This window comes from Dufourea novaeangliae, unplaced genomic scaffold (assembly GCF_001272555.1).
Source record: "Dufourea novaeangliae isolate 0120121106 unplaced genomic scaffold, ASM127255v1 scaffold21, whole genome shotgun sequence".
NCBI classification, from domain to species: domain Eukaryota; kingdom Metazoa; phylum Arthropoda; class Insecta; order Hymenoptera; family Halictidae; genus Dufourea; species Dufourea novaeangliae.
The window spans coordinates 3165901-3237989 of NW_015373910.1; the positions used below are offsets into that span (position 1 = coordinate 3165901).

General features: G+C 37.8%; 1 protein-coding gene across 1 annotated transcript; it reads right to left on the bottom strand.

Moving 5' to 3' along the window:
• Window positions 1-9270: 9270 nt before the first annotated feature.
• Window positions 9271-42520, bottom strand: LOC107193903 (inactive rhomboid protein 1). Its single transcript, XM_015583439.1, has 13 exons — window positions 42516-42520; window positions 41306-41644; window positions 40374-40560; window positions 38937-39026; window positions 19879-20192; window positions 18918-19004; window positions 18181-18372; window positions 16295-16478; window positions 15432-15668; window positions 13439-13629; window positions 12368-12664; window positions 11726-11879; window positions 9271-10487 (listed from the first exon to the last, which is right to left on the bottom strand). The coding sequence occupies exons 1-13, from the start codon at window positions 42518-42520 to the stop codon at window positions 10056-10058; spliced, it is 2709 nt and encodes a 902-aa protein (XP_015438925.1). The 3' UTR covers window positions 9271-10055.
• Window positions 42521-72089: the final 29569 nt, after the last annotated feature.

A 72089-nucleotide genomic window follows, 5' to 3' on the forward strand; every position in this document is an offset into this window, starting at 1 on the left:
ACTGGAGTGGTGCTCATGTTTGTTCCCGCCAAGTCGTATTATTGGAGGATATACCGCTCTGACCGATCAGCTACTCGGGATCTCCCGAAGATAGCCGAATGAACCGTTCGGGACCGGCCGAATGTAACCGAAGTGTTATTCGTTTCGGAGAAGTTGGCGCGATAAGACGCAGATTCCGGTTGCTCGTGCCAAAGTGAGTGTTTGACATTTATCTTTCATCTTTATTCGTATGTATATTAATTCCTAGACCTTCATTAGCTCTCTATCGTTACTGTCCTCTAATATTTATCCAATTTAGACTAAATAATCCCAAATTAATTCGATACCGTAGGTTTCGGTTTACTCTTCGGTTTCACTGTGTACCAATTAGTGTACTATTTATGTACTTCTGATCTAATTTGTAATCTTTGCGACACACCACGAGTTCAATAATTGTTAATTTGTAACATAACTATTCTTAACGTAGTGTAATTACTTAATGTTTGTGTTTATTTTCTGTTTCAGAGCTTCGGTTTGAAAGTACGCACTACCGTCCTGAGCATCGCTGACTGCCTTCAAACGGAATTCGGCGGGAAATTGGTGAATTCTGGTAAGTTATTATAATATTTATCATAACATTTATTATGACAACAAAGTGACACTTCATTACATATTTGTATATTGTTTTTAACCGTAAGTGAAATAATCGTGATTTCGTGGTTTGTGCTAAGATCAAATGAGAATTTTTTCTTGCAATTTTTTCAAAATGGCTTCCTTGAAAGTTACAAAATTTGAACTACAATACTTTGACACATTCAAATTAGAAATGTTTGTGATTTACGTATCTCAGTTGTGAAATTGTATTAAAATAGATTATAGATAATTTCTCGTGTCTTTCCATATGAGATTATTGTATTTGCATTTCTATACAGTTTTTGGTGTAAATTTGATTAATACAATCTGCATAGTTTATCATGCTTTTTATCAAAGCATGCATAAATAATGCAACTTTGGTACTTGTAATGATTTTATGAATATGTAGAAAAGCGGGTCATTGATTAAATAAAAAAACAAACATGATTGCAGCATAGTTATGTATTATGCTACAATGTAATTCATAAATATTATAAACTGAATAATTGTCGTGTTATATTTATCAGTAATAATAATATTGAGTGTAATAAATTTGTCTTGTTTTTTTTTCAGTTTCTTTAAATGTTGCATCACTGAACACTAAATCGGATGTCCTGATGTGAAGTTCCACCAGCAAAAACTGTTAATCCTTCTATCATCGGGTGAGTCCTTGCATGCCTTTTTTATTACTCCAGTACCCATATATATGCTAAATATGGCGAGTACAGTGAATGTGGGTATGCTATCATACCTTTGAGTAATAACATTGATCAATTGTATTTCTTAGCTAGGGTAGGGTCTTCTTATACATAGCATTTTCTACTACTGATACATTTTATAAACATTTTATAATTGGACAAAGCAGTATTAATACTCTTAATATTAGTGGAGGAATGTGACCTCAGACTTCTTCCTTGCATAAACCAAATAATCACACAGTGATAATTCAAAATGGTATCGAATGAGAATATCATTGAATAGCTTGATCTAATTTCATATTTTGCATGATTGAAAAATTTGATACTTTGCATGAAAATATAGTGTTCCATACAAACATTATATTACAGATTATGTATAAGACATTTTGCGATAGGTAGGTTTCTGAATCAAAGTAACATGTTTGTTAGACTTATGTTATGTGTCTTGCAATAGCTTTGACAATGGGATCACCCGTGGGTTGTTCAATATGTAGAATCAAATATCTTATTAAAGAATCATAATTTCCTTTCCGGCGGTGTATGATTTACGTGTGGAGTAAATTGCAGTATTCCTCTGCCGGATTCAATCCGTTGTTATTGCATAGTTAATCGCAGCAACAGTGGCAGTTTCTTCAATAGAAACCTGTTGAAACAGACAACTATAGTTAGTACTGGAATGTACAATGTTTATGCACCATTATATGTACGACAAATATTCAGTTGCTGGTGATTGATTTGAGAAATGTTGTAGTTAGTACACCATTTGATATTGCAGCAGCAGATGTCCTCTAGTTTTTTTAATTTAAAGTCTTCTACATTCTACAACAATTAAGCAATTGAAGAAGTAATGATTTCATGGTTGAACAGTTATGACAGCTGAAGTAATAAGTTTTAATAAACTTAATACCTACCGGTACCTTTAATTACAGATGTACTGGTCTCTTGCTTCCTCTAACTGTACTTTCTTCCATTATATTTTTGGTTTTCAACCCAAGAAATTGTTACTTCTCTGATGTTTTATGGTAACAGAAAGACATTGCTTGCATGGGAGAACTGGGGAATTAAAAAAGCTAGCAGTGAAACAAAAGAATCTAATCTTCTTATTACTTTGTGGTATTTTCTTCTATTTCCGTGAAACTTATTGCCTTCACTCGTCCTACCTTGAAACAATGTATTTAATTAATAACATTTAAATTAAAAAAAATTAAATAACATTTAGGAGACAACGTAGTATAGTCACTAAGAGCAAAAAAAATGTATCGCGTATGAATTCCTTACTTTTAGACCAGGATCGATTTAACAATCGATTAATAATGTCGAAAAATCAATTTTCTTATTACCTCATTAATTTTCTTTAATAAAAAATCAACATAAACCCCAGCTCAAATAAGATAATACGTTATTATTTAACACATTGTAAAATACATGTATAAAACATGCACCGAATGCGTAAAAGAATAATTTACAGAACTCAAATAAATCGAGCATTCTAAATACCATCGACAAAATTCTACCCTTTGTACCATACAAAAATTTCCTTCATGCTCTAATAGTAAATTCTATAAAAACAATGAAATACGAGGAAGGAAAAGAAAACAGTCAAAATCACTCTCCTAGAATAATAAATATAAGAAAACGAAAGCAATTATACGAGGAACAGACAACACCATCCAGGAGATGAGTTTCACGTTTTCTTTATTGTTATTAAATTAATATGTTGTTCAAGAGACTTATATACGCATACGTATGTGTTCAAGCGTGCGCTCGCGCGTTCGCCCGCGTGCACACACATCGGTACGCCTATACGCACGTATGTATGTACTTGTATATAACAGCGACAATTACAATGCATCGTTTATGATCAGTAATAATAATCGTAATCGAAAACCTTACCCGATTACTAGATGGAAACAAAACTGGCGAATTAATCATAATAATCGTTAATAGTACAGTCGTATTACTCGTAACCCTTAAGTCCATCGTTTAATGCTTATATCACTCGTTATAGATACAGGGATACAGAAAAATAATACCGCGCGGCTGTGGTGGAATCTTCTTAAAGTATGTATGTATATATATAAAAGGGGATCGAGGACTGTCATTAGAATAAATTTGCTCTCGCACGGATTCGCTCTGTCTCCGGATTGGAGTACCGAACGGCGATCCAGGATCCACGGATCGACAACGATCGTCGCGACGAACGAGTTGTCCCGTCGAGATCTGTCGAACTTTTGTCGATCGTTCGAACTCACATGCTTTGGAATTCGCTAGATTTTGGAAGGTTCAAGTTGTTTAATATACAAATTTCTGAATTTAAAACTTTCGAATTACCGAACTCAAGTTCCGAGCTCTGAAACTCCGAGGTCTTCGTGTTATAAAACTCTCTAAATCACGAATTCTCGATATCTCAGATATTTTAACGTTCGAGGTATTGCACTGTACACTTCCCGAATATTTTCCGAACTTCTGAGGTACCGGTCATTCAAATTTTCTTATATTTACGTGGCAAGTCTCGGAAATTTCGAAATTCTCGAACAGTTTCGAGAACATTTAAAGCTACCCTATTTTCAATTTCATCCTTCCAATCCTCGTGGCGAAATATCGTTAAAAATTTCATTTACAAAATGATCGAGGACGTCCCGATCATCGCGCTCGATATCGTTCACAGTCGCGAATATCTGGTCGCGTTCGGAATTGCTCTCACGCGCCGCTTTAAACAACGTCAGGATAAATTGTAGCTTTACTTAACGATCCTACCAACCGAGCTCGTCTATGTGATAACGAGATCGGGATATCAATTTTACACGAGCTGCACTATTTAGGTCCTTGGTCCATTTTCGACGCATACGTTTATTTACAAGACATCGTTACGTTTTCTGTGTGTATGTGTGTGTGTGTCTTTTTTTTTTATTTATTTTCTCTTTGGTGCGTGCTTTTACCATTTTATCATTACTATTACTCATTACACACACTCTTACTCTCTCACTCACTTTCTCTCCCTCTCTCTCACCCTTTCCCTTTCATTTTTTTGTTCGTTTGTATGATCAGCTATCATCCCTCTTCACACGACGGATCGAGAGCGAATCGTCGAGAGGATCTCCGTGTACATTGTAAATCGTTCCACGCGTCGCGGAATGCAGATCGGGGGATGCATCCGCATCACTGTTTTCAGCTAGTCGAGTCGCTCGAAAACGAGTACATACGTCAAACAAATACGATCTTCTATGTCGGATGGTACTCATTCTGATTGAACGTCGTCAAGCGACTCTCGGGCGACGCCTGGACTTTGGAAGTGGCACGATCCCTTGGGCGAATGGGATTCTGGAAATCTTTGTTTTCGTAATTTTATAAATAGTTACAATTGTATATCGACTTCGTTTTGTAAGGAAATTTTATAGAGTTAGTGGACACGCGAGTTAAAATGTTCAATTTTGATTAAATCTGATTTGCTTGAATTTTTCAAAGGATGTTTAAAATTAAAATAATTGAAGTACACATTTTTATGTTCGAATAATATTATGTTTGCTGTATATATAATTTATGATATCTTTTAAAGAATTTAAAGAAATTAAAGAATTTTAATATTCTTACTATCAATTGTACTGTTTCACTGTATTTTAAATCTTTTAATAATAAAAGTAAATATTTGAGTCATTTCAAGAATATATTACAAAATATAAATACGAATATATACACAAAAGGAAAAATTGTATAGGTCTGATAACATTTAATGCAACGAATTGCAATAACCTTTTTGAAAAAGGAATATCAAATGAACGAGAAATTGTAATCGAATACACAACATTTTAATAAATATTTTTATTAAAATGTTGTGTTTGAATGGCAAGAAAAATGAAAAAAATCACTTTTCAATTAGCTACACGATTTATTGTTCATTTGGAAGTATCAAATTAATCAAAAATTCCAATTATATACACAACATTTTAACAAATATGAATCGATATACTCCATAGTCAACTGAATGGCCAGAATAATTGAAACAATTTATTACATAATTTAAAATGTTAGATTAATCTGAAACACCAATCAGTCACAAACATTGACTTACGTGTTCCACAACCAATCTATAGGAAGAAAATAAAGAAAAATTTCCTCCTCATCGAGGACGTCAACAATTATCTAATTGAACGTACTAGATTAATCAGAAATCCCAATCGGTTACGTAAACTTTAAAAAAATATCTTCGACGTTCTATGATCAATCGATGACAGACAAATAGAGGAAAACACCATTCTAATTGAGTACATTAATTGTTATTTAACTTTTATACAAACTCTTGCTTCCCAAACCGTATCCCCAACGTTCTCTTCCGAAGCCAAGGCGGCCGAAAGCGCTGTGCAACAACTAACATATCGTCCCCGCGGCGAAAGACGATCATTCCTCCTCGCCGTGATCGGTATGGAAATATCGAAGGTATTCTCGAATTTTTTTTTTTTTTTTTACTCGTTTCCCTCCGCTGGTTTGTTTTTTTTATTTCTTCTTCGTATGGCATGCTATTACCTGTATATGACACATTTACAATAATAACAATATGTTTTTTTTGCTCGTCGACAATCGCCACGGTCCACCTCGCTCCTTAACTCGTACGTTTTTTTTTTTTATGTATACGTGTATATTTATATACTCATATTTATATATTTATATATTTATATAATCCGAAAAGTTGTTCTTCAGTGTGTCACCGGTGTATGTTTGTGTCTGTGTGTTCGTGTATGCTTTTCGAAGGTCCTGGACCCCCTCTTTCACCCAATCCAATCGCTTTATTCCTCGATCGATCCTCGCGAACACCTTTTTCTGTCGAAAACCTTCACGTTCTCTCACCTGTTCAATCAGCTTTTTTTTTTCTTTCTATTTTTTATCACAAAATTTCGAACGCGTCGTCGAATCATTCGAGTTTCACGCTTCACACGTCCTCAAGCAAATAATCGAAGCAACGTTACAGTATTCGCTCTATATAAGCTTGCTTTCTCGATTCTTTTATAATGACAGTAACGCTTCTTTATTGTATCATGAGACTCGTTGACAACAAGAATAGTGACGATCAAATTGCTATCACTCTTTCTTTGTATCGATCAAATAGAAGAATAGTTGCCAGGTGATCAAACAACTCCAGAATCGTGTCTATTGCTCTCTATAAACGCACTGTCAGACCCGAGCGATGCTACTATAACGAGGGAATACTGTGTATAATCGAAATTCGTGCTTTATAACTGAACGTTAATCAATACTGGAATCACGAGAGTATTGGAAATGACTGGTTTGCGATTAGTTGTAAAAGTTGTTTAAATTTCAACTCTTGATTGATGAATTTTCTAAACTTTTCAGTTACTTGAAGTCCAATATCTAACCGAGTAAATTAATTTTATTAATTTTTCTTTCTTCAACTATGATAATTATTGGTAGTTTCAGTGTTAAAGGTAAACTAAATTAATAATGCGAAATTTTCAGAGAAATTTAGATTATTCTTATCGTGGATAACGTTGGATATTCAGAAATATTTATATTAATTCCGCGAAGATCTATCTTCTGACAGAAATAAAAGTTACAATGAATACAAGTTATTAATTCTTGTAATTTTATAATTGAACGTTGTATAACCCCTTGTCTTATGATTCTTTTCACGACTGTGTTTTTATTGTTAATAATTTACCCGAATAAACGAACGATATATTCGTTGTAAATATAAAGCTACAGTAAACGTTACATATCGGTAACTGCAAAATAATATTCATATTTATTGGATTCAGTTTAATGGATGAATTACATCATAAGGCAAGGAATTAAAAGTTACGTAAGCAAAGTGTGGTGCTCATTCTCCCTCAATAAATCAAGACAGAAGTAATCCTTATGAAAAATATAGTGGCTCTCCTTATCACACGATCTGCCCGCTGATTAATTCTCGCTTAATCGTTTTATAATGTCGATTCCCTCGGATCTCCACCCGGGAACACGTGAAATTCATGGCGACCGGTCGTTACTGGCGTACCTGTCAGAAGCTTGTGCGCAGCATTGTCAAGCGATAAAAAATTGTTCAGGTAACGTTACATTGCGGAATTCGTTGTCGAAATACATAATGTAATAAACTTTGACACATTTGGCTCCTTCAACGAGCATGGTTTTCGATTATCGTAATTGTCGCGCTCGCCGTAATTTAAGAAGCTGGTCAGCCTACACCAGAACGGACAGCGACGAATGAAGAATAGGAAAATGATCGATATTGCATAATCGTTACATTAAAATTGAACTCATTCATTTTGCCTTTTTCTTTACATTTGTTTACGCACGTCTAAGTAAAAATTTATATATTCATCGTGTCAATTTCATTTCACTTCTTTTCGAGATGTACACCTTGGCAGAAAAAAAAAATGGAAAAAGAATATACGCGTAGAATATATTCTTTGTTTCATAATTATATGCAGTAGCGACGAATACACACAGAAATGTATAAAAATTGCTTTCTGATTATATACTTAGTAATTGTTTATATTTAGGTTGCTATATAGGTCCAATACAATGCGTTGGTAATTGTGCGTTTACATTCTATGTAGCTCCACGTTGCTCGGATCGGCTGCAATTACCAATATAACAATTGAAAATCACGATTGTTTGTCAGGGTCGTCGTATCATGAATCATTGCTCGTCATCGTGGCATGCTCAACACGTACGAGGATAGAAAACCATGCCTTCACATTTTATCATTAGTAACACAGTGTAATTCATTGGAATGAAATTATAGTTTCCTTATAACCTATACGAATGTTCTCAAAGGAACGAATGCTTCTTTAGATTGTTTCTTTAATTTCTTACCGAAAAAATTTCTGTTTATGTGAATTTACATACACATCTTCAGTCTACAGATAATGTAATCCCCGTTCGAAGCAAGATCATATAGAAAGAGAATGTAATAGAGAATTGCATGAATTAATCGTACGTTTAAATAAACGCCAGCCTTACTAACAATTCATTGGTAGACACTATATAAGTCATCTGTCAACTCAGTCGAAATCCTCGTCGAGCATGCTACACCGGTAACGAGATCATAAGTTTCCAAGTTATGTTACGTGTCCACATGCGAGTCGTTATCGAGAGTAACCTTCAATTGTATCCACTCAAGAATAGACTCTTCCAAATTTTACTCATGAGAGTAGAAGTGACTTCTATTGTATAGAGCAATTATCGAAATTAAAATTGTGAAGGTGACACGTGACTTTAAGCTACGTATTCACACGAAAGTTGAACCCCCGAGGGTAACACATTTAAGTGAACACGTAGCATTAGAAACTTACCTGGAATCACGTTTACCAGCGACGATCTCCACGTTATGGCACACCGTGCTCGCTATTGCTATTCCCATGGACATCGACACCACGACACGCGACAAAAGACGCAGACGAACAGATTCATTCCCTTTCACCCCTCGAGACAACGTTCTCACACGAACATACCCGTTATAATAAAATACACATTCACGAATGTCACAGGTGCTTCTCCTTTCCCTCCCCTCTTTACCTCATCCTTCAGCTCCCTCGATCGTTTGCCATAAATGGAATCCGTGCCACACCTCGGTCCGTTCTCCCCCCAAAGCCTCCTCGTGTCTACAATTATGTACAGGGTGGAAATTGATTAATTGTCCTGATATCTCTCCCCTCAGTTGCTCACGATCTCTCTCACGCCATTATAAAAAATTGATTCGTTTCACCGGAGACTTATCGTTAACACTTTCCATCGACCTCCATCCTCTTTGAACTTCCATCAACCTCTCATCTTACAATCGTTCACTTCCTCCCTCCTCCTCCCCCCCCCCGACCTTAAAATTAAGCTCATCCGATTCACATAACCGGTTCTCGGATTCTCCCTAGATGTTGCATATCTTCAGCGCGTGGCTTATGAAAAATACTCTTCGAAGACAACCGCGTGGCCCATCACAGATAGTTCCGGCGTCGGAGGGTCACTGGGGCTGCCGCCGCGTCGTGGACGTAACAACACCAGTCCCCCATCACTTTTAACATCGTCCACGCTCCTCTATGTCCCCTCCCCCCCAGCCCCCTAAAAACGTAAACTTATCAAGGTCGTCCCTTACGTCGTACCTATGTATATCGTATGTAACAAGAGTCAGTTTCACTATGTACACGTTTTCTCTCGTCCTCGTTCCCTGGAATCGCGGGACCAGAGCCCAGAGGAGCCAACCTCTCCCTCCATGGATCGGAACAGATCCTCTAACGGAACACCCTCGTCGTATAAGTTCGTTCGTTCGTCTCGGTGAAACAACAAGGATCCTCCGCGTCGTCGTTCACGGTAAAGGCGCGTGTTCTCTAATATTATGTACACTTCCACCCGCCAGGGTCTCTCGAGAATGCAAAACGAGTCCTCTATCCCTAACCCTGGAGGGATGATTTTACTTCTTCTTCTTCTTCTTCTTCTTCTTCTTTTTCTTCTTATTAACTTTAAGGCAGTGTCGTTTGTCCGTTGGCGACGAACACGAGTTCCTCCGGATTCGTTGGGCCAATGGCGAATCCTCCTGTAGCAGCTCGTTTCCTCTTTTGCGAACACAGATCGAAGACACTTTCGTCACTTTCATGTCTCTACTTACGGGCTCGCGCGTCCAGGTACCAGCAACAGCAGAGCCAGCCCAATCAACGGCCCCGTGGATCCTTCTCCACCTTCTCGAGTCAGGATCATCTCGGACGATGCTTCGAATTCGACTTCGAACCGCGGCCCCGTGTGTCATACGGGCTCCTCCCGTTTGAAATTGATGTTCTGGGAGGCGCAAAAGTCCCGCGTGAACGGGATACAATTGAACAGCTTGCAGACCTCGCACTCGTACACCGGCACGTTGTAGAACAGGGCAAGCAGCAGGGTGAATAGAACCACGATCAGGATCATGCAGATCCAGATCAGCCAGATTTTACGGCGACGATCGTAGTGACCGAACGAAATGAATGGCATCAGCGCGTACGCGGCGAGGAAGCCGAAGATGAAACCGAACAGGTGCGCGTAATTGTCCACCCACGGGAGGATGCCCAGTACCAGGAGGGCAAACAGGATCACGATCAGTTTCGACAGCGCTCGACGGGGGTGCTTCAACATCGGCCAACAATGCAGCACTTCGACGATCAGAGTGGCCAAGAGGGCGAAGTGCGCGCCAGCCGGACCCACCTGTAATTTAAGTGGCAATGCATATTAGAAGTTGTTTGATTTATATGTGAAAGTTGAACTCTCGAGGGTAACATACTTAAGTGAACACGTAGCATTAGAAACCTGAGCTACGTATTCACACGATAGTTCAACTCTCTAGTATACTACTAGTATACTACTATATTACTATAGTAAAAACATAGTAATAGAATATATTAAGGTTTATTGTAAGATGTACACTGAGTTTCAAGCCTCTACATAATTTTTCAAAGTAATCAATTTTTTTAAATGACTAAAGAAATATCTATTTATATAACACTTTCTTCTCATAAATCGATCTACAATTATCAGACAGCGGACTTTATAGATTTACATCAATTATCTCTGAATGAAGTCAAATACCGAATGATATTTCACGAGATTACATAGCAAGTACTGACTGAGTTTAAACAGTAAAGAAAAAAATGGAAATGCAGCAAGGTTTAAAACCAGCTCCATATACCCAAGTAATGGGCACTATTTAATTAACACAATACAGTGTAAAGACTTCATTCCCCGTACAGAAGTTACCACTAACCCAGCCAATTAAGAGGAATTCAACTGTATTAGCTCTCCCGACAATAGCTACTTTCTGTCCGATTTATTCCCTCTCCGTTCATCCAGGATCACTGTACAGACTTCGCTCGAACTCGGTGGAATGGAACGGCGCGGAAATACAGACGACGGAACGGAATCGACGTGTAAGTTAAAGTTCACCGAGGTGTTAAACGGTAAACTATCGAGCGATAAGACGCCCGCGTCGTAAAACGAACGATTGTAATGCCGTTGCCGTTTCCCGTGGATATGAGTCACGGTGCGCAAGGTGGTCCCCGAGCAATTACGTTCACCCCCAGGGTCGAAGAACTCGATTAAATCGACGATACACAATGAAACGCGCCGTGAGTTCATTTAATTAGAACTTCGCGACGCTCCGGCTAATAATATCGCGACGTGGCGAAGACGAAGGGTAATCGGAGAATGATCTGGATTATAATTTCAGAAGAGGATGTTTTTGATGGTTTGGCTTTTTGGGATGTACCATTGAAAAAGTATATGATAGGGATGATGGGTTTCTTGAAACGTTGAAACCCCTCGAAATCCAAGAAAGTTTCGATATTCGAGAATTCGAAACATTGTTTTCATGATTCGAAATTCTCACAACCCAGATAAGAAAATATATAAAATCGTTCGAAAATATATAAATTGGAATTACAACTCACCTCCGCTCTATAAGGGACGAATATTGCGCTGGCCAGGTTGCCAGCTAGAGCCCCGATGAAATAGATCAAAGCGACGCGCAGCGAGCCTGTGAGCTTCTCCAGGTCGCGCATTAGAAAGTACTGAACGAACAGCGTGATGGATAGATGAAGAATTCTGTGAACAGAGCAAGAGATCACGTGTCAGTACAATTTTCGTTTAACACTGAATAACTACGATATATTCTTGCGTAACCATAATAATAACTTAGGTGTTTGAACTTTCAGAATATTCACTGGTTATTGCGTGATTTTCAGAGAAAATTACAATATAAAAAATGGAGGATAAAAAAATATACCTTGAATATTTTTAATTTTAAAAACTTGTGAGTTTCTCGATTCAATTTCAAATTTTGAAAGGAAATAGGGATCATTTTTTCAAATATTACGAGAGTGAACAATATATGAATAGGAATATAACTAACAATTTTCGTTAAATAATAAAAGAGTGTTTTCTGGTCTAGATATTAGAAATACATAAAACAGAGATAATGAATATCATAAAATATAGGTGAATACATTTTGCTTTTATGAAATGAATTATGCTGACTTCGAAATATCTGATGCCTGATAGCAAACGTGTTAAGTGTTTCATTGCAAACTTACCCGGCATGAAGAAAAGTGGTGGTGAAGAGCCTATAGAACTGATCCGGCCATTCAGGATGAAGAAATGGAATCATGCCGCAAACGTCGTGCAAACACTCGACCTGGGAGCAGAGGGACGCCTCTTCGTGAAAGTAACCGTGCACGAAATCGCAGTATTCCTTCGTGGTGATCCGACACATCCCGTGTATACCGATACAGCATGGATGTCCGATCACCTCGCAGACCATGTGCTCCGCCATTTTGTCCTTGTACCTGCTCACTGGAAAGTTACTGTTGCCCCGTTGGCTGCCGTTTCTACTGTTGATCAAGGCACAAAATTTTCCTAGATATTAACCATTCATCAAGCATACATTAAACATTATTCAATTCAACGAACAAAAATATATGGGAGACTTTCAGACGGTGGATCCTATTTTGTCACCATGTATAAGCTATTAATTGTTGAGAATATAGGCGTAAAATACGTCTGACACAGCGGCTTATTCTACTTGCGTTCTTCAATTGTTTCACAAGATGGTTTCATTTATTTGATTTCTTTTCATTCATAAATTTAAGTAGGAATGGACTGTTGTAATTAGTATAACTCATCGCAACAAACGTATTTCAGAAGCGTTTATTTTGCCCGTATTTTCAACAACTGGAACAATTTGGAAACGAAGCATCGAAGGCAATTTCATCACTTCTGATTTTCGTCTTTTAGTTTGGTATCTAAAATCCACAATTTATGGTTTTGTTTTTGAGAAAAGTGGATTTGAAGATTTATCTAAAATGCATGTATTTGTGCTGGCATTAAGTAGAAACAGCCTGTAATGAACAGACGTATTAGCCAAGTCCTATTCTATTGCTCATGTGTATCAAACGAATTTTTAAATTCGATCATCTCGAAAACCAAGGGTCGCCTGAAAAAATTGTATTCTTTCTTTTTGACTTATTTTGTCTTAAAGAATCATCGGCTGTCCTGTTGTACCACCCTACCTGAGGCACTCTGTATATAATCTCAGAGAAACGAAGAGGGAAATAAGAACAGTTTACCAGATGAAACAGCAAAGAGTTTAGGGATAACGAATTTACCTAAACCGTTGGTTGAAAGGGTTGGTCTTGCGACAGATTGGCCATTTAGTGATGTCGTCCGGCCACTCGTACGGCGCTATGCTCGCCGGAGCGTCGCAAAACTTCGGATCCAATCCGCAAACCGATCCGCTTATGCGTCCGCCAGGTCCGCTGTCTCCGGGTCCCCACTTTTTCCAGGTCGATATTGTGTTCTGAAGTTTTCATACGTTTCGTTGAGTATTTCATCGTGTTCCACGAAGAAAAATAAATCGTATCACTGTGCCATTTGTTTCAACACATTTTCTATCGTACCGATAACATATGAACGACAGAATGAAAAAGAATGCTATCAAGATCAGGTAACAAACTATAATTCGTTCGGCTGATGTTAAGAAAAATATCTTGATAGCCAATGTGTCGAAAAAAATGACAATACAAGGCTTACTATACCACGAAAAAGAAATAGTTAAATTGATATGTATTACTACTCATAAATATCATAAATAGACTTTGGATTTTATGGATCCAGAAGATACACGATTATCTGAAATTCGGTACTGTAAGATGTACAACAAAAATCAAACATGGGTGGATAAATACTAACGAGTGGTAGTGTACATTCCGATGATTCTTATTTCAGAAAATTCTTCCATGCACAATTGAACTGTAAAATGGTTGTATCGCTCTCATTTAACTCTTCCGTGCACAACTGAACTGTGAAACTATCGTATCATGCTGGCCATAGCTTAGTGACCAACGTATTTCAAAGTATAACTCTCCGACAGAATTCTAGCCATTATTAATAGAAACTCGGTGTCTAACAATTAAACCAAACAGTAACCATAAATGTTTCGAAAATTTACCGTAGCTGTCGATCTCAGTCCCCGTACCAGTTGGTTTGCAAAAAGAGAAGATCATATTATACACACGAACGATGCACAGTGGTTCGAAACCACGAAAACGTGGTGAATACTCGAAAAATAAAAATTCGATCGATAAATAAAAAATATAGGAGTTGATCCTATATAGGTCAATAGTTATGTATACGGGGTGTTATTTAATTAGTGGCACAACTGGGCAGGGAGTGATTCCACGTGAAAAAATAAGTCGAAAATATAGAATAACAGTTTTTCATTGGAGACTTCCATTTCTAGAAAAGGTTCATCCACGCCAAATCGATCATTTTTTCCACTCGCTATCAGGGATTTTGTTCTATATGAAATATGATGTAGCCCACATGAAATTAGGGGAGGCTTAAGTCATCACTTTTCTGTTCTTGAATTTGTTGAAAAAATATAGGCCGCCGAAGTTTACGCTTTTTGCCTATTTTCGTGAAGCAGCGATGTACTTAAGAATTTATACCTTGGAAAATATTTATCGTATCAAGTTCGTTCTTCGATTATTTTAATCTAGAACGGTTGCCCTAGTATATATTAATAACAAGCTAGCAAAAATCGTAAACTTCGGTGGCCTGTATTTTTTAAACAAATCCGGGAACAGAAAAATTATGACTTAAATCCCCTCTAATTCCATGTCCAAAAAGTGATCGATTTGCCCTGGAATGGCCCAGAATCGACTTTGAAACTTAATATTTATAAAATAATAACAAATTTTATTCTACACTCTCGACTTATTTTTCACGTAGAATCAACCCCTCCCGGTTGTATCTCCAGTTACATAACACCATCTATATCTCACCTAGAGTATGCATAATTATTCTATTTTTAATCCCTGGACCACGTGTAATTTGACTTTGAATTTAGTTGGATTTTTTAAAAATGAATTTTAAAATAATATATTTAATTATTCGATAGAATTTGGAAATAATATTAACCAGGCTAGTACTTTAGAAGGTAAATAACAAAATACATATAAAATAAGGTTTTTTATATAGAATTTATGCCATGTTTCTATGGTCTTCAACCACTGCGCAACGATACTCGGGTTAACATTTGGAGCAGGTGTGCTCGCCTTCTATTTTATATCCGAATGGAAAATCAAAGTAAGAACTCACAGAGCAATCGGCTTTGCTGGACTGCACGCAGCCGGAATCGTCGTTTCGGATGCAGCAGGCTGTGTCGCGCTCCCTTTCCCGCCAGACATCGATCTCTTTCAGGATCTTGATATCGCGACGCATACAAGGCGCGAACTTCGCGCCCAGGTGAATCAGATCCGCGGCCCTTGGACCAAACCAAAAATTCGCTGGTTCCTGGTAGTCCACTTGCTGCAACGATAGACTGGTCACGAGAACCTGTAACAGGATCGACGTGACGCACGTTCGTTGTATTATTCCCATGTATTTTGATGGAAATTATAGTATAATTAAAATTATTTCATGAATGGAAGGATGTTTGGGATCTCTTAGGTGGAAGTTTTTTGTCTATGTTGAAATATTAGGTGTAGAGATTAGTAATCCATTATTTTTTAAAGTTATGAGTAGAGTGTAGATGTTTATGCAAATACAGAATTTTATGGATTAATTTCTTGAAAGTGGACATAAAGAAAAATTTACTTTCCTTGTTAAGGATTGTAGTACGGTTGAAATAAAGGAGAACTTGAACAATCTTTCTGCATGTTTTTAGTATACTGCACTTTAGAACATCGAATATTCTATAAGTGCATAAACTAGGTATGAGATGATATATCTTAAATTGCAAATATCGTCTCGATCATTCATGGAGAAAATAGTGTAGAATGTTGGAAAATAATTGCAAATGGAAATAAGATCATCTAGATCTTTGAGCTACATAGAAAAGAACACAAGTCTCATTAAGAAGCAGTGGATCACTCCTTGATACGCCTATTAGAAATTGATATTCCTAGTAGCAATTTATTGTATATTACTTTACGTTGTGCCAGTGTCAAACACAAACTCACCAGTCCCGATCTGTGACTAAGGTCCATGCCCACGGGCCCGAAGCCGTAACACGCTAACGAGATTATCAAAATGAGCACTTGAACGGTGGTAATCCAATACGTGAAGTATGGTCGATGATCCTCAAAATCATCCAGTTGTTTCCTAACGTCTGGCTTCTGAGACACGCTCTTTCGAAAAGATCTCCTGCAATCACGACAAAGAAACATTAATTCAAAAATATTCGAAAACGAAGTATCAAATGAAAAAATTTTATTCTCTATTTTCGACTTATTGTTTCACGTAGAATCATTCCCTGCACGTTTGACCACCAGTTAAATGACACCCTGTATGTTTTTATCCCGTTCAAGCAAAAGTAAACTATACAGAAAACATTCTTCGTCGAATATTTTTCAAGTTACAGTGAGTCATTCTGTACAATCATGTTTCACTTTACATTCTTTACCATTTCGGTGTAAGACATATTTACCCCGATATAATTTATATCACGGTCTCTCCCCATTTCTGACAATCGTTTCTTGTCTGCATTTGTTACTCGCAGTTTGCAGGCACCTCCAACTGGGTCGTCGCAGCACGATAAAATCTTCGCGCGATCGTTAAAACGGAGGAGCACGACCGAGCCCACGAGAAAGTTATTTTAATAAAGCTGCATTATTATCATCCCACGGCCACGGAGCGCGGAAACTGCGAAACGGAACGCGCCTCGGGAAGACGAATTTGCGCGCTTTCGTCCCCTCGCGTTTGCTGAATTTCGTACTATTTAGGGAACTGAAAGACGTAACGCCGCAATATTGTCTTATTTCACGCGAAACCTTACATTCGACCATTTCGACATGTCTGACAAATTTATATGATTCGTAACCAGGTCAAAAATTATAAATAATAATGGTACTTTTCCTTCAACTGTCTCTGATATTATTCCACAGTATCAAATTCTGAGTATATTCTACATACTTCAATTTCTTTTATAAGTAATACCAATAATTTGAATCTAATAATTTGGATATTATTTCCAATTTTGAATTCAGAGTTTATTTTGTCTACTCAACGAAGAATAGTCGTTTAGAAAATAGGAATCCTTGTGAAACATTTCCATTTCGTAGTGAATTGAAAGTCCATTTTTTGAATTTCTCGCGCAACCGTTGTTCTTTGTGTGCAATATTTTTGTTCTGCTTTCGATTGCTCGCCGATTGAGTGTCATGGCTGTGATAAATTGTAAACGAGCTAGAATTTTAACGAAGCGCGACCGAAACGTCGACCAATAGAATTATTCATATGGAGATTCATTTACTGGCCGTTTCGAAATCAATTTCGTCATCCATGTGGAACAACAACGGCGTCAATGTACAATATAATGATTTCCACATATTTAATAAACGTGTGTACCCAAACACGTGGTTTTTCGTTGTTTGCATAAATCTATTTAATATTCTGTGGCATTTATATTTGATCTTTGCACCGCGAAAAAATACATAGGTGAAAAGTTCACTGTCGCAATATTAGTCGAACAACCTTTATCGTGTGACATTTACCAAACCTGGAAATGGCACGTACTAATTCATTGGGTGAATATTCTAGAGAAATTACCGAATAACATTAACCTAACAAAACCATTGGACCTCGAATTATTTTTTTTAATTATGAATGAATACGTTACGAAAATGAATTCAATTTTTACACAATATTATTATAGAATCATTTAAAAATATTCACAGCCTAAGTTACATATAAAATTACTCTTTAAACATTATAGATATTCAGATGAATCTCTGAATAAATTGATCGAGTCGCATCGTAAATAATCGTTACTTCTCTGTATCGTGCAATAACAAATATCGAAGTGTAGTCTTATAGAAATTTTTTTTTTCATAGGAAAAGTTAAACTCACCCAAAGAATCTACCGACGATTCCCATGCCGTATTGCCGCCTGTTACTGTTGTCGAATATTCGGTCGATGGTGCTCGGCGAAATCCTCGTGCCCCCGGTTAAATCCCTCCTCAATGTCACCCCCTCGTCCTTCTGCCCTCTGGTGCCCTCGCCCATGGAGGTGTCGTACCTCGACCTGCTCCAACTCGTTTTTCTGTAATCTCCTTCCCGTTGTAGATCATGACACTTTGCACTCGACGTCGGACGTTTATTTCGCCCTCCGACGTCGAGCCCTGATATACTCGAGCTTCAGCCTCTGATCTAATAATCTTGAAGAGACTGATCATGTCCCAGTTACAAATTTTTAACTCTCGAGTACCAGACCAGTGCTTCCCGTTCTTCGCTAACTTTAGGACCATAATCCTTACGCGGATAATAAGGGAATTTAATCGGAAGTGACAGTATTGGAAAAATCCTCTATTTTCATGACTTGGATGTTATTAATATTAGAAAGAATGTTATTCAATGTTTTTGTGAGTGTTAAGGGTCTTCTTCCTTAAATTTCCGTTGGAATAATGTGATTACACTTTTTCGATAGTTCGAAGTTGTTCCGAACATTGTTAACGGAGGAGTGAATTTAGGAAGATTGTTTTTAAGTTTGCAGTTCCAGATAAGGAAGTTGGAATTATTTTCAAATTAGAGGATGATTATTACCACTGAAATGATAATGGAACAGGAGACATAAAGATTGATTCGCACCTTGAAATGTAATGGTCCCTCGGGATGTGACGAGGTCTTCTGACCTGTCCGTCGATCGACGTCCTCTCATCTTTCTGCGGTGCAAACCTGCGAAACCATTAAACCACTCCATAAATCAACCGAACATTACACACAATAAACGATCGATGTGTTTAAACTGCTACTGAAAATCTGACAAAAAACTGACTAAAGGAAGGGACACCTGGTTCAAAAACCTGAAGAGGTCCTTCAATAACTCCTCCATTAATCAGTTTTCCAGATCTTCAATAGCAGTACACATGATCTATACGTACACAATTACTAAGACACGGTGTATACACAATTCTGATCCAAGAATAATTCTACATTATCAACGTCTTAGAAGAAAAAAAATCCGAAATTTTGTTGTTATAAAGAAATTATATTTTGGACAATTTGTTAGCACCATTAAAAGTTTTCATGTATCTCCTCTGGTTTTCGAGATAGTACTTTCGGGTCGAAACTTCGAGGGGTGCTTTCACCCTTTAAAGTTTTGTCCCAGCCGACAAACAAAAATAAGTATCCCTTATTTTTGACTGCTTAACAGACATACGAAGTTTCATCAAAATCGGAGAACACTTCCGTGCCATCCCTTGTCAGACCTACTCCGATCGCTCTTTCAAATATGTATCTTCTCCTAAATATAGCATACTACAAATTGTTTCAAGATCAAGGTCACTCAGGACGTTGACCTTGACAACATAGCCAAGGTCATGCCCTTTTTCTACATAATTAACCATACAGAACAAAATACAGTATATAATATCCAATATATTTTTGCGAATATCTCGGAAAAAATTATTCAGAACGATGACCTTGACAACATATTTCAAGGTCATTGAAATCGTTGAGCAAGAACCTATTCCCAATAATTACTAAAGATTGAAATGGCCATTTGTGGGCTCCAAGTAAGATGTCAGTGTGAACGAGGACGAACGCTTACCTGACCAATTCCTCGGACGTTTCCCTCTCGGCCGCGGAATCGAGCAGATCCGCGACTTTCGCGCTGTCCTCCTCGTCCTTGGATAGTCCGTCGATACCCTGCTCGATCTGCGACTGCGATTGCTGCGTGGGCGGCGGCGGAAGCGGCGGCGGTGGCGGCGGTGGCCTGTCGAAGAAGGACCTTTCCTCGTCCTGGCCGCTCTCCGCTGACGTCGCCGCCTCTGCCCCCGACACATAGGCAATCACGCTGGGGGGGAAGCTGCGTGACTCCGGCCTGGTCTGCGATGTCTCACGGGGCCGTTGTCTCCTCAGGGACTGCAAGCAAAGACGAAGAATGTGCTTGTCAGTAATATTATCTATATTCTTTTTTCTACTGGAAATTGAGTTTCTGTATTAACCCTTAACTGCTGCTATCCGGTTAATTTGACCATAATGCTATTTGAAACTTAGAAAACGCGGTTAATTTTATAGTTGTGAATTCATACGCTACTGTATTCATATGTCAGTCGACTGGTAAACGCGCTGTTGTGTAGTCGTGCTACTTATCAAGACAGCTAGTTGCCAAAACGTAAGACTTGTTACTTTTGTCCTGCAAAAAAGAAAGAAAAGCATCGCATGGTTGCATAACTTGCCATAAACCTGTGTGCTCACAATCTTCGATACTTATTTGCAAGGAATGCATATGACATTTTCAGTTTTATCGTTTTTATATCTAATATGATTATGTTTACTTCAATAAATGAAAATAAATGAAGGGGAGTGGTGTGGTGAAATAAATACATGTTATAAGGGAAAATTTAAGGATGTAATTAGTGGTAACTACTAACCTTTAATGTAATGAAAATACGATTTAAGTTTGCAGTGTGATCGTACTATAATAGTTTAGCAGCAGTTACGGGCTAACGTGTCAATTGGGGAAGACGAGTTAATTTGTGTGTAAAGGTGGGAGATGAGGACTGTCGGTCGATTGGCATTTGTTTTATAATAGTTGTTATATTCGTCTCGTGTTACGTTTGTTCCTGGTCTCCCCTAGATTAAACGATTTCGTATAAACATTCCCAGTTCACTAATCCTATTGTTTCCATAAACGTGTATTAATTCCACCGCACAGCCCCCATCTTTCTAAAACGTGAATCGCGTGGGGGTCGTACATTAGAGGGACGTAGCTATATTGTCGTTATGCGTGGGGGCGGTTGCTAATTTCGAGCAACGTAACGCCATTCATTAATATTAAACTACGTGCTGCCGCGCGTCTGTTGACAATGCCACGCCGGCCAATTGATTGGGACCGGGCGCGTAATGCTATTTTACGACGGTCGATAACGACCTCGGGAATTATTTTATGCAATTAAGCGTGCGATTATTCATATCAGAAAACGCGTATGTGTAACTAATGTTATATCTCGTACGTTGATTCGCACGGCGATCAACCGTAATGTCACCCACGCCGTAATAGTTGCACGATGATTACGTACCCCCTCGTTCCGCAAATCTCTCGTTCCGACCTCGGTATTTTAATTACCTAATAATAGGTCGGGCAGAATACAGTACCGGACAAATGATTTCGGACAAAAACCGTTTCCTGTGCTATTTGAATTAACACTAAAACTACCAATCAAGTCAAACTGACTTGCCAATATATTCTTACAACGATGATTAAAATGTTATAACAATACATTTTCTTAGAACTTTTGTAACTTTTATTACGATACAACAAAAATACATGATACGAATATTTTATTTCGGAATTTAGAATACGTAGCCATATGACAACAGTAGAATGGAACGAGTCAATACATTAAGCGTCATATGTATCTAAATGAATACAATCAATTCTGACCTAATAGGGGTCACCTGTATTAGTTTGGATCTTATGTAATAAAATAATAAACAGTGGCCAAAATCAATATAATTTTTTTTACGTGATGGCGCTTATAGTGTTAATATCGGTACGTGTACTGTGAGTGGAGAGAAAATTGAAGAAAGTGTGTGTTACTATTATTAATAGGGGCAATATCTGGCCAAACAAGTAGAATATGTACGTGCTTCATCAGACAGTACATGTAGAGGTTATATATGGTTCAACAAGCAGAATGGGAAGGGCATATTTCAGACGTCTGGTCAAACAAGTAGAATGAACACGCGCATGGTCAGACCAACAGTACAGGAGTCGCTGTATGGACAAACCAGAGATGGGAAAATTCATTATCTGGATAAAGCATTTAGAATAACAAATAAAAGAGAACAAAATACCTCGTCATTTTTTAAAGATGAAACGTGGAAATTTTTATAATAAACTAATATATCCTCTTGAATGCGTAGACACTTCGCAAATAATTATTTAATTTCAGTAACTGTTTAACAGTCAGGATGACACTCTTGGATACTGCTACTTTTCACTATGTATTATTCGAATAAAATTTTGCCCAACTCTGGACCCAACCAGTAGAATGTTTATGGACACGTGAGTAGAATAGGGACCACATGTGGTTAGACGATTGGTATATACTGCATATTAATGTGTCTCTGGAATTTATTCAAAATAAATAATTATTAAAAATCTCATAAACCTAAAACCTGGAAAGTTATCGGGATTCAAAAGTAAAACCGTAATTACATTTCAAAGGCCAAAGAAAACGACATTTTTTCTCACTTTTTCCATCCTCTACCCCCACAGACGTTAAACCAACAGTTCCCCCTAGTGAAGCGTTTCTACAGGATTATGCAGATCTCTGTTTAATTACGTGATCGCGAAACAATGAGTGCTCCCGGTGAATGCTCATTAAACTTGTCGCGTGTGGCGGGGCTCGTGATCGATATTAATGACGAATCAATGGTGTAATCCAATATCATCGTTCGGGGGCTGACCAATCACGGAGGACCCGGGTTATTAAGGTCTCGGAATTAATATGAATTATTGCCGGCCGAGCGGCGTTATTCCAATTAAAATCCGGCGTCGTCCGACCTCAAAAATTAAATCCCGCGGCACAAAACACTCGGGTATAATTGATGTTTTTTTTATTCTTATTTCTCTCTCTCCCATTCCGTCCCATCCAGGCTCACAAGATAATCCTAGAGACTAACTCGCGGTTGAATCTCTTGCTTCCGGTTACAACGCAGAAAAGTCAATCGGATTCGAACGAATCGAGACCGATCGAACGGGATTATAACGAGAGTTATCCCATATCTTTCTTCAGCGTTTCTTTTCATTTTCCTTTCTTTTTTTCTAGTTAATCGTCCGACCATATCGCGATTAAATTGAAATTGGTACTCCCTGGGACGTGATAAATGGCGGACGGAAGGTACACAAAATGAAAAGAATATTTTCCGTGCGGATTTTACCCAGGGATTAAGATCTTCGGTTCTGGTTTTCCCCCGATACAGATTACCCCCCATTTGGTAATCGTTTTCTTCTTCCAGCCGTTTTCCCCGCGAAGGGAAATTTATTTTGCTGGATGGGTAGGACCATTCCCCTGTATTTTTTTCTTTATATTTTGATATAAAAGGCATTCAGCACAGGAATACATCGAGATTTCAAATGAACTGGTCAATAGTAAACATGAAATAAACAATTTCAAGTTGCTAGACACATCGTCCAAAGCATCAAATGGATAGAAAATAGTTCGTTGGATTATGTAAAGGATTAAACCATCTCGTAATTCGAAGGGTCACGCGTTGCCTGGATCAAAAATAACCGTGGCGATTCCTCGATCATTAGTTCGATCCACCCAACAGGGAATGAATGTCTGGCGAAGCTGGGGAATGATAATAAAGGGAGAAAAGAGCAGTGAGCACGCAAGCAATCAAATATCATCGCGAAATCTACTATTTCACGCAACAATACAACGGAGAGATCGATAGGAGAATCGCTCGATGATCCATGGGAAGCAGATCTGAAATCCGGATTGTTGAACGGTGGAATTGAACAATCAGTGGGATAATAAATCATGTACCAATGGAACGGAGGGAAAAAAAGAGTCGACGTTTCGTCGGAACATCCAGCCAGATTTTTAGTGAATCTTAAACCAGCCTCTTTTATACTGCCCACATTGTGCGACTAGGAGCGCTTTTTAATTGTTGCTCGGTACTATAATTGGCGAACATGGGCGTAGCAAGGTATCAGTGAAGGGGGAGGGGCAAAAATATTAACACATCGACTGCCACAGTGAAAAAGGCTATACGTAGTCAGACATACCTTATTTTTAAAATCATAAATCGTTGAAAATGTATGCGTTTTGTTAATAGAGGCTGTAATATTAGGGCTTAAATATTACGCAAAAATTTTGTAACTCTGGAAAGGGGGGGAGGCAACACCCAAATTTTTTTGGAATTTTTCACACTATTTTCCGTCCTCGAAAAAACAGTTCATTCGGAACTCTAATTTTTCTGATTCCTAATTAAATTATGCAACAGTAGAATTATTAGTAAGTAAAATACAAATTTTACTTTCGGTTCAAACTAGCAACACCCTCGACACTGGAACTACCAGAGGACCAAATGGCTGATTTGTGAACTTTTATAAAAATGATAGAAATTTAAACGTAGATTACACAGAGTTTTTCGCAGCTCATTCAAATAAAGTAATTAATTAATTTATGAATTCGTATGTTTTCAGAAACCTTTAATGTTCACTAGTTTAACCAAAATTGCCATACTGTCAAATTTAACAGTTTTACCCTTAATGGAAAAATTAAATTTCTATTTAATTACTGCTTCTGAAAATTAGTCTAGCAATATTACAACACCATTTGTTATTTCATTTATTTATTTCACGTTACACAATCAGTCCTTTGTTCGCCTGTTCCGCCAACTATTTTGAAAAATGCATTTCCCATGAATACCTTCCAAGGAATTCTTTTCTCCAAACCTCGAGACCACATCGTTCTGTAAGCGGTCGTAGTACAGCACGTCGTCTAATTATTCATTTAGGGCTTTAATTACTCTATTGATCAGTCGGTCGTGTTTGCTTTCAATTATACAATACCGCCTCGAACAGCGTTTTCCCCTTGCACCGTTGCTCGGTCTATTGTCCGATTCTGTTTAACCAACGTGTTCCGGATATATACGTTAGAAAACATTTGTTTTATTACCAGACCCCTATGCCCTCTGTACTTCTGTAATCGAACAATCAACCCTCCTTCCAACTTTTTGCAATCGTTACCAATGAAATCATACCACGAAAAAAAAAAAAACAAATCCCCCTTTGAAAAATCAAACCTGTCGATTTCGTTCGTCCAATCGCGCAAAACAGAACTTGCAATAGAACGATGTTCATGATTTCTAAAACAGACTGTTTTATTTTAAAATGACACACACCTTTAACTGAATTCCCAACAAAGAACAGCACGTTGCGTGAATTATTCTTCATTACCATCGTCCGATCGAAAACTGATTGTGAACGTAAATTGAATTAAAAGAACCAGAATTTCCGTTGAATTTCCACGGCGGTAATACAGTGACGCGCAAAAGTGTATTGTATTTAATAAAGTCTCGATTTTATTACGCACCTGACCAAACAACAATACACTATTCATTTCTCCCCCTTTTGTTTCACTCGTTCCGAAGGTATCTCCGATAAATTCTATCGTTCAATTAAGTCTTGACCAATATCCTCTGTAAATACTTTCAACATCGAGATACCGTTGCCCCGGTTATTTTATCCGAAGAGAAACACCACTGATCCAATTCCCCGTGTTTCCAACCACTGTTTCAAAATTACGAACCATAACTGTCCCGATATTTTCTCGGCGTTACGCGAACGATCGTCGGGCACTTTGTTCTTCTTATTACGCCGAAGATGATTTAACGTCCGAAGAAGTTTCGTCGGCGCGGTTCGATCGGAAAATTCTGGAGAAACAACGATGCCCAGCTGGTTTCGGTCGAACCGCGGCGAGGATAGCTGTGCAATTACGATTTTAAAGTATCCCCCTGGGACCAGTTACCCGCGAGCGAATTGCTATCCGTCTTTCGAGCGTCGAAGATCCTCGAACTGGGCCGTAACGATGATTACTCGTGGAGAATTCCTGTTATGATTCGCGATTCATCTTTCGAGCATTTAGGTTACGATGGTATTTCAGCGTGAGAAATGTTTTTTGGCGAATAAAAACAAACTTGAAGAATATCTCTGTGAAGAGTTACAGTGGTACTCCAATCTCCCAGGTGTCTATATCAGAGGTAGTGATTCTTAGGAATTCTTTTTCGAGCATTTCTCGAAATAAAGTGAAGTTTCAGATTTCTCAGTTCTCGAAAAAAAGTAAAGTTTCAGATTTCTCATTTCTCGAAAAAAAGTAATGTTTCAGATTTCTCATTTCTCGAGAAATTTTATAATTTACATTTACGAATTTATACTTGGCCCCAATGCAGCCGAAACGGCTCGAAATATCAACAAAGTTTAGGGTCAAGGCAGTTTTAATAAATGCACTCTTCAACGTTAATTTCAAAAATTTCGTGGTGGCGAATTTATTTTTGAAAATGATGAGGGTCACAGGCATTGGTTTCCCATTGGCGAAAATTTATAGATTCTAATGTTGCATACTTTGATTAATAAAGTTTGCTTTGACCTAAGATACAACACCGTCTTAAAGATAAATATTGAAAACCTGCATTAATTTTGGGACAATCTAATAATAAGCCTTAAGAATTTCCATTCGGGTCGCAGTTTTCGAGAACGGCAACGAGGACGTTCCCAGCGAACAACGTTCGCGCGGTGACAAATTGAAGTCGTGAAAACTGCTCGTTAGAAAACAAAACCAACTGCGACGCGAGCGTAGCGGACGGTGGGAAAAAATGTTTTTCCCCGAAGTTCCCAGTGAAACTGTTCCGCCCCGGGGTCTAGTGGAGAGCGCGTCCTTACTGCACCCGACGGTGCTTTAAATTTATTTCTTAGGCCGGCATCTTTCACAACTTTCCCGGGGAATAAATCTGCAGCGGATGGGCGACCGGGAATAGGTCGAAAAATTAGCATGACCTGAATATATGACTGCGCGCTAGGACATTTACGAAGGAGTATAGCGAATATTTGAATTAAAATCATATGAATTGTTTAAAAGTTGCTTCATTTTTTCGAAGGTGTTAATGGGTGTATTTAATTGAAGAGCGTGAAATGAAATTTTTTATGCAAGGTTTTGTTTCAGGAAGAAAAGACTATGAAACTTTACCTGATGGTTCTTGGGTTAAGTAGAAACAGTAAGTAATGATCAGACACATCGAACGAGTCAGAATTCAATTTTCTCGAGATGAAAGCATTGCAGATACAAAATCTTCTTTCCATGTTTTTTTTATTTATTTCTATGAGAGGAGTACCATATTTGGTTCTAGGATCATGATTGGACTGCGAATTTTATGCATTTGTAGCTTGTGAAATATAACCTAGGCATCTATTCGTTAAAAAAATGAAATCGATTAAAACCTATGGTTTTATGTATTCTACATGTTCTGTTCATAGTACATCAAGGATATCATATTAATAAAAATGTTAATTGACGGAGTATTAATTCACTGTATCCAAGTTAGAGGGTTACCTACAAAGGATTAAATATTTAACAATAATTCAATCTCCAAGAAGATGCATCTAGCAATCGGTTTATTATTTACACATTTTTTTTTCCGAAAGCACAGATATTAATGACAATGTATTGCTATTGTCGACCGAGTACTACAGGTATAGGAACGGAGTTGTGGAAGGGTCTGCTCGAGTTTTATTAAAATTTACATGGCACGTTGCGACGTAATAAGAAGACTGTGGGGCCATTTATTAACGGAAATCTAATAAACCCGTTATTAACCAACATTGGCGTTACCTTAATCAGAACGTAACGTTATGAGAGAAATTTCACTGCTTTTTCCGACTCTGCCCTATCTTTCTCTCTATCTTCCACGTTCCAGTGAAACGCGACAGGAGAGCGTGAATATTTTTTATCCCAGTAATACTGATTTATTGGCCGACCAGACGTGTCGCGACGTCCGGAAACAGCGATGCTTTCCCTGACTAAATTCTGTTCGGTCTTTACGTTGAGTTCGATCACTGATTTGCGAAGATTCCACTTGTGAAGCTGCATTGACCTTTTATGCACATGTGTCATGTTGGTTCAAAGGCTAAGCTTTTGACTATGTTTGAGAATCAATTTTAATTGAATGGTAATCTTGGAATACAGATTTAACAAAACAAATACACACAGTATAGAATAGTAAAAACTAATGGAAACTACTACAATATAATCTACGAATCTATAGAATTATTTTTAACCCGGTCTCCCATACGTTATATTACATATCTTAGTATTGCAAATTTATGCAGTAAAGTTGCACTCGGATAATCCAACCTACTTCTCACCACTGTAATATTTCCACATTTCTAAATCATCTATTTCCAAAATATTTCCCAAAATGTTTCAACCACAGATCTGGCTTCCTCGTCGGATCGTGGGCAATACATCAGCGTCTACCCCTCGGCAGCGTCGCCCCATAAGATCAGGAACGGTTCGTATTCGGTTCCCCGTCCGACGCTATAATTTCGCCGATTTAAATGCATGTGCATGCGACTCGATAGACACGCCCGATATCTCGGCGTCCCCGTCTCTACGCATTACGTGCGTGGCATCGACCGGGGGTCCGGATCAACGTGAGATACCGTAATGAATTGTATCGATTCGACGTTCCGCCCCGGCGGTACCTGAATATTTATACTTTCATTATTCCGCGGAGCACAAGAGCCAGAGGGCCGTGCATCCGTGACGAATCCACGCGTCGACGACGACGAGGAACTGGGAAATCTGACTGTCTAAACGGATCGATTCGATCCCAATTACCTGCCTTGTTAGTGAATTATTCGAGATACGAAACGGTTTCCGTAATACCCACGGAATTCGCTGATATTGGTATGGAAAATTATAGCTTTTCCGGTGATAGAAGATTGAAGGAGAATGGAGAAAGTAATTGTTAACATTTATGTCGTTTAGATTTAATTTATAGAAGTGGAGAATTATTTTCTACGTTAAAGGTTTCCTTAACCCTTTTGTTCGTAAAAGAAAAAGTTTGTAATAGATTCGGAAATGCAGCACTGGACAGTGTAATCTTTAAGTCACGACCAATGAAAATCGAAAATTTCAGTAGTAAACAATATACACACAGATAAAATGATTTTTGAACACTAGAAAAATTAATTTGAACAGTAGAGGATTAACAATCCCAAATCACCGAATCGAAGGCAAAAGAATCTACGTTTCTAAGAATAATCATAATCAAATAAGCCTTCCTACGAGTTCGTCCCACCCACGACTCATCAACCGCTTTAAAACGTCGAGTTCCACAGTGAAAAAAAACCGTATGCAGTCAGACACACTTTATTTCGTATTCTCAGTCACTAATCTTCAAAAATACAGTAACGTCTCGATGAGTGCAACGAATTCAGCAAAACGGAAAGGTTTTCAGTCCCTCATAAATTTGTTTTTGCACCAAGCCGAGACCAATATTTGTATGGCCAGGCAGTGAAAATTATTTAACAAAGAAAACTTATGAAATTCCACATTACTCAATTGCTCGATTATTTCCCGCGTCATCCTCAACTTTTCTCAGATTCCCATCGACCAACCTGCTCTCTGTTTCCCGCTTGGAATCCCGCTACGAATTCAAATATTAGCGCGAGAACAACGCCCGTAGGACTTGGCTTTCTTCGTTACAAGCGGAGGAAACGACGGCCACTGTACACACTCCGCGTGTACGGCGCGCGCCGTTGTCCGGCGGAAGTTTGGCCGGCTAAAGTTCTACATAGAAACACACCACTACCCACGCTCGACCCGTATTTCAAAACTTGCCACTTAGCCCGACTACCGGGGCTGAAACGATCCGGACAACGAGCGGCGACGGTCGCCGCCGTTCACGGTCTGTTCGCTGCGCGGTGCCACCACGACAGTCGTTCGAGCTGCAACTGGACCGTTTGTATACACGCCGACCCATTAGAATATTTTACACGTGGCCTAGAAAAGAATAACCCTCGACGGTGTCTTTACCAGAATGCCGCGGATTCATTTGCGCGACGAACTATGTGGAAGAGCAGATGCGTAGGGAAATGTGACCTTTGTCACATTTGTATTGAATTACACTGGTTAGGAAGATTTAACTTTTTGTTTGTCTTCGAACATCCAGTTGCCGATTCTTATAGAGTCTTCTGTGTTGAATACGAATCCGTAGACGGTTTTTTACCACCATCGTTTCTGAGAAATTTGGGTTTTAGGAAAAATGCAAATTTTCAACTTTGAACACTTCCTGTGTTCAAACATTAATAGTTATTCAGTTGATTGTTGTGTAAAATTATTCTGTAAACTCTCCCGAATGAAATGGTATACGTTGTTGTCGCATTATCAACATTTAAACATGTTTAAACAACGATCAAAGGGAAAAGAGCCCCCAAAATGTACTAATTATTACAGATATTTTTTATTTCAAAAAGTAAGGGTGCAGGACATAATCTGACTGCAGATACAGTAAACATTTTTCTTCCTAGAAGCATTAACAGAAATGATAAAACACGTTTTGTGTACAATACAGGAATGAAATAGTTTTGTGAAACTTGAACGCCTGCGCTTGCCGCCTTATAAATACACGATAATATAATTCACGATAAATGCATAAATATTGTAGTTATAAGGATTTATGTGGTATTGCATAGATGAATATTAATCCTTCGATAAATCAGCTTCTATAATATACATTAATTATTAACAACAAAAAGACTGTAAGGACCCTCTGAATTGAAATATTAGCAGTTCATGAAAAAACGAATTCTGTATTACATATTACGTTTAATCTATCAAAACCCCATAGTACATGAGAAAATGATTAACGACATGTTTTCCTATAACCGTTCACCGACGTACACATAATTCACATGTCTACGAATTTCAGAGGATTAATTCCGAATTACGCGACGCGATATCCAGCTCCGATCCATTAAAATCTGTCACTGTCACAAAAATTTCGCTGTTCGTCCTGTTTCAGATTAAATTCCCCCCGCTGTAAAATATGCGTAACGAAGGGGGGTGGGGCGAAGGGGTTTTAGTATTTACGCGTTATGAGCGTACCAGCAGACAGGAACAAAGAACAGGTAATAAAGAGCGACGACGGAGGCGACGGATCGAAGGGACGAGACAGAATACCGGGGCACAATGGGGGCATTCGGATACAGGGGAACAATAGCTGAATCCTGCCGGGAATCAATTTCCTCCCTGGTCGTCGAAATTACAACGGCGAATCTACATTTATTTAGTTCCGCGCCTGGGCTCGACCGCCGGCAAACAATAATCCCGTAATTATAAGAGCTACCCCACGTCACGGGGGTGCTTTTTCGCGGCGCGGCGCCGATCGTAAAAAGAATCGTTTTCACGAACGATTTCAATCATCCCCGTACAATCGTCACAGCTGTCGCGCACCAATCAGACGAAATTTCGAGACTTTTTATGGAATTCCGATCCCGGAATTTTGTTTCGTAACTGTTTATGGACCGATACTTCAGCCAACTATTCGTTGGATTATTGGAAAATACACGGTTCTATGGACATATTTTTCTTTTCATTTATTTCGTGTATATTTTTGATAGAGGATTAGGATTATTCTTTAGTTGTCACCGAGTATTAGGTGTACCTATAAGTGATCCACTTGGTTTGCTATAAGATTCGGATCAAATTTAACTCTCCACAGCCCCGATGATTTTGACTACACATATCGATATATCGATACTTTTTTCATCTAATTTAATTTTTAGCCCCGTGTTCTATGACCTCTGTTTGGTACTCGATAAGATTCTTTGTAGCGATTATGAACTCTAGCTTGAGATGTCGGAGTAATAATGAAATCTTTGAGAATTGTAAATTTATTATCAATTTGTAATTACAAGCTGATATGTGCTGGTCTCACATTACCATAAATATTTTTATAGTCACGAAGAAATTCAGATTATACAGGGTTAAATTCAAGATAGTTGTACTAAATCTTCTGTTCAGTCGAAATGGCGTAGGATGTTGAAAACAAACAGCAAATAATATTATCGTAGTGTATATATTGTTTATTATAAAATAATACATAAAAGAGCCTCAGAGGCTCTTCTATCCGGACGAAAGTAAACATTAACTAATTATATGTATATTTCTGCCTAAATCAGGTGTCAAAATTTTTTCCCGATTCTTAAATAATTAACCAGAAAAACCTCAAATCTTAATAAAACATTCTCAATTATTCTTTCCTTCGTAATTGAAATCAATCATCTTCAAGAACACACACGCGACTATTCCCACGTTGTCAATTCCACGGATTCCCATGTCCCACGATTTCGATTCCGGAATTATAATTAAAATAAAACAAATCTCCCCGACGATATTAATTTCCCCCGTAGATTTCAGATATCTATTATCTAATATAACCGTGGCCTGTTCCATACTTTCTCGGACCTCCGTTTCATACATGTCCCCGAAGCGGAACACAAACACATCCGATTTATCTCGAAATCGAAACGGAAGAGCTGCGACGGAATAAGAGACTTCGACAAACGGACGGGAGTATGTAGAAGGGGCTGGGGACGAGGAACCGCGCGCGTCGGCCGAATAAATGGCGTCCCGGCTAACAATTATTGTTCCGCACGATCCAATTATAATTCCAATTTTCGTCATGTTTGCGGTTAAACACGAAGGATCCATGCTGTAGTCGCCTGAGGCCGTGTCCCCTGGAACGGTCAAAGCCATTGGAAATCCAGAGAAAAAATCGTACGAAAATATCTATATGGATCTTTTTTATCTACTAACTTGGAAATCTGTCACGTAAAAAGGATGTCGTAGACAACATTGAATTAAATTAATAAAAAATGTACACCAAACCGTAGGTCTCTGGATGAAATCATTTATTGCTCGGTGTCCATAATATGGATCTTTTTTACCAATAAAGTTTCCATGAAATGTAAAATAAAATTAAAATCGAATTAATTTTTATTCATGTTCGTACTATAATAAATTTTCTACGAGCACGTGTGCTATAAATGTGTAGAATCGTCTTTTTTTTTTTAAATTTTGAAACTTTGAAATTTCAAGCTATAATTCATTATCTATCCTGATCTATGTTTTTTTACCATTCTTCAAATACCAATTCTCTTCTTTAAAGTATAAGTATAATAATTAAATTGCGGATGTTTATAATTTTGAAGCTCCCTGACTTACAATATCCAGTAAAATAAAAATTCCCGTAAAATTTAATAGCATTTACGTATTTACACATTACAACCCCTGACACAGGAACAAAAATTCTATCCAATTCCGTATTTCGTATATCAGCGCCCAAAATTCTGAATTTCCATAAACACAGTTTAATAATAAAATGACAACCAAAGTACCTAGAACTGAACAATATTTTCTCGTAAATTTCAATAATGCATCAGTGGTACAAAAAACTTGTTTTTTAAACATTTTTACAGTCCATTTTCGATTCGTATTGAATCAAGCAGAAAGCTAATCTTTTTCCGCACGGTCCCAATATCGTGCATTTGATTTCCTCGTCGAATAATCCAACAAATTATTTGCGAACAGATGCATCGCCGCGGATTGAACGTTCATTCCGGCGTAGTCAGTGTCTGCGTGGATTTAACAGAATTCGCGAGGTTTCACGAGCCATTAAGCGCGGATTTCCGGCCGGTTAAAACCGAGGCTCGACCGCAGATCCTCTCAGCCGAACGTCCACGACCTTACCCCGCCCTCCGGCCTCGATAACCAGGTGATTCAACTTATTTAAATGCATGCTACGCCGTCATGTAAATTCCATAATGGATCTTTGTAGTCGAGAGCCCCGACGAATCCTATCATGACCATTCGAACGCATTGCATACTTAACGATCGCGCGAGAAAATCGTTCCCTCCAAGAATTTCTCCCTTACAAAGTGTGAACTGATCTTGCAATTGTTAATTATTAAGTTAAAAGTAAAATAAAAATTTTTTTTGCAGTTTCTAACCGTACATATTGTCATATATATAAAATTTAATATATTAATAATTAACAATTGCAAGACCAGTTCACACTTTATAAGGGAGAAATTCTTGGGGGAATTGATATATATATATATATATATTTATAGAATAGGATATATATCCTATATCTCCCACTCTCAGGACTAACAATCCGCGAACGTCGCACGAACAAGTACGAAAAAATGCGAAATTTCACGAGGTGCGAAGATACTACCTGATCACCGCGGATGCGTGCGCATTGATCCCCACTAGATCGACGATCGAAGGAGGTCGATGCGAGACCGTCGATCCGGTCTCTGCGTCTGGAAGCGATCCAGTACAGTCGTGTTTAGTATCAGAGTCCGTTGCGCGAATAACGCTACGTTAGTTGAGAAGTCAAGCCGACTTGGTGAGTGAAGCAAACCAATTTTACCATCCTCAAACGTACGCGCCTCAAACCGAGGAGTCACAACTGCAAACCGCATTTTGGAACAGCTAAGACCGAACAGACAGAAAAGACAGACAACTAGGACGATACAGAACAGTAGGAAAAAATTCACACAACATTTGATTATTCAGTTTAACTTTCCATATCCGTAAATTCAAGCATAGATCTACTAAACTTCCAAGTAAACTTTTTACAACATTTATCCTGCGGTTTGAGACGCGTGCAGTGACGCGAACACCGAGGAAACAAGTCTGTGAAAAGATTATCTGAAGATCGGCAATATTCATCAAGCATTCAAAGTCGGCTCGACTTTTTAAATGAGTCGCTCGCCCTACGAGTTATTTTAATATATAGCATTGCACGCGTGTGTCGCGCACAAGTGTCTGTGCGCGAATTCAGATCGAGCGAGTCACGATACCTTAGAAACGTCCGTTGCAAGACCAGAAGTGTATTGCAACCGGGGCATAACAGAATATACCGTCTTTCTATCAGATTCCGTCTACGATTTTCTAACGTGTCCATATCACTCACTGTCCTTTTTGTGCTTAAAGGCACGAAGCTGTGTTCGGTAGAATCATTCGGACGACAGTAGAAAGTTGAATAACCGCCCTACAGATCAGGCACACAATTTAGTTAAATTATCAAAAAGTTTGTTTCATTGCTTCCTACTTAAGTGACTCATTCATCGAGAATGTACAAACAGATGTGAATTATTCTGATAAAAATAGTAATGTTTCATTCATTAACATTTTCTTATTCGAAACGTCATTCGTTTAAATTTTCTCATTCGAAACATCAGTTTTGCATACAACAATTCACTAATTTCTCTCCAATTCCAGATAAAATTCATTCCAGATAAATTCAACAAATTTTCTTTATTTCCACACGCCGTGTTAATTATTTCTATTGTTATATTGTAAAAATCAGAAATTTATGCAACGAAAAATGTTGTTTCTATGCTGGAATTATTCTCGAGTGAATGAAAGTTACATATATTTGTTTATATGCACCCTCGTCGCGGCAATTCCAAGCGATTCCAGCAACTCTGAGGGAAACTCGACGAATAAAAGGACGGTAGCAGTTTCCGTCGAAGAAAAATGTCAAAGAGTGTTTACATGTTGTCCTTGTCCCCTAGTTTAAATCTACTTTCTTTGTCTGTTCGCTGTTAGCTTATGCTCAGAGCGCGATATAAAGCGACAGAAGTGTCACTCTCCGTTGGAAGTCGGACGTGAGATTTGCTTGCTGGGAACAGACTGAAAAGCGAGAAGGAAGAACCTATTACGCGTCGCGAGCGCAATTCACTTTGTCCTGTTGATTAAATAATTAACCGATGCTTCAATGTTTTCCTCGATATCTCTACTCAATACCCACCGTGTAAGTTCAGAGACAAAAACGATAATGAAATTCGAGAAATAGGACACTTTGCATCCGAATTACAATACTTCTACGTCTTTCTGATCCTCTGGATATTACAATAATCTCAATATTAGATAGAAAATCTATTGAACATCGAATGTAAAATTTTACAAACCAACCCATTTTATCGTTAATAGACACTTTCACGAATATTGAAAGGAATTTTAAATCGGATACTCTATGAAAGAAACTCTAAATGGGTCAGTAGAATGTTCAGCAAACTTTTAAGTGAAAATAAATGAGATCACTGTTGTTCGATAATTTCAAATATTTTCTGTTTCGTAAATGTTAAACTAAATTCCACAGAAGATCCGAATGAAGAAGAATTACAATACTTCCACGTCTTTCTGATCCTCTGGATATTACAATAATCTCAATATTATATAGGAAATCTATTGAACATCGAATGTAAAATTTTACAAACCAACCCATTTTATCGTTAAGACATTTTCACGAATATTGAAAGGAATTTTAAATCGGATACTCTGTGAAAGAAACTCTAAATGGGTCAGTAGAATGTTCAGCAAACTTTTAAGTGAAAATAAATGAGATCACTGTTGTTCGATAATTTCAAATATTTTCTGTTTCGTAAATGTTAAACTAAATTCCACAGAAGATCTGAATGAAGAAGGATTACTTATCGAACTTTACTTTCGAAAAAACGTCGCGCCATTACCACGAACTCGTTGTCCTCTAAGACCGCCCCAAGAAGATTACTTCCATTTTCCATTTAAATTTCACTTCAGATACGAAGGCGAATGGACGAGTCATTTTAACAGTTTTTACTCGGTAAAGCGGGTAGAGACACGGTTTTCCCCGGTTCTCGAGCGTTACCCTCTATTAATTCGAACCAAGGTTTCATTTATTCGACTTCCACATCTCCTTCGTATCTCCGCGCGAGCATCTACGATGGGATCCCCGAGACAAAGTCAAAAAACTAATTAAGCAACAAGATATGAGATAACTTTCAAGCCAGTTTCCCAGAGAGAGAGGGAGATGAAAATTCACCCTGGAATTCCCCGGCTACAAGTTATGGGCGAAACGAGATTGTTTCACTCAATGGAAACTTGTTGTGTACTTTCAGGCAAGGGCCGTAACAAAAGACGCGACCCACCCCCTCAGACGACGAGGAGGAAAAGGAAAAAAAAACGGCGGGGGGCGAAGAATTCTTGAGGCATAATTAAACGAAGCGTCCGCCACGCAATTCATAATTACTCGTGAAACTGTTGCCCCCTATCCCCTTCTCCATCATTTTGTGTTTCTGTGGAATATTATTTGATCCCTGTGTTAATGAAAAAACTTTAACGACCGACGGAGGTTCGCAGAGAAACACGCCAGGAGTTTAAAGTTTGATTTACGTAAACGTTTATTGCAACTGGGGAAACTTTGATAATTTAAAAGCGAAGAGTTTTCGAAACACGAGGTCTCGATTGATTTCTCTTGTTTTACTCGGATTTAGTGTTCTTCGAAAAAAAATCGCGATCAATTCAGGGTCTCAGTTATCTGGGTTCACGTATGCAATGATAACATTCACCTCTTACTAGGGGAAGTTAAGGAAAAATGCAAATAAAATAATAATTATAACTTTTAATTAAGTTTTTATGAATCTCAATACAATTATAAGTTAACAGTCTAGTGTTTGACACATGCTTAGGACAAAAATAAAGTCAGACTTTTCAGTTATTAATCTTCAAAAAGAAACCAGAGAAAAACCGTTTTGCTTCTACCGCGGGGTACAACGGGGTACCGAAAAGTATGTATTCTAACAATGGATAAAAATATATATTTTTTCGGAATTACATATTATTATTGTTCATTAAATCTATTATTATTTTTGACCTAACATCCAGGTGACCAAACACTTCGCATTAAGAACACGTTCATTGTAAAACCTTCGCGGTTCTAAATGTACATACAATGGGCCTCGATTTATCCAATCTCTCGATTAAGCTAATTAATTGAGGTCCTGTTGTAGTATAAAATTTCGAAGGGCAGCCATTTTGGGATGGAAGAACGGCGTAAAATAAATTCGAAGAGCCCACGGTGGTATCGGAATCAATTGCAGCCTCGTTAGCTCGAAATCCTGCGAAATTCCTAATGAACGCAGATTGCCGATCGTAATTAACGCACATTCGGAATTAGTAACTCGACGGCGCAACTTCGCCGGATATCAAAGCCGGTCTGGGTAGGGGCGCGCGACGATGCCCGAAAACCGGAAGAGGGTTACCGCTGCCTCGTTAGCTTAATGATCGTACAGGCTTCCTTGGAAACGCGCAACTTAACTCGATGGGAGGGAGAAGGCAGGGAAGCTTAGCCCCGTTTCGGCGGCCGAATGGCGCATCGTCGAACGGCAACGAAACGCTGATTAACTGTCTACTCGTTCGGTTTGATTTCGGAAATGAGACGCGCGGGGCTCCCCTCGATTTGTGTTTCCTTTGACGACGGGATCTCCGTCGATCTAAGGATCGGGAACTCGGTGATTTTAAGCGGTAATCCTTTCTTGGCTACGATTTAACCACTCTTACATGTCGATTTAACTCTTCCTCGATTATGAATTAACCCATTTTTACTTACGATTTAAATCTTTCTCGACTATGAGTTAATACTTCTTTATTTACGATTTAATCCTTCTTTATTTACTATTTGACCCTTCCTCGATTATGATTTAACCCATCTTTACTTACGATTTAATCCTTTCCAGATTATGATTTAACCCATCTTTACTTACGATTTAACCCTTTCTCGATTATGATTTAATTCTTCTTTATTTACGATTTAACCCTTCCTCGATTATGATTTAACCCATCTTTACTTACGATTTAACCCTTCCCACATTATGATTTAACCCTTCTTTAACGAGTGAAGCCATCTTCAATTACAACGTAATCTTTCTTTCATTACGATTTAACTCGCATTTATTTAATAATTGTAATCTTCTCTAATTACAATTTCACCCACCTTCAGTTACGACTACCCCTTCCATCATTACGATTTAAACCTTTAATTACGATTTCATCGCTTTTCAAACAGAATTTAACCCTTCTCCAATTACAATTTAACCCTTCTTCAATTACAATTTCACCCTTCTGAAATTACAATTTAATTACAATACGGTATTCATATTTTAAACACTAGGATAAAACATCGATAGAAATTATTCAAAGAACCACAAGTCACCTGTGTTTACAGGCGAGAAGATAATAGTGAAAAACTCACCTCGACGACGTAGTGGAGACCCGAAAGCGTCATTCTCGCCACAGAATCTTTCCTTCTCACTGGTTGTTGCCATCTTCTCAGTGTAACACCCTGAAAAAACAAGTTTGATTTATTCTCGATTGAACCAATGATTTATAATCTCTTCAAAAAAATAACACTTCTCCATGAAAAAATATTAGATCCAAGGGCCAATCACTATAAAGAATAGTGGCTATTCGAGAGTTAAACGCGATAACAAACACATTTCAACAGAAATTAAATGAAAAACGTAATAATCACAGGACTCTAGCGTACATTCAGGCTCAATAAAATGAGAAAACTCTTTAAAAAGAATTTTACAATGGCTTGAACGGCTAGTGGCGCGGCGTTATGCGTACAAGAAACGTTAAAGGCCGGTGTCTGGGTGTTATTCGATACACTTTCCTAAGTAGACAACTCATTCTGGACCAAGAAAAGAGTTCTTTTACGATACACTTCCCCGTACCGAGCGTTGGTTCAAGTTACAGAAACTGTTTCGTGAAACGCAAACAAAAGTATACTACGTTCACAATTACAAAACTTCGCGGAGTGTGTCGCGCGTTCCGGTTCCACGGAAGTTTTAACGGGAATCGTGCCAATCGTAACGTCGTCAACCGGGCTGGTGAACTGTACATCAAATTGTACAGACTTCAAACTCTTAATTAACAGATCCTTTCCAAGTTATACTACGTTTACAATAAAGACAAGTTTGAAGACAATTTCATGATATTAATCATCTATGCTACCATTTTATTTTATGGAATTAACCCTTAGATTGCGAGCCACTTAAAGCAAGACGCTTGAGTACACGAAATTCTACAATTCTTACAGTTTCTATTACTCAAACATTAATTTTTAGACTAAAATTCATTTGGTTTTATAGATTTATTAATAAATTAATCAATAATCCAAAATAACTATTTTTCCCTGCGGAAACTGAGTTTACACATCAACGTTCATATGTATCTAATAGAGTTCACTACTATCCGAGGATTTCGGTATCCCTGGCAGGCCTTTGAACCAATTCCCCGCGGATATGGGGGTCCTACTGTATTTAAAAAACGTGTTATATTTAAACAGGTATAACTTTAGGTATCAGAGCTTCCAAGTTCTTTAACAAAATGATTGACATAAAATGCTTCAATTAAATATGGGCTGAACCCCATAAAACCTGGCAAGTAGACGCAAATTAAATATGAACTCTTAAAAAAATTAAGTACATAATAATGTCTAATTAATACACGATTTCTATTAAAACAGTAACGTTACTAATTTAGTTCATAAGAATTCCTTTATATTAAAGAAGGAAAGTTATTACTGGAGTCTGAAATTAAATCTCTGAATGGAAGTGACTTCTGGAGATTCGTCGAACCCTCTATTCCTCATCAAATCCGAAAGGTTAATAACCAGTGAATTTACCTCTGGCAGATCCGTGGTATCTGGCACGTCCCTTGTAATATCGGGATCCGGTGGTCTGTGTTCCGGAACAAGGGCACCGTACTTCCTCGACGCCATTCTCCGTCTTCGGTCCAACCATCTTTGTCTTTCTAGGGTCTCAGACTCCTCGTCCACGCCGAAGAATTGCGCCGTTTCTCGTTTGATGTAGCTGAAACAGAAAATACATCGTCCGTTCGAGTCGTTCGCCTGTGATGATGGTGCATTCGCGTATTAAACGAGAAAAATCTTTGGTATAAAGAAACGTCAGGTGACAAAGACAAGAAGAAACGATCGTGACCCTTGTCGTAACGTAATGTTCTAAGGTTTGTTGTTTCGTGTGTATCCGAGAAGAAGCTTAGCAAAATATTAGAAAAATGGAAGAATATACGTGTTGTAATTCGTCAGGATACTTTTATCTATTTCAACTGGGAAATTTTAGGTACACAGTCTGCCAAAATAGTCTCTGCACACCCTTTAAAACAGAACATCTTTATTGAAATTGAACCAGGATACTTGAGTCTTTTTGTAAATTTAAAAAGATCGGTTTACTAAATGATTCAAAAAAATTTTTGGGAAAGTTGCAATTGGACGGACACCGCGAATAAAATAGTCCCTTTTTATAACTCTTTTATCTGCGACTGTAATGAAAATTTAATAATCATATCTCAAAGATTTATGTTATTTTTATACATACTAAAACTTTTACTGAAAACCCGTTGATACGTTAGTGTTTTACAGTTCTAGTTCGAAATTCGCGAGAAACTGCGATTTCAATTTTATATAAATTTCATTCGCGCTCGAAAATTATTTTTACAATATAAAAATTGCATTTTTCGTATCGAGCAAATTAAAAATTCTGAATTACGTTTTTATTATTATTTAAGAGAAATAGAGGATAGAAAAAGAAGACTCACTTCCTAATAGCCTCGGTGCGGCTCATGTTCCTTCGTAACCTAGGCCTCTGTGATCCAGGTGTGCTAGCGGAACTAGTCACCTGGACGACTGGCCTAGGCGCGGTGGGGGCTGACACGCTTCTGGTGATACTGGGCCCAGTTCCCGATCCAGCAACGATGCCGGGGGTAACCAACGGCATCGTCGCCGTCGTCGTGATCGGTGTGACCGTCGCTGGATCCGCGTTCGACGAACCAGCGTTGCCCACTGGGTATAAACCGATACTTTGGCCATTCTCCCCGTCGGGCCCGCTCGAGGAAACCGTCGACGTACCGGTTGTGCCGGACCCCGGCGATGGTTGCCTGAAAAACAAGTAAAAAAAACTTGTTAGTTTAAAGGATATGAAGGATGATTACTAGACTACGGATTTTATGCATTTATAGACAATAGAGCTTTGTGTGATAAAAAGGAGAAAAAACTTTCGTCACATGTAATGTGTTCTCTACTTTATTCTGAACTCAGTGAGATATTTAAGAGAAGAAATAAATTCCTATCTTTCCTGTTGTAGTAAAAAATTACTTTAGAAAATGTCATTTTGCATAAAAATCCGCAGTTTAATGATTACATATCTTCGAAGGAAATAGTGGACATATATATGTCCCACTTGAGTATTCGACATTTAGCATCCATTACAGACGGAATGATCGGATCACAAGCTTTTAATAAAGAAGTTTTAGTAATAAACTCTTTTTAACATTTTGTAAGGTATTGGTCGACGCAGCACGCCATTCTCTACACAAAAGTTATACCTCCATGAGGGAGGTATGGGCCAAATAACTAGCTTTACAACTATTATATTTTTAAAGATTCCTTTGGAATGATAAAATGAAATTATAATTCTTCAGATTTAGACAGTGTTTCCCTTTCGTTTTAATCATTACTACAATCTAATTGAAAACTGACCCAAACCTACCCATTCTCCCCTACACATGTCTGCACTTTTCTGAAACGACAATTACAATTCACATTGAGGTTAAAATATCTCCTAAACTAATGATTTCTCGACATAAATAGATCCATACTTTTCTGTACAGAATACCGAGACAGATCGAATACTCTGTTTGAAACTATATAATCCCATTAAAAAACAGCATGTCACTTTCATATGACCTCTACCTGGCCATCTACAAAAATCTAATTACACCAAATTATGTCCCCCTTAAAACCATTCACCTCATACTCGAATCATTTTTTCATACAGTGCATAGTTTTCCAGTAACTCCCCACTATAAATGGACTAAATAGACTGCATATCGATCCACCTAACATTATTCCATTACTTCGACATTCCATTACTTTATCCGTTAAAGACCAAATCCCGTACTTTATCCGTTAAAGACCAAAAGATACTCCCATCGAAAATTCCCCAAACCCACCCCTCAATTCCACAATTTTAGCGCGCAGTCACATTATCTCCGTCCCTTTCACCTAGGATCGCCTGTAAATTATTAAAGAAACTAGAGTCTCCGGGACACATCAGGTCACGTAGACCGTGGCGTAGGGGGTGGCTAAAATCGCGTCGCTAAAGAGGCGCCTTTTCCGGATCGGGAATCACGGGGCGAAGCGTGCGTCCCGATTGAATGCACCGCCAGGTTATAAACTCCGTCGTGTACGTAATCCCAACACAGGAAGGGAACACTGTAAAAGCTGTGGACCAGAAGACTGTGTGGCCGAAAGCACCGGCGAACGGCCGAAAGTAGCGACTTACCAGGCGGTGGCGGTCGTGTGTACAGGATCCCCCTATGGAACCGTGGCGAACTTTTCAATTTTATCTGGCTCTCATCTATTCATGACTCGACGGTTTCGTGGCCCGGCATTCTTTCAGGGGATTCCCGTGGAGAACCGGGCCACCGCCACGAATCCGCTCGAGAAAGCCTTCGACAACAATCGGGGACGCCACCCCCCACCCTGCCTTCTTCCGGAAGTCCAATAAATGTAATTCCGCGGAGGGAGAGTGTGGCGAGCCCTTCTAGGGGAAAGTTCCTCGTTGATTGGAAGTTACGCGGCTAGTGGTTCCCCTTTATGGTTACTATTTCGGGATATTGCGCTCGCGGGTTCGGGGAAAAAATTCTGAAGTTACTTTCGGGGCTATCGATTCTTGTTTGGGGGTTGTGAAACTGGGTGCGAATGCATGCTTGAAAGTCTGAATGGGAGTGACGACGAGTTTCTTGGATTTTTTTTTTTCGGAAACGTGAGAATAGTTTTGAAGGGATTGGAGAATGCACTCGGTTGATGTATTCATTTTCAATTTCAATTTCATTGTCTGGTCACTAATTTACACTCTGTTGATGTATGCGTAATTGGGAATTTATTTGATTTATTTATTTATGGTTTATTTGGTGTGGTCCCATTAACTGTAAAGTCATTAGCGACCACTTGTCTTATAAAGATAATGTAAATGGAATATTATTATTTTCCGATGTTGTTTGCTTCACTTAGGTTGGTCTTCAAGTCACTCTTAACCCCTTGCCTTAGGATTTTTTCGGCGACTACAGTCTCTAGAATTACTTTATCGTCAATAATTTCCCAGGAATAAAATATATTCTGTATTTATTGCAAGTGTGCAATAACTCGAAAAGTTAAATATTAATACTAGTAAAAGAGTATTTCTCGTCGACTTAAAGAAAAGGAATAGCACTCTGGTTTATTAAACCCTTTTTGTATTCGTCAACACGATGTTATAAAGCAAGGGGTTAATGGAATATCGGGTTCTTTCATGGAGAAATGATTTCTCTTGAAATATCAGCCAGAATTTAGAATATTCTGCAGCTGTTATTAATTTTACTACAAGTATAATTATTTTCATGTTCCTGATATTCTTTTGGATCTATAGACTGTTCCGAAGACAGACGGTTGAAGATCGGTAAGAAATTCGGCTGCCATAGAGCGATCGAATTGCTTTAACTTTCGTGAATGTGTGTTCGGTAAAATTACGCTCCTTTGATTTCGCTCGTTAACACGTTCAATATTTGTCCAAAATTTATGGGGATTTCCGTGTGACTTCTGTCCTTCCCCCGAGTGTATTTTACGCCTGGTGCATGCAGTTCGAACTTGTTAACAAACACTGGAGGCTTTACAATGTAATTACGCGGAGTTACGTGCCGTAACTGCATAGTGAACCGAAAATTACTCGAAACAGTCGTAGCTCCATACATGTCAACCTTTGGCTAATTGATAAATTTATTTCCCTGCCAGCGTTAGTAAAATAAAAAATACACAAACAACCAGTATTTCCTAGACTTGCAATATAAAGTAGAAGTTTTGCATTGACCATCTTCTGTGCTATAAATAAAATCGTTGACAAATTTTCATACAACGAAAGAAACAGAATAATAGTAGGCTTTCTAACCATATTTTATCTCATAGTTATCTAGAAGGTACTATTTGATTTTTATTTTGATGTTCGCTCACTAAAAATCTCACGTATCAAATTTTGCCAAAATACCTATGTGTATTAAAACAAGTCACATTTCATTCACGCTTATTAAACTGCATGGAATCATTTCCGTTCATAGTTATTGTATTTCCAGACCAACAGTTACATAAACATCCACAATCTATTATTTACGTAATATTGAATCAATATATCCATGACGTCAAGTCCAATATAAAAGAAGGAATTCGAAATGTTACCCAGTCAACAGACGTCACTGTAGCATATTTCAAAATTTATTTAATATAAATATTACTAAATTGGGCTCCAAATGGAGTACTTAATCAATAGCCGAAACACGCAAGTTTCTGAGAATATATTCAAATTTCTCATACAATGTAATAAAACTGTATAAAGTGACACACTGACTATGCATAAATCGCAAGGTACAAAATCCCTTTGTTTCCCCAATTCTTAATGCAAAGCAGGTGTAAGCCTCAATTTAGGATTGAAATGCTCAAAATAATAAAAAAAAAATTTACTAAATTAGATACATTATACCCCTTTTCATTCCTCCAAGTTCTCTAATTATCCCGAAATTGGCAGTCACTGCGAATATAGAATGCATTTTCCAATATTAAAAGAGCTACGAGCGTCAAAGATGGAACCCGAGCGAAAACAATGAAACGACGGCAAACAGAGGAGGCATAATTGTGTCTCGCGACAATAAAACTCTAATATCCGGCGTTGGGAACGAGAATCGAGCGCGCGCGCATTCAGGGTTCGGTTTTCCGAACGAAAATGTGGGACGTACGAATAGGGGAACAGAAAACGGAAGGAAATTGGTGGTCGGTCGACGAGTTTCCCAGCAAATTCCCTTCCCTGTCACTTTGAAAAACGCGCCGCAACGTTCTTTCTTCCTATATTTAGATTTTTGTTCTCCATCGGCCACGGTAATTTTCGATTCGCTGAAATAGCTCGCTGTGAGTGACGCGATAAACAATTTAAGAACGGACTGATCGAAAATGAAATCGAAGCTTTGGAACAAGTGCATCGGAGCTGTGGAAAATGATATTCCTGTCAAAGTTGTATAATAATTTGCTTTGAAAAATTTTTCTTCAGAATGTTTGAGATATGTAGGTTCAATTCGATTTTGAAATTTTCTGCCTGACTAAACTGTGAAATTCTACTTAATAAGATTCGACACGTGGAAAAAGTAGCAGAGCTTAATTTTTTGTTCGTCGTGGATCACACTCAAAAGTGTGACTAATATTGAACATAAAGTCAATATCTTTCCAATGTGTATACTTCTTGCCATAAATAAGAATGCATTCTGTTGCATAAATTCTACCTATCAATTTCTCTTGAACGTAAAAAAATGGATATAGAAACAGTGCACAGTCATTGTTATGTCATTGTCTGGTCACTAATTTGTACCATAGTCTTATACAATTCGCCTAAATAAATAAAGTATCCTTAGGAACCAAAGTATTCCCTCCCTATAACATCATAACTCTGACAATGCGACTACAGAGAGCAATGAAAACGTTCCTCCTGTTATTTCATTCTCTGGTCACTAACCAGTACCACAGTCTTCTATATTGCACCTAAATAAATAAGGTATCCTTCCTGACCAAAGTATTCCCCCTCTATAATACCCTAGCTTTAAACTGACAATGTGCCTGTAGAGAGCAATGAAACGGTTGCTGCTGTTATTTCATTACGTAGTCGTTCATTTCTCTTCTCTTCTTCCTCTTCGTCGTTCCTCTGCGAAATAAACAGGTCGACGCGTCGCGATTTTAAACAGCGAATACTCTACCAGGAAATAAGGGAATCGCTATAAACTACCTTGTTACATTAGCACCGTTGAGTCCCGATAAATCCACGATTTTAATACAAAATCGACGATTAGCCGGAAAGAAACGCATGAATTTATAGTATAAGCAGCGAAACCCAGCCGGGCAATATCTCACGGGGTTCTAGCCCCGCGGAGCCGTGTATCGACCGCAAAAACGCTCGTTCGATATTCCCTGGTTGAAAGTAATAAATACACGGTTCGGAAAAAAGAAAAACGACGAGAACCGAGGTTTCTTTTGCCGGAGGGCGAAAGGAACGGAGGAAGAAACAAAATGACGGGCGTCGGTTGAATGATGTTGTTGCATAATAAATGTCCTCTTTCAACGCTCTTCGCTTCAGTCATCTTGCAAACACTGACGATCATGTTTTTGGTAGATTCTCGTGTAGGTATCATCGTGCTTCAATAGAACGGTAATAAATAGATTGTTTCTACAGTACCTAGTGGAAAAAAGAGTTGCTACATTTCTGATTTGTTTTACTTTTTCTTTTGTTTCTGAACATCAACTTTAAATCGTAATATACTGGGTTTTATACAGCTTTTAATTCTCTGTCGGAATATATATATTTAACACATACTGAAGTTGTAAGTTGACGTTAAAAAATAATAAAAGTAAAATGAATTGAAAAAATGGTAACTTTTTTGTCCAGTGTTGTGGACTGTCATAAGGAGAAATTTGTACCTGTCGAAGTCAAATTATTATTTCTCCTTCAGCAACTTATATAATACAACTGGAAAAAAAATTAATATTTCAAATGGTACATAGTGCGAAAAATGGCACGTACACCATGTGGCATACTGGTACCCTCATGGTCCTCAGTGAGTTAAACATGAGATCAAGGAGATTCTAACTTATTAGCAAGGGTGAATCGATTGAGATGGATCTTTTTGCGATTAAAATCTTTGTTACATCAAATATAATCGTTTAAATTCTACAGGTCAAAGAGGACAATTACTATGTGACAATTTAATATTTCATTGAAAACATACGCTATTTTAAAACATTCGACGTATATACGTATGTATATCACAACCATACGTGACTCACGTGTTGTGTCATTGGCTACACGGATAAGATATTGCATGACTCATACGGTGAGTCATCGGTATCGAATGTATTATAATAGGCTTCTTTTCAAAAAATTAAATCCTATTTAATGTTCAAAGTCGATTCCGACACAGCCTGCTGGTTACCCTTCGAATACTATCGCGACGAGACGAGTTTTTCGGTATATTTCGTGTTAAAACAGTTCGCTCGTAATTTCCTTTTCGAATTTGCATACACAGTGGCTAGGAAATCTACTCACACACCGTTTACTTTGTAAGTAGATATTTTTTCCCGATACCACGTAGGTCGTTGCACTTAAATCATGCCAATTTTCTAATCTGCTATTTATATGAATAAGTTTTTCCTTCGTGAAAGTCACACTGAAATGTGAAAGTTTCAATACGAATTAAGCAGATTTGTTTGTTATTTTTGAACCTGTGGATTTAGTTTGTTTTCGATCGTGAATGCACATTTGGATATAATTAATGATTAATGATAATTATTCGAAGCACCTCATCCAGCAATAAATATAAACATGATGTAATTTATACTATTGTGAATATTATAATAGGATTAAATGCAAATATTAGGTGCATTAATAAATGTAATCCACTACATTCTACCAAATTTGATATTAATATTTCAGGAAATCAAAAACTATTCCGATGATATGCATCTTCGTCCTTGTATTCAAATGATATTATCTTCATGTGAATAAATAAAAAGTCAAAAAATTGTTAATCGATACTACTGACTGTACATACATAAATTACAACTTGATCCGTCTTCTTCGATTAAAGGATTAATTCGATACATGCCTCCATAAATAAAATATATTTTTTGCACTCTAGTTTCTTTAAAATTACGAACAAACATGCAAATTAAATGCAATCCAATATACAAATTCTTTAACAGTGGAGATAAATTTCCTACACTTTGATTTCCGTAAAATTCCCAATAAATATGCGAATTGAATATAAACGAGTGATTTGTACCGTTTTCCCCGGTTAACGAGTTAATTCGATAAATTCCTTAACAGCCGAGATAAACTATCTACCTTCCGATTCCTGCGAAATTCCCATTTAAACACGTGAATTTGTATACACATCAAACGATCTACAAATAATGGAAATAAAATAAAAACGATAAACATTACGACCAATATCAGAAGAGCCTATAGTAAAGCACAAAACAGAAGCATAGTATTCACCGAAGGTAGAAAAGGTTTTTTGCGAGCTCCAATTTCCCCCATAAGCCCGGGTCCAGTCGGATATCGCGTAAAATTCGGTATGGTCGATTTATCGAACGAAAATTACGCGCGCTGTAAATTTCCTGTTTTGCGCAGCTGCGTGTGTGTTTGCTGTATTTCCCCCCCACCATTTTCCACGTGAAAATTCGAGCTTCGATATCGTTGCGCGATAATCACCCCTGGAATACACTCGTACATACGTTCTGTTTCACGCGACGCATATAATTACTCTTCTGCATAAGGGTGAGCGTCACGTTCGATTAGGTTACCCATTATAAGTAAACGAACCACATTATTGGCAGAACGGATTAATCGATCGAATCGACGGGATTGTAAAAACGGCAATGGGGGATCGATATTCCGTCGGATAGTCGAAGTGGATCAGCTGTAACGGGTGAAAGCTGACTACGTAATGCAATCGCTCGTCTTTGGTTGCCACAGGGTATACACGCGTATAATTATCTAATGGGAACCACCTGACAACGTCGTATCTACGTTCAAAGCGTGCGAATTTCGACGTGAATCCGTGTTCCCGTCAGAAATCCTTCGGAATGTTACAGGATGACGAGATCGAGATTACTATCGTGAACAAGCTAATTAACTGAAATTATGTGATCCTGTAAATGTGAAATGGAAGTGTAAGAATAGGAGAATGTATTACAGCATGATATCTGGGTTGTATCTGACTGGGAAATCAATATATTACAAATAAAAGCAGTTTGAAAATTAAGGTAACTTCATCACTTTTCAAGAGAACGGTGGAGTTTCGACCCATGGTTCCTTTAAGACTTTTTATCCCCACGATCGGTAAAATATAATGCAATGATAAAAAATTTTGACCTTCAAATCCAAGGTCAAGGTCAATTATGCGGCAACGTTTTTACCTGTATGTTCCATCGTAGACCCGAAATGACAGCTTTAGAATCTGACAATACCGTTATTTTTGATTATTTTATTCCCTTCGTTCAGGCAGTTTATACATTTTTGAGACCGGGCCCCTTGCAATTTCAATTTCGTTGACAAAAGGGAATAAGAGACAAAAGAAACGAACATTTGGTCTGCAGTCCAGCTGACTCACAGACAATACAGCCATAAACCCTACCCTTGAGAGATTCGAAAATTCGTCGAGGTCAACTCGCACCGTGACCACGTGCGCGATATTTTTCTGGCGTTAGCTTCATCCTGAAGGAGAGCTTTTCCACCTCCACGTCACTTGGAAAAACCGAGGAATTTGCCTTCCCCTTCAGGGCATGACCAATAAGGAGGCGAATTTTGGTAACGCCTTCAGCGAACTTGGAGGAAGCGCGACGTCACGAAACTCGACAGTCATTCGAAAACATTCATTCGACAACATTCACCTCACGATTCGTCAGCTCCACCGGTCGAGCAATTATATTAGTTATTCTCACTTAGAGAATATTGAAACAGTTGCCTAATATTAATTTAATATTAATTTAACTCCAAGCGGATTCGAAAGAGAATCGCGGACGGACGCGACACCTGTATATCCACCAAATCATTGTTAAAACATGTGTAAGTGTTCATAATACAATAACAATATATACCATTTTATTCGAGAGAGTGTATGGAATAATTCGACGCAACAATCAACCGAATAACTATTACTGTTTAAACACAAGAAATGTTCGAAGTTCAAAATTTACATTTTTTCCTTCAAAGTCAAATTTCTCGAACACTGAGGGTACTGGCGTAAAACCGTTTGCAGATTCGTATTCTGAGCACAAAATTCTATAAGAAATGGCTATTGAATGTTAGAAGTTCGGATGGTTGTTGAACAGTGTAATCGACGTGATCGCGAATAACTCGACGTTTTCGAATAGTCCCCGCACGGGTCTCGGTTAGAGGCGCCTTGATAAACTAGCAGTTAACTGCGAAACCTGGAAATGAGCATCGAGGTATCTGCATTTAATTTCCGGCCCGTGCGACCGTAACGAAACGGGACACGCTGCTTCCTGGTTGCATCCCGGCCACACCGCGACGTATTTATGTCGAAACTTAAGCAGATAGTTGCGGTTCAAGTCCGAACACTCGTGGTATCCACGACCGAATCGTTGCAGCCTCGCAAACGTGACGAATTAGTCTGAAACTTTATTTTATCATGGTCGACAGACACGTACGAATTGTCTGGCAACTGATCCTGATGACGTTGCATAAACACAGAAATATATTGCGTCATAAAGTACTCAGCGCTATTGCCTTTAGAGCTTCGTGAGTTGACACACCGACTTAAGTTTCTGTGAGTAGTTTGGACGATAGAACAAATAATTGGTGAATATATAACGATTTGTTTGGGAGAGGAAGGAGTAATACGGATATTACGGATTCGACGGGGGTTTATACATATACAGAGGTAAACTGTTCGATGATTCATTTTCGACTGACGATTCTAAAAATCAAAATCCAAGTCACATCCTAGTAAGACGGAAAATGGAAATGGAAACGTCTTTTCAGATCCGTGAACATTATTCCTAGATTCCTGGAATCAACCTTTATTAAAAATTAGATCGCAAACTACAGAAAAGGGATTTCTCTATTTTCATAAGAAATTCTCTATTAGCCAGGGTCCCACTTTTTCAGACTCAATTCTCGGTTTACTGCAGAAAAGCGCCATATTAATACGTTATCTAATAAGATATGGATGAAAATAACATTGCTAAAAAAATTTTACCTTTTTTTTTCGTTTTTGTATCCTCTAATAGGCGTTCCTGATAGGTTTTTATGACTTTAATATTGAATACTTTTAAGAGCTGAGTACAGTTTTCGAATAGTAAACTTTTACTGAAATTGCACATTTTCAACTTTGGAGTTATATTGTGCTTTTACAGTATTGATTATTCAGTTCCTTTCGACAAGAACTAATTCTCTGGACTCTTTCGAAAATGATATAATCGTAAAATCAAACCCATCTCCAAAGTTGAAAATTTGCAATTTTTGTAACGATTTATTTTTTCAAAAACTGGACGTGCTGGAAAGAAACCGTTTGCAGATTCGCATTCAGCTCATCAAGATCTACCAGAAACGCCTATTGAAAATTGCAATATTTTTTACATATTGAACAATGTAATTTTCGTTTACTACAAAAACGAGACATGTCCCAGAAATATCCTCTGAAAGTAATAATATTTTAACAGGTTCCCTTTATGCAGTCAGTGATTAAATTAGTAAAAGCTGTCTTATTCCTTGCAGCTGGTCTAGAAATTAGGTCCGCAAGGTTTGTCAATAATAAAACAGTTTTGACCCTCGAGATCTTGTAGCCTCCACTTCGCGACGCGACAAAACGAGTGGAAAATTTTTTGAATAAAATTTCACGCGAAACTCCCGTTAAGAAATTCTTCCGGTGTTCTGATTCCCGGAAAAATCACGACGCCTGGTGGGGAATTAAGGGTGAAAAATTGCGGCAACTTTGATATTTTGGCAGCGTGCTTTTGGAGGCAGTGTTTTATCGGCCGGAGGTTTACACTGGCCTCCGGCTTCTTTATTCATTGCTCTTTGTCGGAGTTCGCGGGGATTACAGCGAAGATTTTTCAGTGGATTATCCGTGAGGGAAGTTCTGTCAGGTAAGACTGTTAACACCTGCTGCGTTAAGCGGGGCCAGAAGATAATTAACAGAGCCAATACGAAGTGTTTATATGCAAATATAAGTTAGACTTCCTAATAGGAGAATCTTAATAAATGTTCTTTGAGGTCTTTATCTGGATTGTGAACTCTTGAGATTAAAATAGAAAATAGAAATTTGTTCTGACTTTCGTGTTTATTAAAATGTTCTGTAACCAGTGGGCTATTGGTGGTTGTGTAAACAAGTTAAACTGTTGTTATCCCGGAGCTGTTATAACAGTAATCAAGTTAAACTGTTGTCAAACAAAGTAATAAGTAGACTGCGGACGTTTATGCAAGTTCACACATCTAGAAATCAATGTGTAAAGATGAAAATGAGATAAAAATTTTTTTCCTGTTGTAAATGTCTGACTACCTTAATAATAATATGTATGTAAGTACCATTATCTTTTATTAAAGTCTACATTTTATTGAATTTTTTCATGTGAAAATTAGCTGCCTATAATTGCATAAACTTTCGCAACTTAGTAATAAGGTTGTAACAAAACAGAAGTATACGATTAAAAGTATACATATATTATCTCCAGTATCAAATTCATTTCTGAAGTATTTAATGTTTCCAGCGCTAAAAACCCATAAATGAGTCTCGAAAAAAATGTCGCTTTCATGCTTGTGAACCCATTTATGTGCAACGTGCGGCCATTCAATGGGGGGCAATGAACCCATATTATGAAAAATTGTTAAAATTAAAAATTGGAAAACATAAAAGTGAACAATTTTTCAGCTCAGTGCGGGCATTATCGCAATAAGTAATCGTATAATGCACATACGTCATTCGACATTTTAGCGCTGAAAGGGTTAATGACTTTTTTCAGGGAAGTTTTTAATCCAGCAGGATCCAATATTGCCTTAACGCAACATTTCACTCATAGTTTCTTTCAGTGAAATATAATATTTTTCCTTAAACCATGGCAATGTTTTGGTGTATTTTTCTAACGTAATTGACTTATATAACATGGTGCCCAGTAAGTAATATAATGCACTTTACATATTTTCAACTTTCACGGTTATAATATTTTTAACAATTAATCTGAAAAAACATTACATCCCTATAGAACTGTTCTTGAATCACCAACCTATCCGTATAAATTAACATTAAATCTCTAGCCAAAATATAGACTCTTTAATTTCATGAAAACCAAAAATTACTTTCAACCGCATTCTCCCCTACCATAAATTTCTATAAAAGTCGGTATTTCGATTTTTGTTCACGTTGATTCGTAAAATACACCGCTGTGCGTCGTTAGTGTTTCACGATTAAATAAAACGGTGACCACCGTGGACGTTCTGCCACGCGCAGAGTGCGTCAATCGTGGCGCCCCTCGTCGTACGAGTCAAAAAAACAAAAAAAAAATAAATAGGAAAAAAGGGGCGGCAAGTGGGTCAAGTTGCCGTGCGCGCGCGGGCACGAACGCAAAGTGCAGTCATTGTTACACGAAGGAGCGGGCAAAGCTCGTGAAATAAGTGTCTTTAGAATTTCTGCCGGCCGGAACCGCGGGAAAAAATGTAACTGGAACGCGACGACGAGGGGACCTTCAACAATTATACGCCGCGCTCTTTCTATTTCGGCCGCGATCATTAAAGCCAATTAACACGCGCGCGCCGTCGACGACGAACGGCCTTCCGGTCCCGTTTAAATCCACGTTTGGCCGCGGGCTGTCGTTGATCGGACTTGGATTGGAGAAATTTTGAAAAAAAAAAAAAAAAAAAAGAAATTGATTACGGTACAGTGACGTTTCGATCGTACGAAATGGTGACAGGATGTCGTAATAATTAGAAATCTTTTGGACAATTGAAGAATGATAATCAGACGTTTATGCATTTATTGCATCTCCTAATTTGCAAAGCATAATAAAATATGTAATGATGTTAATAAACTTTTATGGCATTTATGTATTCTTCTTCAATTTGTAGAGATATACATATATATAAAATGGTTCGCGGATTTTTTACTTCTAAAGAGACGTTGATAAATCGTCCAATTTTTCATCGATTAAAATACAGACCAGACAAGAAAATAATTTACATCGCTTTTTCTGTTTCCAGTAAAAATCCATTAAAACGATTAAGAAAATGGGCAACATCACAATTACACTCTTCTTTAACCCCCAAACTAGTTAAACAAACTGCATCTCAAACTAAATCATTGCAGAAACCATTGGAAACTCGATTAAAAATTGCACAAAGCGGCTCAGCATCGTCTACGAAGCTTTCATCCTGTAAATAAAACGCGGAATATCGTTTCGTTGAAGAAAATCCTCGGGATATAGGTATATTTCTTCGGCCCAATATTTGAATCGTAGAGGGAAAAAATCACGTAGGTAAGGCAGGCAAGATCGCGACTTCGTCGTATTTCTAGTTTATTACACTGACGGTTACAGGGACCAGATTTCAACCCACCCTCGGAAGGGGAACGGGGCGGTGGTGTAAGCATAAAATTTATAATTATGAGGCGAGTGCCTTCTAAATACGTCGACGGGTACGCCGATGCCAGTTACAATAATTAGAAGGATTTTCGAGAGTGGCTGGCGCCCGAGATTTACCACTCGCTCCCCTCCCCGCCCCTCGATAAAGTCGTGAAGGGGCGGGTTTGAAGGGTCATCCGGTGAAAAATGCCGGTTTCGCCGGCGAAAGCTCGATGAAAAAGTGGGGTAATAATGCCCTCGCACCCTACTCCGCCCTATCGCGGCTCGATTTCACGAGCACGAAGTCCGAATACTGTTGGGGGTTCTACCTAAAAATATACACCGTCTCGGGCAGGATGGATGGTACGACTGGACAGCAGATTATTCTACATGCAAAAATATATCGAAAAAGTAGAATAACATTTTTTTTTAATGATGCTTCGTTGTCGAGATATTCGAATTTGAAGAACTGCTGGTTACGTGTGCGATGGAATAGCTAACGTGTCTGATCATTACATTCTGTTTCTACTGATTTCGCAATGAATACGTGTATTATAGTTAATCACACAGGTATTCGTTCATACTATACATGTAAGTAGAAGGAATCAAATTGTATGATATGCAAATGAAAATTTATCAAAAAGTAAGTAGAACCAGAATGAAATGGTCAGACGTGTTAACCAAGGCATATTCAATTGTACGTATAACCAGCAGATTTGAGAATTGTATTATCTCGGAAACAAAGTATCACACGTAAAAATCCGCAGTCTAGCTAATTCGTATGTTATTAATAAAAAATATACATACATTCGTGTATTATTTACGAGCTAATAGGCCTTCGTTAATCTTAATTTCTCCCGTCAGAATGAACAAGTTAAATGATTTCCAGCCTACATTTATATATCGTGCAAGATATTATATATTTAGTTAGAATCGTATGAAATTCGCACCGTGCTGCCCGTGGTTCATTCAAGAAACGTCTCTCCGTCGACGTCGCGCACACGTACCTGAATAATAACCCGTTTCCCAGCGGCGGCGGTATTAAAATTCTATACGTGCAATTACGGTAGATTAGCGCCTGCGAAGTTTTTTTTCTTTTTTTCCCTCGGTTCGATGTAACCGTCCATTTACATCATGCGATCGCAGTAACGTTCTACGCAATGCGGCTATTATTACAGATACCAGCGATATTGTTTCGTCGCACGCACGTTTAACTTCCGTCCATCTTCCGCAAATAATCAAGTAGAATCTGAGATAACATTTCTGTATTATTAAACTGTGAATTTTTGTGCAAAATAATATATTCTAAAGTATTTTATAAATGCAAGACCAATCGTAAGAATTTATTTTTTTATTCGATGTGGAACAAAATAGATAATTCGTTGCATCTGACGGAAGTTATGTCTTTTATTATATTTCACAAGGAATATTAATATCATTCATAAAGAAATATTATTTTATTATAAAAATTGAAATTTCTACGTTTAAACAATTAAAAATGACGAAATACTATTTTTATCTTTTATTCGTTATTCGAAACTTTGTATCTAGATAATTAGTTTGCCCATATCGTGGCAGCCATGTCCAAAAATGTCGTTTTGAGAAAAACGCGTTTAAAGTTTCGACTTGAACTTCCTTATTATTTCGAATCGGTCGAAATACTTTTGGGATTATGGTTTCAAAATATTCAGCCTTGAGAAAATGTACAATAAAAAAGAAATAATAGATTTTTTTACCCGTCACAGTAGGGAGACCCCTTAAATCGATTGTGTCAAACGTAACACTACTATCCCAATAGATAAACCTGCGTTCACTTTCGTCGGCCATTTACGGAACATACCGTCGCGAGTTCCAGTTGGATCGGTGAGCTCGTTCACGAAGTGGTGCTGATTAAGTGGCACCGTTAATAGGTGGTACTTGAATAACGAACATAATCATTAGTAACGGAAGCAGTTTCCGGTACTCGTGCTAATAACCAGCTCACACGCGATCGTAATTATTATTTGCGGGGTTCCGGACGCTCGCGTTAAGGTACGCCGCAGGCAGCCGCGCTATCAATCGCCTCGGTGATAACGAGGAAACGATAGGTAGTGGCCGGTCAGGATTGGAGAATCGTCTAAGAATATTGAAATTGCTGGTTGATCGTCGCCGTTCACTCTACAACCGTGAGGTAGCTATGTTTATAAAATTTTAACCATTTGCACTCAATTGTCACCCTTGAAAAGACAAAACCAAAGATCTGAACTGTTAGAACCAGGGACTTCTACCGAAACGTAAAATACCGGTATTTTCGGTTGTACCTTTGCCCTATAGAAATTGAAAGAATGCCGGTATTTATTTATTTCGGTTTTTGGTAATATATCGGTTTCAGTATAGCTTTGATAGCATAATACAGGTATCAAAATCATACCAGTTTGAGTCCTTGGTTAAATCACAATTTAAAGGAGACGGTATAAGAGTAAATATGTTTGTATGAATGATTTTAATTACGAATAAGCATTATAAATGATTAACTCTTTCCACTCGGAATTTCTAATTTTCCATACGTTTTGTCCTTTCAGAGGGGACAGTCGAGGGCAAAGGGTTAAAATTATGTTCCGTTATCAGGAATAATTATCGATGACAAAGGACTCAAAATACTCTGTAATAGAATCTAATCCCATAGTGCATTTATCCCGAAGTATCATAATTGTAATTGATTGATAAGAATACAATATCAGATTTCTTGGAAAGTTTTGTCACAATTCCAACAAAGTTTCAGTAACAAAATGCAGACCGTCTATACAGAAAGTTCTGAGAAAGACTATCAAAGAGATAAAATATACTTATACAAAAACTATTACGGTTTAACATTAATATCAAATCATGCACACATTATCGTAAACCAGATGAAAAGCACAAAAACCTACTAACGTTTTGAAAATTATTTTCTCCCAAATTTAAACGTAGTATTACGAACTAATAACAAGGGAAGTATCAAAGGCTGTCAACACTCCCTCAAAATTGTCGAACATAAACCGTTCGCAAGAAACACACAGTGCTGCCGATTAAACGTGATAATAGTGTCAAAAGTGGCTGACGACGAGAAACTCGGTTAAGCCCGGGTCCCGAGCTTTTCGAAAATATCGGATACCCGATAAGTGTTGCGGAGAGAACAAAGGGTTGATGCCTTAAAGCGGATATCGGATACGGTGCAATATTGCTGATGTCTTCGAAACAGAAAATACGAGACTTGGACTCTATTTTCTGCTCTATCGCTAAAATTCTCTATCCACTATTTTCACACACAATTTTCACCAGTTTACCGTACTTTCGATAAATTCCTGTGAAAAATTGTGCTTACTCCTCCATTCCTACAACTCTCACACGAAACTATAGACAATATATGATAGATATTTAGGATTTCATGCGAATTTATAAATCGAAAAAAATTTTGGAGTATATTGAGAAATTGACGAAGGAATGTCGATGGAATTTTTCATCGTACCGTCAAAATTTAATCCCCGATTTCTGTGTGCACAGCGGCACAAATTAACGGGAGGCGTCTCTGTACCTGTTGTTGGGCAACAACCAGGAGGAAATGTTCGAAATTGGATAACTTTGTTGGGAAAACTTTTTTTCGCTTCGTGATGAGGGAGAAACGGACTGGAGGGCCCGTGGAATATATGAATTGTTTCTGTAGTGATTTAGTAACGGGGTGCAACGAGCACTGATAAATAGACCGGGGCTGGCTTCCAGCAGAATATCAGTTTCACAGATTAATTCGTGAAAACGTGGAGCGACTACAAAAATTGTTTGCTCTATTAGTGGTTGTGTTCCGTGAAAAGGAAGCTGATAGCTTTTGTTTTATTGTGTTTACTTACTTACTACTCATAAACGGAATTATTGTCTGGATATTTATTGTATCTTATTAAATTTTTTTAGTTTCATGGTGGACGAAAGATTGCATACTACGATTTTCGATTTTGTGTTGTTACTTTAGACTGTCTGAAATTTCGATTACACCTTGACGGGCTGAAAAGCGTAACGTTCTGCAAAAAAAAAAAGTAAGATTGACCCTCCGGACGTTGTCGTGGACAGGATCATTTTTCATTATTCCGATCATTAATATTCACGGTGACATGGTTCATTAATATTCCGCAACCGAGTCTACTGTTTTCTTTAAAAAGAAGGGGGAATGCTTTTTAGCCACTCCTCCGGGCTTATTTGGCAGACGCTAACGTTCATCGAAGTAAGGGATAAGTACTAATCGATATTTCATAAGCACCCCCACGTATCGATTCTAATAATAAATAATCCGGTTAGTCAGTTAACATTTCTGACTCAGTATGGTTATATTGTGAAATGAAATTGTAATACAAGATACATAGTATAAAGGGAGGAACTATCTCTATTGGGAAATGTGTTGCAAAAAAGTGCAGATTTAGTTGACAGTCTAATATGGTACAATAATAAATGTCAGAAAATAGAAGAATGGTAAAATATTGCATGATGGAAAGTAAAGAAAAACGTGAAGAGTAACGTTATTTTGCAATTAAATCCACTAAAAGATACGCACATTTAATCCATTACATGATACACGATCAAATAACAGATAGTAGAAGGTAAATTAAAGATAGAATACAAGAATTAAAAAGATAGTGAAAAAGATGAATATAAGGTTCCCTTTCTTACATATTTCACCAGGAGATATCATAAAATCAATATACAATCTAAGGCAATACGATAATATATATAAAAAAATAGAGGACCAATAAACAATTCCGCGGGTAACGAAGAGAAATAAATAGAATAAAAAGATTGTGATCTAGAATTCTGAAGAGCCGAGTTCCCCTTTGCTAAGAACAGTACGAAAAGCAGAAATTCAATTTAAAATATAATACACGACCCAATAACGGATGTCAGGAAATACGAGAAAGGTAAAAGACACGAGAGTAAAGAAAAATAGAAACAACACTGTAATTCAAAAGTGTAAAAGAGGGGAAGAGAAAAGTAGGTTCGCTGTTATCGAATCTAAACCCTTATTCTTACCACCCCTGCGAACAAATTCGTTCCAATGTTTCCACTGTTTCCTCGAGGGGTGGCACTTTGACAATGTATGTCATCCCCATCCCTCCGTCAATCCTATTAATTTCCCTCGCGGAACTTTCCGATTCAGCGGGAATTCCTCCTTGGTGAATATCTTTTCCGCGGCCGAAGAGGCAGATTAAACGAGATTAGATCAGAAAACCTACGAAGTGAAGGGGGTTGTGGTAGAGGGAGAAACTTTTGCCTCCTGCTCCGGCGAACCGTTAATTCTCGGTTTCAATTTTCGTGCGCCAGACCAAATGCATTATGTTGCTTTCTTGCGACCCTCTCGGTCCGATGACAAAGTGGCGACTGTAATTCATCCGGAATTGCGTTTCTTTCGTGTCTGCGGCCCCCACGTTCCACCCACCTGCCGCGATCCCCAAATGTAACATCGTCATTCTACTTAACGGCCCTAACTGGTTCCGGGGAAAGTATTGGTCGACATTAACCGAATGGAACACGTTTGAGAGATTCTATGGAATTATCGATAATGTCAGCAATAAATCTTAGCTGTCACTACACAACAAATTAAGTATCCTGAAGTCTGTGTGCTCCTGTGGAATGCAGCTAACTGCCAGTAACTCAAATCTGGAAATTCCACAAAGATTCCAATAACACGAAACTTCGTATGTCTGTTAAGCTGTCAAAAATAAGGGATACATATTTTTTTTATCGGCTGAGACGCGACTTTAAGGGGTGAAACCACCCCTCGAAGTTTCGATCCGAAATTTTTTTGTTATAAACAAATTATATTTTTCTACATAAAAAAACGCAAACATCGTCCATTAGATGTTTTTATCTATCTCCTCTGGTTTTCGAGATAGTAATTTCGGATCGAAACTTCGAGGGGTGATTTCACCCCTTAAAGTCGTGTCTCAGCCGATAAAAAAAAATACGTATCCCTTATTTTTGACTGCTTAACAGATATACGAAGTTTCATCAAGTTCATCGAGGATTTACTGTACTACGTACACCTCTGTAAAATTTGTATAAGTTTGCTATTTTTGATAGGCGATATATGGCTCCTATCGTAACAAGGTCTAGTCACCACTGTAGACATCCAAAAATTATAATAAAATATAAAGACGATCCACACACAGTGCACACATCGACCAACCAAAATTCATTCACTAAATTCTTCTTCTCTCAGCCATGTCTCTCGACAATCCCTGATTTCCTGCATATTTTATTTCATTATATCAGCTATCTTTCGGAACGAACACATCAGAGTCCACGGATATTTAAGGATCCTCCTTTGGAATTCATCGCCAACACACACGTTAGAGGACACACACGTGCCAGCATCAAGAGGAATTTGAAATGCTACGGCGAAGAGGAGCTCGTCAGGCACCGATAGAAATTTCCGTCACGCGTGAGTCCTTTTCGTTGCGCCTCGCGATCTGTCCTTATTATCGGGCCAATAGCAAGCATGGAACGGGATTTTTCGCAGGACACCTTTTCGAGACGGTCGCTACCGGCGTGATACGTGTGTCGTGATTCGATTCGCGCTTTTCTATTTCCCGTACCTGGAAAAACTATTCGGGACAGGCTAAAAGGTGCTCGACGAAAACTCGAGCTTGTGAAATTTTCTCAGATGATTTTTCGATGACTGACAACCCTCGATCGCTATTCAGAGAAGTTATTTCCGCGTCTAGGCACAGAAGTAAACGTCTATATTGTGGGAGGATTTTTATAGAAGTATCGTATTGACTGCCAGATAACACCTACGATAATTCTGACGTGGTCGAAGTGACTTTTTTTTAAAATAGAATCTTTGAGAGCTACTTTCGTCACAGTGGATATAAATTTAAACTTCTTGAATTTTATAGGCGACGAATTAATTTATTTTAGTATATATTTTGTTAGAACGTACGGTTTTTGGTTGCGATGAATAATTGTGTGGACTGTTTAACCCCGTGTCCTATAACATCGAGTCAGACTCGTGTTGACGATTTCAAAATCGATTCAACAAAGAAGAATATTATTCGGTTTTTCTTGAGCCCGCACGCTGCACGACGTTGCCCGCCAAGTGAGTTTCGCGGGCACCGAGTTGCCCATCACTGCGTTAGATAAGCTGAACCTCTATGTCCTATCTGTGCCTAACGTCCAATCGGTCTCCGCGAGGAAGCCTGTTTACATCGATGGCACTCTGATAAAGTGGCGGCAGATGGAAGAGATCACGCAGGATGGAGCTCAGTGGCTCATAAATCATTGACGACATTCGCTGGAGGAAGTGGATCAGCCCGGTAAGACACTGTCAAGGAGGGAAACAGGAGGGCCGGGTTCCATTCTGTCGCGACGCTTCATTTCCGCCGCGATATTAATCGGAATACGTACGCCCACCGTGAAATTCCGATTTTCTTGATGGATATCGTTATCTAACTTCCAGCGGGAAGTGTCAGCCTTATCAATTACGGAATCAATTTCAATCGTCGGGCGAATACTGTCGCCTCTCGATCAACATTATCGAATGAATTCTTTTTGTTCTGTCTATAGAACGAATGATGATGGCTCTAGAAGGGGACATAAAGTAGATCTTTATTCGTCCATATTGACAGCTTGCGATGATATTGCTGGGAACAAAAAAGTGAACTGTAGAATTTGATCGGATATCATCTGAATACCTCTTGGTTTATATGTCTGGTTAATACTGACTTCTTCTACTAGTTGTAATGTATATGAATAGTATGTAAATTGCGTGTATAAAGAGTCAATTTTTCAGTACAAATTTTATAAGATTAAGTTAAGTTTAGATAAGTTAAGACTAAGATAAGTTTAAGAAATGGAATGACCGATGAATTTAGTTCAGCGTCTGCATTATTAATAGTGACGAAATATGAACCTGATATAAAGCATTTGGCATGTAATTTACAACAGTAAAAGTCTCGTTAATAGATAATTGATATTAATTTTTATACAAGAAAGTTTATGACAAGTACAATTCATTTTTATGAAATTCCATGTTCATTTTCAATAATACTATGTTCGACTAATATCGACTAATTCTACTTGTTGTAATGCACATAAGCAGAGTGTGGGGAAGTCTGCACTTGTGTCATATAAACCAGTATAAAACAGAATAAAATCGCAACCCTAATTAACTTTAAATACACAAGTCTTTTACTGTTATCAATAACATCCTATAAAGATCAAACAAAATACTGTCCAACTTCCATCTTTCTGGCGCAATCCATAACATCAGTCTTTATTTAAGTTCGACACGGACTTCCTTCTCCATGTTACGTACCAAAACCATTGATCAATCAATTACTCCATTCATAAAGGATCTGAATATGGATGAACACCCACAGCCCAAAGAACAAACTCCACAATCATCTCCAAGACATTTTAAATTCAATTTCCCGTACCTGTCGCTAGCGAAAAAAAGGTTCGTACAAAACGAAATACAAAGAATATCGCTCGGGTAATCATTTCTACGATCATAAGAGACTTCTTTCTAATGAAATCATCTCGCTCGGGAGTTCTTTCGAAAGGAGATTCCAAACACAGTTCCACTCGAGTGAAAGAAAAACAACCGAGGCAAGGCGAGTATCGTTCGTTTCACGCAATCGAACGGGACCGAAACGTCCCGCGCGACACGCAGCCACCGCCCACGGAAATAATTCACGGTTCGATCAAAGTTTAATCGATCAAGCATCCTGGTCGCTGCGTATCGGTTCTCGTTCGGCTAATAGCTTTCCCAAATATTTGCCCCGATAAGGTCGATATCGACGTTCACGCCGGATTTTCGAAATGACCGACGACTAATAAAATTAAAGGGCACCGCTGGAATTTAAACGTACCGTGAACTTTAATACCGGACTCGCTATCCGGCTAACGATTTCGGTCGATCGCAGTTGACTGATTAATGACGCCGCGCAGTTTGTAACAGGCGGATTGGACACTTTAAATGTTTAGTAAAACGAAAAATAGAGATGGTTCTCTTGGAGGAAACGATGGAGAACAATGGCGTCAGAATACTGTGTTCAATACAAAGGTGATGGTTGTCACTCGAAAACTGAGGAGATAAAAAAAAATATTAAGGGAGAATACCATTGTAACATTTAAAAAAAATTGATTTTTTTAAAATGCATTTTCTTAAAGTTTAACACTTCGAAAAGAATATCTGAAAACTCCTAATTGATATTCGAAGAATTTATAAAGATACACTGTAGTTGGAATACATTTTTTGAAACATTTTTTCGTGCAACAAACATTTCACAAGATATTAAGTTGGCACACTTAGCAGAATAACCCTGTAATAACTAAACGCATATATTTTCGTCGATTTACGACTTAAAAAACGAAAGGAAGCGTGTCTGACTACGTACGGCCTTGTTCACTGTGGCAGTCAACGTGTTAAGGAGTAATATTAGATTCAAGATAAAATAAAAATAACGTTAAAATATGTTAAACCTGTTACTATATTCAATCACAGTAAAATTAATGTCGCAGTTTACGTTAAAATAAGACCAGTAACCTTTATAAACTAAAGCACGTATTTTTGACGATTTATGACTTAAAAAACGAAATAAAATGTGTCTGGTTACGTACGACCTTCTTGACTGTGGCAGTCAACGTGTTAGGGAGTAATATTAGGCTCAAAATAGAATTAAAATTACATAAAATTATAATATTAAATTATAACTCAAAAATATAATTACTTAAACGTATAATATTAAAATTACATAATAATAAACTTATTGTCATATTGAATGACAATCAAATGCTATAAATGCATAAAATTTGCAGTCTATTTATTACGCGAGTGGAGATAATTATCCAGTTTAATATTTTTACTTTTGATATGTTGAACATAGACTCTGCTTCACTTTGAATTGAACAATACTTTGATATATTAATATTTTAATGCGCAGTCGCATGGAACGTACTTTGACACAGACGAATTCAATGAAGTTATTGTTGCCCACTGAACCTGATGAAATCCTTGATGAATGAAGTAGATTTCGGCTTAATAGACTTTACAAAAGTGTAATTTCGCAGTACATGCGGCCCAGTTGTTCCGTTTTCTCTGTCCGTGTAGTATATTTCGTTTCAGTGATCAGATTTTGTTTTCTGAATTACCGTTAATTACGTCAATGGTAAATCGAAGGTTCGTTCGCTACTGAATTTAATGATATTCGACTTTCATATTTATTATACAGATCGAGTAAACAACCTAGTAATTAATATTTTAGAGATTTTACGATGGATTTCGTCGAACATTTTATACATTAAACAAGTGTGAGCGAAAACAAGAAAGAAACAACGAATATATGCAAATCATGGGACACTTGTACTAGACTGTGAATATTGTACCGAGTGACTGTTTTTTAATAAGAAAAAAAATATTTTGATTTCGAAGAGCTACATTGGCCTAAAATTGAAATTCAAAACCTGGTAGAGCTGTCTGGCCAACAGTTCATCCGTTCCACTGGATTCGAAAATAGAAATTGTTTTTTGTTGCTCAGTCTGGGCTTCAGTTAGATGATCCTCGGTTTTAGAGATTCAGATTGCGTGTAGCGGTCGGTGGTATTGCGTGACCGCGAAGTCACGCTCGTTTTATACGAGTTAAAGTGGTCTGAAAACAGTTCCGTTCCTCCGTTACACCATTACATGTTTCCTGTGATGGCATCTAATAAAAAATACACGATAAACCGTGGCCCAGAGAACCATTAATATTTAATCCCGTTCCTATATTCATACTTACGAGGGTGATAAATGCGGCTCGATAAACAGAGTCAAATATTACTGGTCAGGTCTACGAACTGCATTTCTTTAAATAGCACACGAATCCAATTTAACGTTGAAAAATAAAAGGTCCAGAAGTTGAGACTGATTTAAATAGAAATTTAGTAGAAAAGGAAGAAACGCTTCAATTTCATATTTACTTTTCAATATAAAAGTATACAATTTCTTAAATTTCTAACTTAAATAATTCTATGAATAAGATTTCAATTCCTCGAGCCTTAAAATTAACACAGTTCATTCGATATAATATTCTCGATTTTTTAATTAATTCTTCCTAGGATTTAACTTTACTCAATGTATAGACTACGTAGTTTGTTCATCAAAATCATACATCACACGTTCCACAATTGCGAAGATCATAGATTCTATGCCGAGAACTTTGTTAAATATCCTCCGAAGACTGAACACGTAAATTTTATCGTTTGTGTTTACCCGTATCGTCCCACGAGAACGACCGAGCAGCACATTTCTCACGTATGACACTAAAAGCAAGCGTGGCATAAAGGAATAATAGCAGTCGCGTGCGGAATGCTGAAAGAAATAAAGGAGGAATGCGAGAAACTGTAACGAAACGCAGAGGCTATTAATTAGAATTATCACACCTTCACCGTTTCAAAGGACAGGTGTACGGGACTGCTATTACTTAAACATAAGGTTCCCTCTGGAAAACTGAATTATTCCTATCACTAAATCTCTAAGTTATTAGTAGCTCTTATTAACACTTTGATCATCACCTCAATCCTATATGAATTTCTGATTCGATTGCAAGAATTAATCTCTTTCCTTCGGTTATAAGTCGTGATAAATGTAAATAGATATTTATGTTTAATAACTTGTAGGTTGCACAAAAAGAAATTAATTATTGTAGTATAATTCAGGTAAGGGTAAATCTTATTAATCGACGTAAAAACCATTAGAATTTGCACATTTGTGCCAGTGGGATATTAATATGTTTATTCAGTCATGATAGAATTCTCGAGTACCAGAGTCGATGAATTCTCGTTTGACCAATTGCGAAAATAAATTATACATTCTTACATCTCCAAACCTATACGGAAGTTAAATACAGTCGAAAATTAGCCTTGCAATCAACAATAATTCATACCAGAGCTTTCAAGTCACTATGGTTCACTACATTCGCCGAATCACCACACAAGTTAACATACAATAATTCCTCGATGAATGCTACACGAACAACGGCGTTATTCCCACCACTGGGTGGCCCCCTCTGGAACCAATCAAAACAGAGTAAACAGAAACTAAGCAGAAGCTCGGCTTGGTGGAAAAAAAAAACACATTTATAAGGGGTTAAAAAACTTTTCACCTCGCCACGAATTCTCCAAAGCGGATCCGACTGTGTCGTACTCATCGAAACATTACTGTATTGTCATAACCGGTATTGTAAACACAAACTACAAAAAATATTGTATCATTTACCCACCAACGAACAATGTTAAATTAATGCAACATTACATCTGTAATCCTTTCCAATAAATATACATTACTGAATTTCGTTTTTTTAGCACAACAATTATGAAACAGAATTCTAAGGATTTGCTCAATAATATCTTCCTCACTACATCTTCTTCTTCCAACTAAGTACGCAATATTCTAAGGAATAAAAAATCGTATTATTTCACTGCCTGGTCCCCAACAGATTAACAAACAATATATTACTAATTAAAATTTATTGCTTTCTCATCCAGCGTTCCAACATCAATTCCGGCTAAAATCATGCTTATTGTCGCCTAAATCGCATTGTTCCCGACAGGATCCAATAGATTGCACGATTCTAAAGGACAGTTCACGCTTATAAGTACAACAGACGATCGCAAAGACGCGGGAAGGTCCGGACGTACCGAGGACCAAGTTGCTGGGGGATCCGAAAGCTCGGCGATTGAAGGGCCGTGAGGTCTCTCGCGACACGAACAGCGCCGGGGCGATTGACCTGGATGACCTGACCCAGAGTTGCCTTTGCTCGGAGTTGCTGCTCGAGTTCGGGCGAAATCGTTAGGACTCGAGCGTATTCGTGGCGACCTCCTCCCCCCTCCACGCGGCTAGTGGGAAGTGGAAGTCGCTCGATATTTCCGCGGACGAGCGCCCAGTGACTATTCGACTGTTGGCGCAAGCACATCCAATGACGACCTTGTTCGAGGCGATGGATCGCGTTGTTGCTGGGTCCGTTTATCACGTGACACTGATTGGGTTAAATGGAAAGTTTTTTTTGGCTGATTGCAACGACCACTATTTTTAAATATATCCTCGGACACCGTATTAATAGAAATTTCTTGATGATTCTTGTAACAAGACCAAATTACACTGTTTAACAAAATTACGGACATTCTAAACCGTGAAATTGGTTTTATTTTTTTAATTTATAATTACTGAAACTTTTCACCCTATAGGATTCCTTTTTTCATTGTAAGTATGGTATACATATATGTTGTGTGTAACTACCCAAAATATTTATGAAATTATTTGCAATGTATATTTAGATTTTATTGATATCTGTGGATATTTCCGTTGATGTTTGTTGAATTCGATGGAAATAAAGTCAGAAAATTCTACTAGATGAATAATTGAAGACATAAATGAAATCGAACAATGGTAATGTTATACTAAAAAGACTTTGTGACGTGTAAAACTAAAATAGAAACTAGACCGCAGCAGGTTAATTAAAAGTTAAATAATCACTATCGATCCTACGTATATTCAAATGGAATCACTTAAATATTCCACAACGGAGCCTGGGTTCTGTCACTTGCCATCACTCCTTGGTTTCCGGTTCTTCGATCAACATACGAGCCTAACTAATCGGTAATTCATTTCATTCTGTCAATAAACGATGAATATTTCATCAAGGACACTATTCCAGTAACTCAGAACCAGTCACACTACAGAAATCTTAAACAAGAAAAATAGAATTTAAATCGTAAAGTAAAGAAGTAAAGGAGAATGGTTAGTTTATACGGACGTTTCAGCCCAAATTTTTTTATTTAGCAAGTGACGATCTATCAAATTCAACCGGAGCCGTTCATGAGCGCTAAAAAAAATTTGGATCGAAAATGATCATTCTCCTTTAGATCGTCAGGTAAAGAAGTAAATTTAGTTCGTAAAGTAAACAAGTAAATTGAGTTCTTAAAGTAAACAAGTAAATTTAGTTCGTAAAGAAAATAAGTGAATTTAGTTCGTGGAATAAATATTTCAGATGAACATTTAATAATTACTGAATTTAGTCCGAGGGAAACGATGCTGTCGCGAACGATTTCATCCTCGTTTTCACTTACAGAAACGATTCTATCGGCGAGAGTCAGCCGCAAGCCATTTTCTCGGTGGCACAATGGCGAATGCATGCACGCCTGTAATATTTTATTGGCCCGCCGTTTTGCACAATGGTTTTAGACAACAATCGCCGCATGCGTTCGCGGATACTGCCTCCTGCGTCGAACCGCTTACATTCGTTTTGATCGAGCACAAAGGCCAGGGGGAGGGGAGGACATCGCGTGGTAACTGATAATAATGACGAATGAACGTGGCCAGATATACCGGGTAATTGCAATTCAATACAGAGATGTCAACTTTGGATCGGTATCTCGTATCGATCCGCGTTCGTAAAGCGGAGCAGAGTGCCATCCGACGAGCTGTGTTCATTTTCGAAACCTTTATTGTAAAATCTTGAAATCTGTATTAGCAAAAGAAAAAGTGGCGAGGATTGATGATAAATGGAAGATACAAGAGACGGAGAAATTATAAGAGCGTAAAAACTTGAAAATCGAAGACGAAAGTTTGCGAAGAAATTAATGCCTAGAACCTTAAGAATTTATTATTTTCTAGTTAATGTTGCATCCTTTGTGATGAGTTGACTGCAGATTTTATGCATTTATAGCGAATAGGGCTTTGTGTAATACCAACGAGAACAAACTTTCGTAAGATGGAATGTATTTTCTACTTTATTCTGAACCCAATAAGATATTTAAGAGAAGAAATAAATTCCTACCTTTACTGTTTTTGTTAAAAATTACTTTAGAAAATATCATTGTGCATAAAAATCCGCGGTCTAGTGACGAACACTACTCATTTCACTTTTGAAGAAGAGAAATTATCACAAAGAATTTATCACAATAATGTTGAACATTGTCAATAGCTAAATGTCATAGGTATTAGAGTAACAAATATAATAAAACGATAAATTGTGAATAAAGTTATATCAGTTTGTTTCTAATAAAATTCATATAAATTACACTACCTGAATTTAAATATTAAAGTAAATAGTTGATTAACTATTATTATGCTTTACAATCATTATAATAATCAAAATCTAAAAATGTTTACTCGTTTAGAAGTTGATATTTCTTATTTCAGTATACAGGATCGAGATCAGGTATTACCAGTGAATACGAACTACAGCACGTGACAAATTTTGTAATACTGGATTACATCTGTAAACGACTGTCGCAGTCCTGGAAAGCCCCTTTCCAGTGATCTCTAGACCAATAAACGATATCAGGGATCACGGAAATGTCTCTTCCGACTGGTCTCTCCGACCCTCGCAAAATCCACGAGACGCTACATCAGCACGTGGTAAAAACGATAACCTTGGATCGATTCACGACGAATAGGACCATTGTCTTTTTATACGCGAAAGCGTCGGGGCTGTGCAATAAAAGAAGTCAATATTCATTCAAGGGGAGAAATTAGGAAAAAAAATGAATACCGTATTAAATCGTCTTTTTTTGCTAGAGAATCATGGATCTTATAACTTCATTGTGCTGGACATTGAAAGTACTCCTGATAATAAAACTCTGATGTAGATCCCACGTGACATAAAGTACTCTATGGTAATTTTCGTAAAATATGATTCATTTTTAAAGAATGAAATCTAGTGATTTTTGCACCTTGAAGATGAGTGATTTTCCAAGCTGGAAAACGCGTGTCTTTCAGAACCAGAAACCGAGTAACTTTTTAAGTCTAAAGGTAAGTGATTTTCCAAGCTAAAAAATGAATCATTATTGAAGCTTGAAGACGAGTAATTTTCAAAGCTGGAAAGCTAATGGTTTTCAAAACTAGAAATCGAGTAATTTTGTAAGATCGCAGACAAGTGATTTTCTAATGAGGGAAAGTCAATCATTTTCGAAGCTACAAGATCAGAAATTTTCGAAGCTCAAAAAAGAGAAATTTCTGGAGATAAAAAATGAATGACCTACGAAGTATCAGTGTATAATAAGCAGACAACTGATCTTTATACATTTATGACGAAAGAAGAACGACACATGCAATGCAATAAAGCTTTTAACGATACCTAGGCAAATTTTGTATTTATCCGGTGTACTAAACTATAATCCACTATTTATTTTTAATCGACTGATAACATTCTAGGTATAAATTCAAAACCAATACTTATTGGTGCATTCATTCTTTAACGTTTGACTTAATAAAAGTTTTTATTACAAAAATTAATTTTTCCGCAACTCTGATTACTGTAAAATAAACATTCAATTTGAGAAAATATAGTCTACCTATTGGAAAACCAAGTTTTTAACATCTGACTTAATAAATCCTTTCATTACAGAAATTAATTTTTCCACAACTCTGATTACTGTAAAATAAACATTCAATTTGAGAAAATATAGTCTACTCGGTACACTGATTTTTTAACGTTTGACTTAATAAATCCTTTTATTACAGAAACTAATTTTTCCACGACTCTGGTTACAGTAAAAGTAATCAATTACTTATCTAATAATAAATGAAACAAGTGATGTATCGACACTCGGAGACACTATTGGAATCGAATATCCGCGCGAGATAATACCGGGTGATTCTCGAACGGGGTCATCCCGAAAAGATTCCGAAACGAATAATTCAACGGCAGTCTCTGCTGCGCGTTATCATCGAAAGCGATATACCATTAACGCGGCATTAAAGCTGAATTCCCGCGAGTTCCGAAATATCCTATTCCACACGCGCGCGCGCGCGAAAGTTAAGCACACCGAGGGATTAACTTCACCGTACAACCCAATTTTCCAACTTTGTATATTTCATACTGCGTTACCGTGTTTCCAGGCCACGCCTCGGTCTGTCATATTTCCACGAGTTTCCTCGACTGTTATTATTATCCTTGTTTTCTCTTTTCTTGCCGCGTTCTGTGCCGCGAGATCCAGCAATATTTGTCTCTGGAAATGGCGTGTATCGGACGGAGGGTACCATTTTCAAGAAACAAAGTGAAATTATTCGTTAATTATTAGGTTTACGGCTAATGAAGGTTAGTACTTTTTTCCTAATAATTTAACGCTCTTCGATATTTTGGCATAAAAAATATAGCATTCTATTTAAAAACACGAAGTTGATCTTCAAATCTCC

Excerpts from the sequence above, each read along its gene's own strand:
- LOC107193903 (XM_015583439.1), bottom strand. Across the intron at positions 40,561-41,305 it reads CGCACCGAGGCTATTAGGAA|CTACATCAAACGAGAAACGG; the intron begins GTGAGTCTTCTT and ends TTTCTGTTTCAG. Across the intron at positions 12,665-13,438 it reads CCTTTCAACCAACGGTTTAG|TAGAAACGGCAGCCAACGGG; the intron begins GTAAATTCGTTA and ends CTTGATCAACAG.